Source organism: Babylonia areolata, chromosome 2, assembly GCF_041734735.1.
Source record: "Babylonia areolata isolate BAREFJ2019XMU chromosome 2, ASM4173473v1, whole genome shotgun sequence".
NCBI classification, from domain to species: Eukaryota; Metazoa; Mollusca; class Gastropoda; order Neogastropoda; family Buccinidae; genus Babylonia; species Babylonia areolata.
Window position 1 is genome coordinate 20,376,414 of NC_134877.1, and position 72,089 is coordinate 20,448,502.

The window sequence follows — 72,089 nt, forward strand, 5'->3', positions numbered from 1 at the left end:
GCATTCCCAATCTTCGGCACCATCAAGCAGCCCACGTTTTCATGCTTTGGAAACTTTGGATGCTGTTCCTGGCCAGACTTTATTGCCTTCTACCACCTTGGACAGTGCTTAACACGTGTGCATTTTCTTTAAGCAATTTACAACTGCCATGTTGACGATTTCATTTTCTGTCGTTTTGCAAAGTTCCATGCAGATTTGGATATGCCTTCAAATATCTTTCACTGCTCTCTGAAGAAGGCGCATTGTGATATATATATATATATATATATATATATATATATATATATATATTGTTCTTTTTTGCTTCTCCAAGAACGTCTTTGTACTTACTTCCTTGATCGACTTTCGTACTGTAAAAAGGTCACAAGTCTCGATATTTTCTTACGATTTTTTGTGCAAATTTGTGTAATGATAGTCGTGTTCGACTATGACCACCAGAACAGCAGAGGAGGTAACTGCTGTCCCAGCTATCTGGGGTAGAATTTGATTATAGTAGAGAGTGTCTTGCCCAAGTTTCATCCCCACTCTCTGTGTATGACTCTCAAACTAGGAGGTAAAACCGCACTGGCTCTTAGCGCTGCATCTTTGGGGGCTAGTTGCCCTGTGGGAATCAGCCCAAGCATCCCCAGTACCGACAGTGCAAATTTAATTATTGAAAAAACAAAACAAAAAAACCCATATTTTTCGTCACGGTTGTGCAAATTCTCAGTCATTGAGAAGAACGCTTTTCGCTCTTTTTCCTAAATGACATTGAAATCGATTTTGAATGGTGGAGACATACCTTGTTTTAGAGTTAAGTGAGGATAATGACATGTGGGCACAATGGCACGTGGACACAACCGCATGTTGTACCTACTCAATGGACCTGATTTTGTTTTTGTTTTTTTTACCTTGAGTAAGATTTTATCACTCTCCCTCTCCCTGCCTTCTCCACTGCATTTCCAGACCTTTTAAAGCGGGCATGCATGTGTGTGTGTGTGTGTGTGTGTGTGTGTGCGTTCGCGCGTGTGTCTGTATTTTTGCACTTGAGTGCGCGCGTGATTTTGTCTACACGTAAGAATGTGTGCACGTGTCATAGGTGTGTCATGTTCCCGTGTTGCCTGCAAGTGATGGTCTAGAGGTAACGCGTCCGCCTAGGAAGCGAGAGAATCTGAGCGCGCTGGTTCGAATCACGATTCAGCCCCTGATATTTTCTCCTCCTCCACTAGACCTTGATTGGTGGTCTGGACGCTAGTCATTCGAATGAGACGATAAACCCAGGTCCTGTGTGCAGCATGCACTTAGCGCACGTAAATGAACCCACGGCAACAAAAGGGTTGTTCCTGGCAAAATTGTGTAGAAAAATCCACTTCAATAGGAAAAACAAATAAAACTGCACGCAGGAAAAAATACAAAAAAATGGGTGGCGCTGTAGTGAATTTCACACAGAGAAATCTGTTGTGATAACAAGAAATACAAATACTGTTTGCTAAACAACAGATCGTTGTGTGTGTCAACGAATGTCTCAGCAGCACAACACATCAAAGATAGAGTTTGCTCCCCCAACTTTTTACACTCCATCCATCCCCAGCCCTCTCCTATCATGACATTTCTGTCATCCAATAACTTCACAAATAAGGACGTGGAAAAGGCCATTTGGTAATGTCCCGTTTTGGTATCCTCAATTCTGGAAAGCCATTAAAACGAAAAAAGATCCTGCATTTTTAATGCAGGCATATAAGAAATGACATGCTGCGTGTAAACGATGCATTTGTTCACGAACTGGGCACAACACCACATGAAATGACCCTGAATACTCACTGACACTTGTCTCAAGCCTCCACATTTCTGTTCACCTTTGCATGGTTTGCGGGGCCAAAATGGAAAGAGAGGCTCTCTGGGGTTGTATTCAAGACAAAAATCATTTTACCTTCAGGTAAAGTTACCTTGGACATGGTGGGGACCCGACCCGTGGGTACAGTTTAACGTGAAGGTAAAGTTGTCTTTGTACTCAAGACAGGCGTGGTGCCCTCAGGCAGCTAACCCATTGTCTGTACTTCAAAATCCCGGTGATTCCCCTCTGTGGACGCTCTTTTACTTCTCACTGCACCACAGTTCAGAGCACTGTCAAGAGAGTTCACAAAACACGGGCTATCCGCAAAACACGCCTGTTTTCCCTCAGCAAAAACAACCCCACAAAAGGAGCCGCCATGTTTACATTTGCTTCGTGGGCAGTCACCCTTGGCAGGCAGAAAGGGCAAATTTGTCTCTGGGTTGGAAACCCGTTGGTAGACTCGAGTGTTCCTGATACCAGATACTGCTTACCCTCGGGCAGTTTGCCTTGCCTCAGGTAATTTGCCCGCAGGTACAGCTTTACCCCGCAGGCACGATGGTCTCTTGAAAACGGCCCCATGATTGGTACAGACTGTGACTGCAGACCATTTTTCGAACTTGACAAGATTGCTGCACGTTAGCTTGGCGACTGAATCTGTATACAAAATGAGTGTAACTGCCCTAAAAGACAGAATTGAAAACCACTGAAAATAGGTTACAAAATCGATTCATGGTAATATCATTTCATCATTGCATAAAAATTACCATGAAGACAAGTTCCCTGAATTCAAGATACAAAAACAGTACTTCGTGATATTCTTAATACGGATATCAAGTTTTCTCAGCTTCACTCCCAACTTGAAATCAAGAGCATGGCATAAATGGCATGCAGTGTGAATTCCACCTTTGCAGTCAAGAGTCAGGTTTGAACATACAGGAAATGACCCACGACCTGTAGGAGGCATTGACCAATCAACGTGCTCCGCTGTGTCAATCCCGACAGACAAGGGATTTTCGAATTGAATGTGCATTTTCTGCTTCTTCAGCATTGGTCTCTTGTTCAGAAGTTTGGCTGAACATTTTAGCGCATCCACTTTTGCTCTTTTTTCAGTAATGTCTGCAGGCTACGTCTGTTTCGTCTTTCATTGCACGTCTGTTGTCTCATTTTAGGCGTGTACAAAATTAGCCCACGCGGCTTTTAGGCTTTTTTATTTAATAAAAAAAAACCCCAAACATTTATGACATTTATTCACTGAAAAAAAGGTATTGTATTATCCTTTTTGTCACAACAGATTTCTCTGTGTGAAATTCGGGCTGCTCTCCCCAGGGAGAACGCGTCGCTACACTGAGAGCGCCACCCTTTTTTTTTTTTTCTTTGTGTGTGTGTGTGTGTGTGTGTGTGTGTATTTTTTTTCCTGCATGCAGTTTTTTTCCTATCGAAGTGGATTTTTCTGCAGTATTTTGCCAGGGGCAACCCTTTTGTTGCCGTGGGTTCTTTTACGTGCACTAAGTGCATGCTGCACACAGGACCTCGGTTTATTGTCACCCGAATGATAACAGCAACACGACAAATCACAAGAGCTAAACAAACGCAAAAACAAGACATTCAAAATGGGGAAATCCAAGGGGAAAGATTTGTCAGAAGAAGGCTTTTTGACTTCGTTCTTTTGCTTAACTCTCTCCATACGAACGGCGAAAGAGACGACGTTAACAGCGTTTCACCCCAATAACCACCATCAAAATATTACCAGCGGAAGGCTCTTACACTGAAGAGGTGAATGTTGACAAAGAACAACACAATTCTGACGACGGAAGCTAAAGGTTGGGTCATTGAGACACCCACTGGACATCCGAGGGGTCTGTGTAGAGGAGAAGAGAGGACTGGCCGTACTGAGTGAGTTAACATTAGTTACGCTGTCAGGATTGAGTTCTTTTCCCTCGTAGACCTTTTTCCATTTTCTCTTTTTTTTTTCTTTTTTTTTTCATTAAAAACAACACTTTTTTCTTCCTCCTGTTTCTGTTATACATTTCTTTCGTTCTCTGGAATATCGAGGAAACACTTGGAGTGTGCAAAAAATATTGGCCAGATGTACACATCTCATGGCATGTATAATGTAAACATTGACAAGTGCAAACTGTTTAGAAGACAATTTTGTGTTTGTGCACACTACACTGCGAGAACAATAGAATTTCAAAATTACAGCTTTCGGAAATGACAAATTGATGCAGACAATCATTACTGTCAAGAAACAACCATCCTTCTGTGGTTCATGCTGCATACATGTGTGTGTGTGTGTGTGTGTGTGTGTTTGAGTGTGTGTGTGTGTGTGTGTGTGTGTGTGTGTGTGAGTGAGTGTGTGTGTGTGTGTGTGTGTGTGTGTTTTGTTTTTTTGGGGTTTTTTTTGGTGTGTGTGTGTGTGTGTTTCTCTCTCTCTCTCTGTGTGTGTGTGTGTGTGTGTGTGTAGCCAGATAATACAGAGCGAAAGACAAACTGACAGTTCACTCAAAATCAGATCTTCCGGCTTTATTGTCAGAGCATTTTTCATGTACAGACGAAAAGTACAATTCATATTTAGAAAATGCAATTCATAGAATCAGAAAAAAAAACCCGAAACAAAGACAACGACAAAAGGTGCAGGGGGCGGGGAAAGCGGGCAGGGGTGAGGGGAGAGGGGAAAGCGGGGAAGGGGGGAGGGGGGCAATGCATAACGCATCCAACACTCACTGCATCATGCACAATATAGGAATATTATCAATATACACCGGCACTTGGCAACATTCAAATCGGACATGGTAAAACGATGAAAAAAGAAAGACGCAAAGAGAGAGAGAGAGAGAGAGAGAGAGAGAGAGAGAGAGAGAGAGAGAGAGATTCTGCAATTTCCATCAGTACTTCTGTCAGAAATGGACCCTTTCCTGTCTTGTGATATATCTTTTTTACTTTATGAACCTCGGACAATGCTGCTGAACATCGGCGATTCAAATCGCCAGGTTTCCGCTCTATTCGCTTTCTATCAGAATGAATATTTCGGAAACAATTGCGATACTGCCGCTTATAGTTCTGCTGACCACGCAAGTCTCTATCAAGACTGCCCAATTAAAGAAAAAAAATTCATTCGCGTAAAATACAAAACTGTCACACACAAAAAACAACAACAACATGCAAAAAAGCACAGTGCATGAAAAATTATATTAACCATTAAGCTCCATCAGGCAAATAAGACAAGGCCGTGTTGGAGACATCAGCCCTTCTGCTTAACCCATCACCCCCCGATGACAAAAAAGGGACCAAAGATACTTCATCAAAGCCACGCAAAAATACACACAAAAGACATGCAGACAAATAACACTGCACAATGGACAGTTAGTGTCCTTCACAGGGTTTACAACTTCACGACGTAATCAGCCAGAGCAAAACAGCGCAGACAGGTCACGATAGCCTGCAGAAAAGATAGAAGAGGGAACAGACTGGGAAGGCACAAAAAGCAGACAATAGTGAAGGGAAAAAAAGGCAAAGGAAGCAATAGAAAAGGTGACATTTCTAACACAGAATTTCAAGAAGATGGGCATGCTGTTTATACTGAAGGAACCTCGGCATCCTACGGGGTCATCCCTTGGACAATCCGGATGTCCAGTCTTCAAGGTAGCAGTCTGTCTTGTATCCGTAATTTTTGCTTTGTTTGAAACAGTCCTTGCAGTCAATGACACTTCTTATTTCGTTTTGTAATCTACCGACGTTTAACTGACAAAACAACTGTCCTCACGTTTAGCTTAATCCCGCAGGCAATTGTTCTTTATTTTGATAAATATTCTCCGAGAGTTCAAACACTTAAAACGAATGCTTGAACCATTCAAGGTAGATAAGGAAAGAGTGATTTCAAGGACAAAGAAAGAAGAAAGAAGAAATAAAACACACTTCAAAGGGATGCTTCGTATATACACATATTTCACAGTCTACTGTGCATAGTCAGCACATCGACTGAAATAATGAACGCCACGAAAGGCGTTCCATCTATATACATACCTTACATATTCATAACTTAGAGGGAAAATAAATATCGCCAGTACAAGACGAGAACATGGATGCCATGTAACAGGGGAGGAATTCCTTTGATGGGTCCCCCATTCATCAAAAATGCATACTTTTCAACTCCTTTCGACGGGTTGAGAGACAGGAGGAGTTGGGGAGGTGAAGGGGGATCAGGGAGTGGGGGCTGGGGAGTGGGCGGGGCAGACAGAGAGAGAGAGAGAGAGAGAGAGAGAGAGAGAGAGAGAGAGAGAGATATTTTCCTTGTATATGATTGAAACGATTGTCGCCTGAAGTTTATGTGCTTTTCAAAAGGCTTATGGTTATGGTTAGATCACCTAACATTGTCACTGCTGCACTGAAGTATGTGTTCTTGACTGTATTGTGATATCATGATAAACCGAAATGGATAACATATGCATGTTCGTAATTTATTTGTCAATAAGAAGGTATTGCAATTGTTAAGAAATCATGCTTTTAATTATCGGGAATAATAGGAAGAAATAATAGGAAGAACATAATTCAATCAGGAAAAATGGTATGTACACGAGAGTTGAATGGCTGAAGCAAAGTACATACAACTTATATAAAACTGTAATTTAAAAAAGAGGGGGGAAGAACAGTACTGTACATCCACACGCAAGCGTGCATGAGGATGTAGTATATAATTTCAGCATTCACTGAACATATTTACTGACCTCTTTCAAAAGACAGTGAGTGCACATTCATTACACACTGCTTTAAGAGCGGACAGCAATGGCCGGACCAGCAACACAAAAGAACGGAACAAATACTCGGGTGTTCACAACAATACCAACATAGCTATCCTTCAACACAACATTCCATCGATAAGATATTCAACTGCACCACTAGGACAGACACACACTGAGCCATGTCGAGGGTGCTAGTCGTTCTGCCCAGTCAAATACATCAAGAAAACATGTAACAATACATGAAAGTAAAGTACAAATACATTTAGCAGTCACACACATCCAGAAAATGACCATGGAAGCAAATAACAAAATAGAAGGGTTAGCGAGTACCAAGCACTGGGTTTAAACTACCACTGCTCATATCCGTCAAAGTACAGCAGTTTAGCTGCAAGGGGTACTCCCGGAGACGAAAACGTGAATGCACCAGTGGGCAGAAAACAGCGAGGGCAGCAAGATGTTCACACACACACACACACACACACACACACAAGAACATGATAAATGCATGCGAATGATATACAATGTCCATACCGCCTTTTAAATCTTATATTCGTGTGGTTGTAGCAGTTCTCTAAATCAAGATAAACTGTGAACAATGTGATATGACTGATAACCCCACCCCATCCCACCACCACTCTCCAGTCATACATTTTCTTATCTAACCTTCTAAAAGGGAATAGAAATAAGCCAAAGGAAGAATATAATTTGTGCATACTCGTTCCTTTCGCGCATGCGAACAATGGAAACCATGTACCCAGTACTGCTTCGACCAACAAAGTACAGGCGCCATTTCTGAGCGCTTTTTCCCACTGACTGCAGTCCTGCCCACACTGACTTCCGGTCTGAAAAACACGACCTTAAAGGCGAGTACCAAAAGGTCGTTAAACCCGGTCTGAAAAACGCTACTCTAAAGGCCAGTACCAAAAGGTCGTTAAACCCGGTCTGAAAAACGCTACTCTAAAGGCCAGTACCAAAAGGTCGTTAAACCCGGTCTGAAAAACGCTACTCTAAAGGCCAGTACCAAAAGGTCGTTAGACCAAGTCTGAAAAACGCAACCTTAAGGTTTGTGCCAAAAGGTCGTTAGAACAGACTGTACACCCCTTTCGCATTTTCCCAGCTGGTTTGGGGTGTGCATGAAATTAACTCCGCCAACTATAAAACAATTGATGCGAAGTTTCTGCTGCATAATGCAAATGAGTACAACCAAACCGATCATGAAATAAAAGCCTTGTTCACAATGAAGCCTCTTCGGCAAAACCACACTGGTGGATACGGGTCAGCCGCTTGGTCAAACACTTAAAGGTCGTTTTGATGTTTCAGTCAACTTCAGAGCATTAAAAGTCTGTTACAAAGCTTCTTGTTACAGGGGATATAACACAAAGGACAACAACTTGAAGCTGAGCTCAGACATCCGTTTACAAGATATTCCAAAATAACATCCGGTTTAACCGGAAGCTCACCACCACCACCCTCTAATCCACACCCTCTCTCCCCCATCCTCCTCTCTCCCCTCCTCTACACCCCTCCTCTTTACTTTTTAAACCATACTTTATTTTTTGTCCGATTTGGCGGAAACTGTTCAGACAGACATATTATTTTCTTTCACGACGGAAATAGGCCAGACAGGAGAAAAGGAAAACATGCAAATTGCAGGAAGGATCCGAAACATGGTAAACGTGTGCCCACACCATACACATTGCATATGATTATGTACCCCTTATTTTTGACAAATGAAGCAAAATAACGGTCGAGCCAGGTTTAACAAGACTGGAGAATGCATGCCAGTGCACACTTGAACAAATTTAGCCATGATAAAACCGGTATGAATTTTTTAATTTTCAAAATTTTCACTGATCCGACTCCAGTCACTCTGTACATTTTTTTAAAAGCTATTTGTACGTTTTTTTCTGTTTTGTTTATTCATTTATTCATTCATCTCTTCATTTTAATTGTCATTTCTTTTATTCTGAGTTTCTGCTTGAAACTGCATTTTCATACATTCATTTATGTTTTCGTTATTTACTGAAAGGTCTCCCAGCATGCACCGGAACGTCCCCCAGGCTAGAGCTAATTCGGGCTAAAATCCACAACGATGAAACTGAAGTATAATCAACAAACACCAAGATGAAGAAGAAGAAAGACACAGAGACAGCGAGTCCTCACAACACCAAAAACCATACTGTCAACAAACAGCAGTCATCAAAGTTCTCTCACACGAACGAAGTAACAACAGCCGACGAGACAGAGACAAAATGAGAGAGAGAGAGCGCGAGGATAGGGGGGAGGGTGGTGGAGGGCAGGGGGGGAGGGGGAGAGTACGGGGGGTAGAACAGAGAAAGAGAAACACTGGGAGATTCGGACAGACAAAGGAAAGACAGTTAAAGGCAGAAAGAGAGGGAGACAGACAGACAGAGACAGACATGTAAAGTCTATTTGTGGGGTAAACTACTTGAGTTCGTTAGAAACAGGACATAGCGGCCACGAAGAAATGGCCAAAACAACAACAACGGGAGGAGCTCAATACATTAACCACAATTCCCCTTAACTTGTTTTACCAATGTGACCAGTACTATTGAAGGAAAACGGAAACAAATAGAGCAAACCTCATCTTTCCTCATTTCTCTATTTCACACACACACAGACACACACCATCTCTTCACAACAATAGAATGAATGAATCGGTACATAGAAGAAGAACCAGGAACTGCATTCATGCACCTCATGTACCTCTAAGTGTAAGCGTATGTTAAGCTTCAACACAGGCATTGTTTTATTGATATCACAAAAACAAACAGTAATCCAAGCTTGTATTGAGTACCTAGAAATGCTTACATAAACAATCCAGCATCGCAAGAGGCGAAACTTGAACAAGATTTTGATTTTATATCTTCGGTTTCGAAAATTTGCGATTTTACAGACCTATACTTCAAACAAACCAAAGACGCATTATTAGAAGCTACACATATGACATCAGTTTTGTAAGTGGAAAGATACCCACACTGATGATAGAGCATTCACACTTCCAACGAAAATACCGCGTTAACCCCTTCACTGCCAAACTCACATTTATGCAGCAGCTAGGTAGCGGACCCTTGTCACTGAAGGGTGACCAGATCATGGGTCTGTTATCCATGAACCTACAGCTCTTTATGTTCGGTGGTAGTATAGGTCATCATTTCTATACATCACAGGGGGAATCCCCAGCTGTTATTAGACACCATATTTTCTGTGTTTATAGCACAGGGGAATTTTTCACTCTAAATTGACTGGCAGTGAAAGGGTTTAAAGTACATGGTATGAGAATTCTGCGATAAATGTATAATGCAAAGCACAAAATTCACACACACACACACACACACACACACACACACACACACACACACACACACACACACATATATATATATATATATCTTGTGTCTGGGGAAAAACGGGTTCAAATGCCTTCAGATACAAAACAAAAATTGAAGACACAAATAAAAACCGGAAGCGTGGAAGAAGATTCCGCTCTGAATGACGGGCATTAAAACAGTTCCAAGGGAAAAACAACAACAACAATGTTTCTCTATTTCCCACCTACCTGGAATATATATCTTAAAATAATTTCTAAACATGATGCTGGACGTGACGACGAAAAGAGCGGGGATGGACAGAAAGGGGGGGGGGGGGAGAGGGGAGAGGGAGAGGGAATTAATTCTATTTCCGGAGGGTAGCAGAATAAGCAAACAATGCTTTTTTTTCATCTAAACCTCAAAGTCGGAAAATGAAACAGAAATAGAAAAAAAAGAGATCTAAGCAAAAGAATTAACAACAAAAAAAAAAAACACACCAAAAAACCCCCAACAACAACAACATGGGTACATCTGATTTCCAACAACATTCTCGTCCTTTAATTTTGTGTAAGATTAAAAGAAAAAAGAACACATTCAATTACAAGGGTGGAATTGTAACCATTCATTCTTGTATTAAACAGAAAGAACTAGTAAAATACGACCTTTTAAATTCTGATGTATAGGGAATTTTCTGGCATCTTGAACATAAAAAAAATGATTTTATAAACAGAAAGCATTGTAATGACCTCACAGAGAAATCACATTGGTCGTCTGGAACTTTTAATAATAGGAATAAACAAAGATACAAACAAATAATCAGATAAGCAAAAAGATTTCAGAATGAATATAGTACAAAGAGGCTAAACTCTCTGTTACTCTCAGTTCCAAAATATGCATTGCAAAGTAAGTTCTCAACTCAAAATTTGTCTCCATCTGTCTTTCTCTATCTCACCACACACACACACACACACACACACACACACACACACACGTTCCGTCTCTCCTGATACACTTATGCATGAGGTATGCAAAATGAATATACTTCGTGATTTAAACCCTACTCCTTTACCGCGAGCTCGCATTCCTGATTTTTTGATGTGTCAGACGTGCATTGTTTATGTGTCACGTGGACTGGTGAACATGTGGGTGATAGATGAGATGGTGTGGAGAGAGAGAGAGAGAGAGAGAGAGAGACAGACAGACAGACAGACAGACAGAGAGACTAGAGGAGGAGATTAAAGGAAGAGGGGAGAACGAGAGAGAGACAGAGACAGACAAAATCAGAAGGCTCACAAAGTACATCAGTTTACGAATATTGTAAAAGAAAAACAAAGCATTGAACATGAACAGTCACAACTGTCTCCCCTTCCCACTGACCGCAAGCTGTAACACCCCCCACCCCCTCCCTCTCTCTCTCCTCCCCATCCCTCTCCTCCTCCCATGATAAAACCAACCAACGAAAAACAAGATACGCTATCACGTGATCACATCACGCCATTTTTTTTTCCCCCGCCCTGTTTTTTTGTTTGTACCACATTTCTTTGTCTCCTGTTTCTCCACTTCCAAAATGGCGCCTGCCGCATTTTTGGTCGTCTGGGTGATCCGTCAGCCCGTCTGGGTGATCCGTCATGTGTCTGATCAAACAGTGTCGCCTGTCAGCCACGACAGGTAAGAATGCAGCCCGCACTTCAACAGTGCCCGCCTCCCTCTCTGCGCGCACATGCTGTCATGGCGACGTCCCCAAAATGTCTTGGACCCCATTGTTGTTTTGCCTCATTTTCAGGGGCTGGGGGTGGGGGTGGGGGGGCGAGGGGATGCAGGTGGGCGGAAGACAGTTAAGGCGACTTCCACGTTCCTTTGCCCCCCCCCCCCCCCCACCCCCCAACCTTCCCCCTCTTTTCTCCCCCCCATCCTCCTCCTCCTTCCACCCTCATGTACCCGGAAAGTGGGACTGCGGTGAAGGCTCTTCATAAATCGTTCGTGACAAACTGTTTTTGAAAAAAAAAAGAAAAAAAAAGTTAGAAACGAATGGTCCTTATTTCCTCCTCGGGGAATTTACTGAAAGTCTGTCTGAATCGCACTGTTCATCATGCAGTCCACCACAAAGGCCAGTTCAGGTTTCATTATTCGTCTGCAGATTCAGTTGAACGTCAGCACGTGCTGTGAGCGAATGTGTGCATATGAGTACCTACTCACGAACAACAACAGCACGCTGTGCCGTCGTGCATGCGTGTGCACGCTCACATGTGAGTTTCTGTGCGCACGCGCGCGTAAACGTTTCAGAACACGCTGGACTTCCTCGCAGAATCAAAGCAAATCGTGTTCACAGACAAGGTGACACTCCAAAGGGGTGATGGGGTGGAGGGAGGGAGGGGTGGGGGTGGGTAGGAGGACCAGGGGGGGTGGGGGGGCGACTTGCTGCTGATGACACAGGCGCTGGCGGCACAAGTGCTCTACAAACTCAGCAGCCGCAGGCCACGATACGGGTGAAGGGCAGGATCCGATGCCGGGTGGATCCATCCTGGAGGCGGTACAGCCCCGGCACGGCTTCAGTCTTGGGGGCCGAGCAGGCTCTGGGTGTGCACTGCCCACAGCAACAACAACCCACCCTGTACTTTTCACAATGTCACGTAGAGTGATGGCTCAGAGGTCACGCATCCGCCCAGGCAGCGAGAGAATCTGAGCACACTGGTTCGAATCCCGGCATAGTCGCCAGTATTTTCTCCCCTTCCACTAGACCTTGAGTGGTGGTCTGGACGCTAGTCATGCGGATGAGACGATTAGCCGAGGTCCCGTGTGCAGTATGCATTTAGCGCACGTAAAAGAACCCACGGCAACAAGAGGGTTGTCCCTGGGCAAAATTCAGTAGAAAAATCCACTTCCATAGAAAACAAATAAAAAAACTGCATGCAGGAAAAAAAATACAAAAAATGTGTGGTGCTCTCAGTGTAGCGATGTGCTCTCTATAAAGAGAGCAGCTCGAATTTCACACAGAGAAATCTGTTGTGACAAAAAGAGCAATTCAATAATATAATACAATACTGTCACCACTCGGAGAAAGCTGCCTCGTGACTCTTAACTAATGGACGATCATAATTCACATCTTTGTTTCAATTACAAGCATATGAAGGAGAAACAGCAGGAACAGATAGAGGAGGAAGAGAGTAAGGAGAAGGAGGGGCATCTAGGAGGAAGAGAGTAAGGAGAAGGAGGGGCATATAGGAGGAAGAGAGTAAGGAGAAGGAGGGGCATCTAGGAGGAAGAGAGTAAGGAGAAGGAGGGGCATATAGGAGGAAGAGAGTAAGGAGAAGGAGGGGCATATAGGAGGAAGAGAGTAAGGAGAAGGAGGGGCATCTAGGAGGAAGAGAGTAAGGAGAAGGAGGGGCATCTAGGAGGAAGAGAGTAAGGAGAAGGAGGGGCATCTAGGAGGAAGAGAGTAAGGAGAAGGAGGGGCATCTAGGAGGAAGAGAGTAAGGAGAAGGAGGGGAGAAGGAGGGGCATCTAGGAGGAAGAGAGTAAGGAGAAGGAGGGGCATCTAGGAGGAAGAGAGTAAGGAGAAGGAGGGGCATATGAAGGAGAAGCAGGAGGAAGAGATAGCGGAGGAAGAGAGTAAGGAGACGGAGGAGCATATGAAGGAGAAACAGGAGAAAGATAGAGGAGGCGGAGGAGGAGAGGAAGATGAAGAAGAAGAACCATGTTTTGGAATAACTGATACGAGGGACAGAACCCATTGTTCTAAACCTAGATCGGTGGCTCATTGGCCAGGAAAGCTGAAGCCAACTGGACGCCATTCTAAGACTCGTATCAAGCTGTCAGTCCGTTGAGAAGTCGTCTGCTGACTGGTGGTAGTTTCTGAGCTGTAACAATTTATCTTCGGTGAAATGGTGTTGTGCTTGCCCCCACGACATGCCAAATGTTGTGTCTCGATTGATATCTGCCAATAGTTTATTTACCAAAGTTAATAAAGAAAAACAGTGTAGTTACACGTATCGCAAGCTTGCCGTGGAGGCACACATACAGGAACGTCAGCATTAGCGCCGCGAGCAAGTGAAAGCTTGCCGTGAAGCAGTCAACGTAGCCAGCTGAGTGCTCGGCTACATATATGAAGTTACCGCTTCTCGCTGTCCTGACGCGAGTAGCAAAATGGCTGATTGAATACTTCCGCTGGCTTTAGTTAGCAAAGGGGCTCAAAGAAGGCATGCGATATCCACTTATTTTTACCTCAGTGGTCAGATCCTCTCCCAAGACAGCGTGAAGACAGAAAGACAAAGGGTGGATGAGGAGAAAGCGGGGACAGAGAGAGAGAGATAACGGAGAGACAGACAGAGAATGAATGATTGGACCAATGGATTTTGTGTACAGAGGGTAGAATAAGCTTTCAATGCTTTTTTTCTTCTTCTTCGAGCCCTTGAAAGAAGGGGGGAGGGGAATACAACATCACAAGAGAACAGGAAGAAAGGAGAAAAAATCTTTGGATTAAAATCAGCACAGACAGACAGAGAGAGAGAGAGGGGAGAGAGAGACAGGTGAAGAGAAGCAGACAGTGGGATGGCAGCCCTCAAAAGGAGGAGAGGGGGGGGGGGAATCAATCAAAAGAGAACAGGAAGAAAGGAGAAAAAAAATCTTTGAATTAAAATCAGCACACACACGCAGAGAAAGAGAGGGGAGGGAGCGACAGGTGAAGAGGAGACAGTGAGGGGGGGGGTGGGGTGGGGTGGGGGTTGTGAGGGGGGGGGGCAGAAAGAGGGAAGGACGTGTCAGACAGAGAAGAAGAGAGAAGAAGAGACATGTACACACATACCTGGCCGTCAGCGGCGCAGTCCCAGCACTGCGACGGGCAGACGCGTGAAATGAACGATCTGGGCTCCTCCACGTCAGGGTCTGAAAACCAGAAAACCAGGCCATCACTGTCTTCATTCATCCCACCCACCCCTACTCCCCACCCTTCCGTCCATCTGCCTGTCAATCTGTCCATCCATTCTTCACTTCACTTTCGTTTTTCATCCATCAGGTTTTGGATAACGTTGGTGTGGTCTTTGTATATGGAGTGATGGCCTAGAGGTAACTCGTCCGCCTAGGAAGCGAGAGAATCGGAGCGTGCTGGTTCGAATCATGGCTCAGCCGCCGATATTTTCTCCCCCCTCCACTAGACTTTGAGTGGTGGTCTGGACGCTAGTCATTCGGATGAGACGTTAAACCGAGGTCCCGTGTACAGCATGCACTCAGGGCACGTAAAAGAACCCACGGCAACAAAAGGGTTGTTCCTGGCAAAATTCTGCAGAAAAATCCACTTCGATAGGAAAAACAAATAAAACTGCACGCAGGAAAAAAATACAAAAAAAATGGGTGGCGCTGTAGTGTAGCGACGCGCTCTCCTGGGGAGAGCAGCCTGAATTTCACAAAGATAATATGTTGTGATAAAAAAAGAAATACAAATACAAAATCGGGCCAAGATCGGTAGCACAGGTGAGTCACCTGTTGTCCGTCTCCGTTCCTTTCTTTTCATTCATCTATGCGTGAGTGATGTTTTTAAAAACTTTTAATTCACGGTTTCCTTTCTTCCTTTCCTTTCTTGCAGATACAATTATGTTTAACACATTCTTTCCTTATTTTTTGTGTGCATAATTATGTAATCTCACGATTACGTTGGATTCGTATTATAGTCTGAATTCACAGTTCTACAATACACTCCGGAGCTTCATGCAAAAACCATGTTGTTCAGAGAAGTGTAACAACTTTTTGGAATGTGATCAAAGTGTTTAATCTGATTTAAAAACACCTTTATACCTCATTTATCCTTTCCGTTAAAAGAAACACTTAAACCATCCCATGATAATTCCTAGATCCTCTTTAAAAAAAAAAAGAAAAAAGAAAGAAAGAAGAAGCTGCATGAAAGAGTGAGAGAAAAAGGGGGGCGGGTGGGGAGGGGGAGGGACCGGTATTTGGGAAGGGGAGAGAGAGAGAAAAAAAGGAGGGAGGGACAGAGATAGAGGTGGGTGAAGATGGGGGGGGGAGGAAAGGGGAAGAGGAAGTGGAATCCATGAATGGGGTGAGAGAGGTAAAAACAAACAAACAACAAAAAACGAAAGGCGAAAAAGGAGTGTGGGACACACACACACACACACACACACACACACACACACACACACACACACACACACACACACACATACCCGTGATATTAACCACCACCTCCTGGCCCTCACAAGAGGGGCGAGGCAGGACGGCCAGTGACGTGGACAGGTCCTGGTGACGTGGTGGTGACGCCGGCGGGTGACGCGTGTCATGACGTAAGGAACGCCTGGAGCGGGAAGAGGAGGAGGAGGACCTGGTGCGCAAGGCAACCAGGTCCACGTAGGGGAAGTTGTCACGGTAGCTGACGAAGTACGGCAGCCCGTGACTGTTGTCGCTACTGGAGCTCTCTCGGCATCCGATTTCTGTCCAGGGTACAAAAAAAAAAAGGGGTGGGGGGTGGGGGGTGGGGGGGTTAATTTATATTGTGCGTGCTTCTTCTATACACTTGCATCAAACACATGAACAAACGGCAGACAAAATCGTGCTGGAATTCGAGCAAGTACACTGAGATACGGATACATACTTTCACTCATACTGGCTCTCTTGTTCAAACAGTATTTATATATAAGTCCATGTTGGTCCTTTCGACAAGCTTCAAATGATCAGAAGCAGAAAAAAAAACTGTAAGATACGGCAAGTCTCCTTTGTGGAAATGCTTCTATGAGAACAATGATTCCATAATCATAACAATTATGATGCAACAGAGACGTTTTTGAGAATTGTACCAAAAACACAAAGCAGTATGATCGTCATGCTGGAAACCAAAATTCGCCTACTGATTTATTGCACAATAATTGATCAGCTGTTATCATCAGACGTATATGGAGAAGAAGCATTAGTACGCGCTATCATAAAAAGTCCAGGTCTTCGATCTCCGATTAGAAGGTGATTGTTAAATTTGTTATCGTGATGTCTTCCAAGATGATCACTGTGATGTTCATATCTTTTTGGACTCAAAACAATTCCAAAGTCACTTTAGATTCGCGGAAAGGATGAAAAACAAAGGTAAAACATACTGATGTAATTGTGAACACATACAGACAAAACAGACGCACACAGACACAGCACAAGGCGCGCAATCACACACACACACACACACACATACACGCACGCACACACGTACACACACACATACACACACGCACGCACGCACAAACGTACACACACACACACACACTATGAACCCCACGCACGCAAACAGGACCAAAAAACCCATCAAAGTAGGTCTGTCAATGAAGCAGTTCAAAATAGCCCAGAAGGGAAATTGGGAGATGACCTCGCTGATAACAAGAAACTGAACAACTCTGGAGATCAGATTTACAAGACACAGAAGATTTTCTATTACTGGAAAAAAAAGCCTAAAAAAGAGGAAGAAAAAAAAAAAACAGAAAAAAAACAGAAACACATTCGTTTCAGACAGTTGCACCTTATCGCGCGAAACAACGCTTACCTGTGTACAAGTTTAAGTTGTGATGCAGTTTTAACAAACGTTTGTTGTCAAAAGAGCGGAAGAGTGGAAGAGAGAATGCACAGACAATGAGAAAATCTGATAGACACCGGAGCTCTGTTGCAGGTTTTGAAAATTGAAAAAAAAAATCTCCGCCGTGTATCCACAGTACCAGCCTGTCATACCTTATCCATTACATAACAAAAGTACAGCCCCTTCCCAGTTTCCAGCCCAATCTACGGTATTAATTGTGATTCTGACACCGTCCTGTTCGTTTTAATCATGCGGGTAAAGCCAGGCCTTTTCTTTGAGACTGATGTGAGTGCATGTCGCTTCAACGCGAGCATTTTAAATCCAATTACAACGCGAGCATTATAAATCCAATTACAACGCGAGCATTATAAATCCAATTACAACGCCAGCATTATAAATCCAATTACAACGCGAGCATTATAAATCCAATTACAACGCCAGCATTATAAATCCAATTACAACGCGAGCATTATAAATCCAATTTCCTTACATTGTTAAAGGGTGCTTACTGTCAGCCTGGAGGAGGAAGAATGAAAGAGAACGGTCATACACGTAAAAGCCCACTCGTGTACGTACGAGTGAACGTGGGAGTTGCAGCTCACGAACGTAGAAGAAGAAGAAAGAGATAATGAAAGACAGAGGGACAGAGGGAGAATGAAAGAGAGGGAGAGGATGTGGGGAGAGGGAGAGAGTCGGAGAGAGAAAGAGAGGGATCACATTCAATATATTTCTTTTTATTCAACGGATTAAAACATTGCTGCAAAGAAACAAAGTATTCCACTCCCAACCAATGCTCTGTGCAAAGATAAAAAGAAATTAATTATTTTGGCACTACTGCACTGCTGTAGATCCCCACAAGTGACAAACTAGAGAGAGAGAAAGATGGAAAGAAATAGGGAAGGAAATGAAAGAATCAAGAAAGGCCTGACAGACGAAGAAGGAACAAGAACCAAACGAAAGAAACGGAAGAAAAACACAGACAGGCAGACAAAAAAGGAAGAAAAAAACAACAACCAAAAAACAGCTACAGAAACAGTCATCGTTAAACAAACAGAGTCCAAACATGTCCACAAAGGAAAGAAACAAAGGAAAAACAACCACACAGCCTCGGAACAAGTCGATCCACCCACATACCACGACACACACAAAAAAAATAAGGACGTCGCTAAAACCAAGTGGGGCTGGGTGACAAAAACAACCGTTGCATCAGACAAACACAATCGCGGTTTGCAGTGGTGAGGAAGAGTCAGAGACCATACCCCTCCCCTGCCTCCACCCTCCACGCCCCTCCCCCCAACTTCCATACTTCTCCTCCTCTTCACCGCCACCCACCCCCACACTTGCACAACAACACAAACAGGAAACCATTGGGGTCTGTGCTTTCTATGTGACTTGAAACGCCTTCCTTCCGCAGACTCCTTGAAGAACTGGGCTGTCCTCTGATCTTGAGGAGTTTTATTTATCCTCTCCTGTTTACACGTCTATCTTGTCTGTGGGTTTTGGTCCTTGCATCTATTGAAACTTGTATCCAGATAACTTGTTTTCAAAGAGAGAGACGGGGAATGCAGGAAAGTACAGACTTACATTGCACTGCATATGATGCACACTCTTCATGGTCTCGTCGTTTTTTTTTTTATTTTTTTTTTTTATCATAACTGAGACAGCGACTTCTTCCGAGAAGTTGAAAGTTATGTTTTGAAAGGGAGTTTTGGTCATAAAATGGAATATTGAGGGTTGGTGCGGGCGTAGGAGATAAACCAAAAAAAAAAGAAAAAAAGAGAGAGATAGAGATAGGATGGTGGTTAAAAATCAGAGTGTCCTCAGAGAGAGAAAGAGAGGGGGGGTGAGCTGGGGGGAGACAGAGAGAGAGAGAGAGGAGGAGGAGACAGAGAGAGAGGGGGGGCAGCTGGGGGTGGGGGAAGACAGAGAGAGAGAGAGAGAGAGGAGAGTGAGAGAGAAAGAGAGAGTTCAGTTTCGTTCCACCTTTAGCGCCCGCATCAGTTGGACTAGTAAACTGGAAAAAAAAAAAAAAACTAAATTTTTATTCGTCTTTTTTTTTTTTTTTTTTTTTTTTTTTGCTATTGCAATCTTTTTTTTCCCCTTGAATCGCTCGTGAGCTCAAAACTTCTTCGAGTGAACTTTTTCTCTTTTTGCTTTTTTTTGTTGTTGTTTTTCTACAACCCAGACAAACTGCGTTTACACATAAAACTGTGTGCTGGGATTTTAGTCTTTGGGTTTGAAAGCAAATCAGACGAAGAAAATTAAATTTCAAAGAAAAAAAATAAACGCCTCAGTTATCTTTGAAGAAAGACAAAGTAAAACAACTTCAAACCAAACGTTTTCAAACAGCTTGCATGCATGAAAAGAAGAGGTAGGCAAAAACACATATCCATAAAATTCTCCTGTCCAGTTCTCGTATATACCGTGTATATTCAAATGGCTTTTTAAAAAAAAATGAATTAAGTATCAATTTTTACGAACCCAGGTGTGGCCGTGTATGGGGGAATCTAAATGACGGGCGTGGCAGTAATGCCACTGAAACGGTGCAGATGATGGGGCAGCAAGAAAAAAAACAAAAAAACAAACAAAAAAACAACAAAAGAAAAAAAAAGTATCAATTATTACAGTGCTAATATGAACTAGAATTCAAACAGAAATCTCGATAGACACACGCGGTATGCAAGTGACTGTTTTGCAAACTGCTCATGTATTTCCTAATCTTCTCTCTTCATCGTCTCGTCAGCCAGGTTCTGTGTTGTGGAAATATGAAGTTTCGACTCTGCACTATAGTTTTAACAAAAGAGCAATGCTGCTGGCTTTTACAGGACAGACCTACACTTTGCAGCACTTGGCTGCACGTATCTGCTCATCGTAGGCTATCTGTATCACCCAGCCGTATCATGAAATACAGTCATCTTGTCTTTTTGAACTCATTTCCGATTATGGACCCAAAACAGAAAAAAATGGCTGACAATATTCCGATAAGAATTTCAATGTTCGTGTGGTTTCTGCCGGTGTTTTGATTGAAATGGCAGTTAAGCGAGTCTGTCTGTGATAAGAAAATTTAGGGAGAGCTGGACAGTACAAGGTCTTCAGAGAAGAAGCCCCCCTCAGTCAAGTGTTTCGCCCCTTAACTCCTTACGCTGAAAGGGGGCCGGGCCGCACCCAGGTCATGACTCCCGGATGCCCTTGTATTGCCGCCTTTTCTTCTTTTTCTTTTCCTGGTCCTCAGCAGGTTCGAACCCGCGCCTCCAGGGTGGTCGCCACTTCAGAACTGGCAGACGTTTTAACCACTGAGCCATCGTACGCCTAGTTTGAGTAGGGAACTTTACTTTCATTCCTCCTCGACCAGATCCTGCTGGAACTCTTTTCTGCTGCTTCTGCTATTGCCTTGAGAGCCCGTGTCCTCTCTCTGCCAGAAATCGACAGCTGTTTCATGAGGCTGTAGGCAGATGCGCCCACAAACCCTCTTGCACCAATCTCTATGGCGAGGACTTTGGCTTGGAAGCCAGATTCTTTTCAGGCTGCTGGCTAGACTAGCATACTTCTCGGTCTTGTAGATGTGGGCTTCCTCCATTCTGCTTTCGTATGGCACAGTGAGCTCAATCAGAATAGCTCGTTTCGTGTCTTTCATACATAAATATAAAATCGGAAGTAATTTTGGTACCTGAAAACAAAAATCCAACAGTGTTTGTTCACTCCAATGTGTCGAATAGACTGATGTCCTTCCTATAGGCTGCCTTTGCTAAGGGGGAATAACGCCCATTGTTCCAATTCGTGTCACCCCCCCTCCCAATCCCCACCTCCCAAAAACAATCTATAGACTTCACGCAAATGTAAGGACCACTTCATAAAAGCATGTATATTTTCATTAAATGTTAAAAAACAACAACAAACAAACAAAAAACAAAAACAAAAAACAAGAGACGATTTCAACAATGCAGACTGCACAATTTAAGGTCTACCACTGATCTCTCATTGAATACATTAACGGCTGTTTCAGGCACACGTTCTCATGAACAGGTCGACAGACGCGTTTGAAAAATCGATGTTTTTGCCAAAACATTACTGTTACTTAGTGAATTATACTGGACAACTGTGTTTTCCTGGTTTTTTGTTTGTTTGTTTGTTGTTGGGTTGTTGTTTTTTTTCCATCGTGGAAAATGTAAATGCACGTTCAAGAAAGCACCACTGAATGAATGGCGCTCTACACACCGGCTGTGTACATCATCCGTTTGCGAAAATTCGGCATTATCTCACCATGCATGAAGAAGAAGACCGTGCAAGTTCCCAAGCGGCCCTTTACCTTTTGTGAACCCTGTATATATCCTACATCATAGATTAACATGCGAGTTTTCTGTTGAGCCAATAGCAAAGTGAGAGCTGTATCATCAAAGGTTTCTCAACTGCAATGAGAAATCATTTACAGCTTATTCTTTTGTGAAGGACTACGACTCAAACCAGGAGGCAAATTTGCATTGGCTCTTAGTGTTGCAGCCTTGCGGTATAGCTGGCCGTTGGTAGCCATCCCAACACCGACTATCCTAAAACCCTCTTGGCCGATAGAGTGCGGGAGGGGGTAACTTAGGCAAAGACACTCTCCACTACAATCAACTTCCTGCCCAAATGGTCAGGACAGCAGTTGCCTCCTCTGCTGTTCTGATGGTCATAGTCGGACATGACTGACCATCACACATATATCAGACACTAGCGGTGGTGGCTGTGAGCAGCCCTGTTCCCATGGCCGACAGTCCAACTCACCTCTGCCCACGGTGCAGTCAGGTAACACGAACATGGCGTTGGCATCAATCTCCGTGTCATTGTCGTCCTGCATCGTCACCTCCACGCCGAAGTTACGGCGGTGTCGCCGCCAGTCAGACGCCACATTGCGAATGTTGAAGGACAGCCAGGTGTTGGTCACTGGAATGAACTTGGCGTCCAGTAAGCGACGGCGATTCACCACTGCACGTGCAAAATATGACTAGTCAGACGCCAACCACGCTTTACAACTGCACGTGCAAAACATGACTAGTCAGACGCCAAACACGCTTCACAACTGCACGTGCAAAACATGACCAGTCAGACACCAACCACGCCTCACAACTGCACGTGCAAAACATGACCAGTCAGACACCAACCACGCTTCACAACTGCACGTGCAAAACTGGACCAGCTGCAGCGAACAACTGCAAGAATATACACAGGGAACAAGACATGGGACGGTGTCAGGGCACACAACCCTGTGTCTCCTGTTGGCAGACTGTTTCAGGTTCTGTTGAACGCTACTTTTTTTGTTACGTTATGTACAGCCTGTTTGTTAGTGCTTTTCGTCTGACATTTCAAGTGTGGAAAACAGCTGACTGAAACTAGTGAAAGATTCATTCATTCGTCAACACTTGGTCACACACGTCTGCAGACTACCGCACATGTGACAACACTTCGTTAAGATATGCAGCCAAAAAAAAAACCCCCCAAAAAAAAGAAAAGAAAAAAAGGGAGAGACATACAGACAGACAGACAGACAAAAGATAGGTAGAGACAAAGAATAATTGAGCATGGCAGAAAGACAGAGAGAGGGAGACAGGAAAAAAAAGAGTGACAGTGGGATACATATCGAGGCAGAAACAGACAGAGAGAGAGAGAGAGAGAGAGAGAGAGAGAGAGAGAGAGAGAGAGAGAGAGAGAGAGAGATGGCAAGGAGACAATACAATACAAAACATCTTTATTATTCCGACTGGAGATTATTTGTGCATCCAAAGGCTCGTCCCTCACAACACAGTCAATGCATGCATGAACGAACACGACAAATGTTGAATTAAAAAGTAAAGCAGTAAATCACATCAAACTATGTAAAAGTAAAGCAGTAAATCACGTCAAACGGTGTGAAATAAAACAGTAAATCACAGCAGTGTGAAATAAAGCAGTAAATCACATCAAACTATGTAAAGTAAAGAAGTGAATCACACAGCTAACGGTGCAGCAGCACCCCACTGACCTCTGCCCCGGCGCCTGACGGACAGAGGCCTGACGTACTGGTACACCTGCACCAAGAAGCCGTTCACTGTGCGGCACGCTCTGCCCTCGCCCTCTCCCTCCTCCCCCTCGCACTCACACTGCACCTGTCTCACTGCAACAATCATCACCCCGTCGTCGTCATCATCGTCGTTATCATCGCATCAGGCATCAGACACTCCCCTCCCACCCACCCCCCCCCCTTCCCTCCCAACCATTTCTTCAAATTATCATCACCATCGTCATCGCCATCGTTTTCCTAGCAGTCACATTTGCATTGGCCCTTTGGACATCATTGCCGACTCAGATGTCGAACACGTGACACTATCTAACACTATCAATAACGTCACACACCAGTAATAATAATAACAGAAATAAGAATAAAAACGATAATAGTAATAATAATAATAATGATAATAATAATAATAACGAATAATAATCCTGCTAGACGGACTGAGCTCGTCTCACTACAATGACAAGTCTTAGTCATTATCCGTCGCAGACAAGTAACAACAATAATAGCAGCAGCAACAGTCATAGTAATAATAATGATCACAGTGACACTGTTCCTCAGAAGCACGTGGTACTTGTGTCACTGTGTCCTCTGACTATTCAAGGTACTACTCTGGCAAAATGGGCGCCAGGCGTCATTTCCCTCCGGCGTTTTTCCTCCATTAATTAGTTTTGAGTCTGACCTATGAAGGGGAAAGGTATAACAAGAAAGTCACACACACACACACACACACACACACACACACACACACACGCACGCGCATGCACATACGCACGTACGAATACACAAACACACGCGCACGACACGATGTGGGCGAAAATTTGAGAGCAGCAAAAAGGAAAAATTGCTTTTCTTTGGGGCTTTATTTAGCATTATATATATATATATATATATATAAGAGAGAGAGAGAGAGAGAGAGAGAGAGAGTTGTATTATCATCAGTGGTTTCTATATTCAAATGGGAAATCAGCTTCGTCTATCGTGAAGGACTATGACTCTCAAACTAGAAGGCAAAATTGCACTGACTCTAAGAGCTGCAGCTTTGGGGGCGGCTAGCTGGCCTTTGGGAACCATCCCCAACGCCGACTGTCCCAAGAACCCGCTTGGCCGAGAGAGTCGGGATGTAACCTGGGCAAGGCACTCTCCACTACAATCAAATTCTAGCCCAATTAGTCGGGGCAACAGTTGCCTCCTGCTGTTCTGATGGTCACGGTCGAACACGACTGACTATCATACATTATATACAGTCGCAAATAAATTATAGACCACATGATATATTCCTTGGGAACCGCACCCCCCCTACACTCTCAGCGTCTGCTTCCATGTGTCCCACAACGACACTTGGTCACATCGTCACTTGGTCACATCGTCACTTGGTCACATCGTCACTTGGTCACATCGACACTTTGTCACATCGTCACTTGGTCACACTTGGTCACATCGTCACTTGATCACACTTGGTCACATCGTCACTTGGTCACACTTGGTCACATCAACACTTGGTCACATCGACACTTGGTCATATCGTCACTTTGTCACATCGACACTTGGTCACGTCGTCATTTTGTCACATCGACACTTGGTCACATCGACACTTGGTCGTTTGGTCACGTCGTCACTTGGTCACATCTTCACTTGGTCACAACGGCACATGGTCACATCGATACTTGGTCACATCGTCACTTGGTCACAACGGCACATGGTCACATCGATACTTGGTCACATCGTCACTTGGTCACAACGGCACATGGTCACATCGATACTTGGTCACATCGTCACATGGCCACAACGACATGACTCCGACATAATTCAGCACAGCAGCGCACTGTACCTGCATTGGGTTTGAGGAAGAGGTGGAGGGTGGCAGACTGCAGTATGGTCTCGTTGTTGCGGTCCCGCGGGATGGGCACGAACAGTCGCAGTCCCCGGCTGCTCGAGTTCCGCCACAACGTCTCGTTCACCTTGTGGGGCACGTTACCTGGGGAGAGGACCAAACCAGACAGTCACACCTACAGTACTCAACTTTCTTGGTTACAGAGCTGCAGATGTTTTTGTTTGTTTTTTTTGTTTTTTTCCTCAAGGCCTGACTAAGCGCGTTGGGTTACGCTGCTGGTCAGGCATCTGCTTGGCAGATGTGGTGTAGCGTATATGGTTTGTCCGAACGCAGTGACGCCTCCTTGAGCAACTGAAACTGAAACTGAAACAGATCAAAAACCCGCTGTTCTCACTGCGTCATATTTAGAGACCGGTAATTATTTCAAGTTTAGACGGGCGCAATTATAGCATTGGACTTTCAATCTGAGGGTCCCGGGTTCGAATCTCGGTTAACGGCGCCTGGTGGGTAAAAGGATGGGGATTTTTCCGATCTTCCAGGTCAACATATGTGCAGACCTGCTTAATGCCTGAACCTCCTTTCGTGGAAACAAGAACATACCCAGCATGCACAACCCCGAAAACTGAGTATGGCTGCCTACATGGCGGGGTAAAAACGGTCATACACGTAAAAGCCCACTCGTGTACATACGAGTGAACGTGGGAGTTGCAGCTCACGAACGAAGAATAAGGGGAAGAAGAATTTCAAGTTAAAAAAAAAGAAAAAAAGTTTTAACACTGGCCTGTTCTGTTTTGAAGGAACAACCACAAACGAAAGCGCTGTCTCACTGCACTAGATATAGAGACTGGTATCTCAAAACGGTCGGAGATAACTGGGTTCTTACATATTCTGTTTTGAGAGAATAACGACGACAAAAACGTTTCATCGCTCGTGGGCTAATACCGGGCAAGATACTACTACCTACTGGCGACTGTGACTGCTTCAGTGAGGGGATCAAGTATTATTATTCCCTGGAACAACACGAAGGTTGATAAAAAAAAAAGAAAAAAGAAAAAAAAGAATCATTTTGTCTTGAGTCTGCCGCTGCTCGGTGTGTGTGTGTGTGTGTGTGTGTGTGTGTGTGTGTGTGTGTGTGTGTGTGTGTGTGTGTGTGTGTGTGTGTGTGTGTGCTATGTGACTGAGATGTTACTGTAAAGCGCTTTGATAGGTTTGAAAGCGTCATGGAAATATACTATCCTTCTCCTTGTTCTGTTTTTGTATGATCATCATCATGATCATCGTCATTATTATCACCATCACCATCACCGTTATCACCATCGTCATCATCATCATCATCGTATTCATCCTTATCACTATCACCGTCATCATTATCATCATCATCACCAGCATCATCATCATCGTCATTGTCATCATCATCATTATCGCCATCATCATCACTACCACCATCATCATCCCCACCACCACCATCGTCATCATCACCACCATCACATCATCACCACCACCATCGTCATCATCACCACCATCATCACCATCACCACCACCACCAGCATCATCATCACCACCATCATTATCACCACCACCACCGCCGCCATCATCACCACCACCACCATCACCACCACCACCAGCATCATCATCACCACCATCATTATCACCACCACCACCACCACCACCATCACCACACCATCATTATCATCACCACACCATCCATCACCACCACCATCACCATCACCACCACCACCAGCACACCATCATTATCATCACCACCATCATCACCATCACCACCACCATCATCACCACCATCATTATTATCACCACCACCACAACCACCATCACCACCACCACCGCCGCCATCATCACCACCACCACCATCACCACCACCACCAGCATCATCATCACCACCATCATTATCACCACCACCACCACCATCACCATCATCACACCATCATTACCATCACCACCAACACCACCATCACCACCACCACCAGCAGCATGACTCAGAAGGGGGCTCACAGGAAGCGGAGTAGCAGCGCCTCTCTGAGTGGTGGAGTGGGTGGACGAAGTTGGACAGGGCGGGGAACCTGTCCAGGCTCTCCATCACACGGTTCCTGGCCTCGGGGCTGATGGTGACGGTGGGGGGCTGGTCCATGCCCAGGCTCTGCAGGATCTGCAACCTCAGCGACTGCAGCCGCTGGTTCCGCTGCCTGCAGTGGGGGTGGGGGGTGGGGGGTGGGGGACAACAACAACAACACATGTTGTACTGGCTCTCTTCTCATCATAACCCGCCTGTGATTTTTACCCCTCTGTCTATTTTGTTCACACGCACACACGTACGCACGCACGCACATACACACACACACACACACACACACACACGGATGTATTGGTTCTCTTCCGGTCATCACACGCGTGTGTGTGCGTGTCTGTATGGGGGTGCGTACGTGCGTGCGTGAACGTCCATGTGGGGGTGGGGGGGAGAGAGGGGAGGTGGGGGTAAAGGAAATACGTTAACCCTCATTCCTAGTGCTTTGAATGCAAAGTTTCTGATTATCAAATGTTAACTCACTCAGTACGGCCAGTCCTCTCTTCTCCTCTACACAGACCCCTCGGATGTCCAGTGGGTGTCTCAATGATCCAACCTTTAGCTTCCGTCGTCAGAATTGTGGTGTTCTTTGTCAACATTCACCTCTTCAGTGTAAGAGCCTTCCGCTTGTAATGTTTTGATGGTGGCAATAGGGGAGAAACGCTGTTAACGTCGTCTCTTTCGCCGTTCGTATGGAGAGAGTTAACTGTGTAATCGTCGTTATCTATACGTTGTTGTTTTTCCCCTTTCCAGTCACCGTGTGTATGGAAAGATGAACAGGAAAACAAAGTGTTATCAGTCAGTGCCGGAGCAATGTTCTGATCTTTCCCTCTCTCATGCCGACTCATGCTTCTGTTCACATCATTAGCGCACACTGTGCAACTGGTTTGTTTTTTGTTTGTTGTTGATTTTTTTTTTGTTGGGGGGTGGGGGGGTGAGGGCGGGGGGTCATCCCCACTGTTTTTTGGGGTCAATTTGGAGTGTCAGACATAACGGGAAAAGTGGGAGGAGGGTGGGGGGTACGGAGGGGTGGGAGGACGTGCTTGTAAAACCACAAACCCAGTTCCATTCTCACGACAATTAAACCGTCTGGCTGCGTCTTGTGAGTCAGAAGAGTCGGGGGCCAAACCAAAAGCAGATGCCGCACAGCAGCGCAAGTAGAGCGCGAGAGATGCCCCCCCCCCCCCCCCCCAACCCCCAACAAAACAAAACAAACTCATCAACGGCGCGAGTTCCGCTCATCCATCACCGCAACCAGACAGACCTGACAAGAGGAGAGTTTTAGTGGGGAGGGGGGTGGGGGTGGGGGTGGGGGGTGGAGGAGGAACACCCCTGGTTGCTGCACCGCACAGACAGATCCCGAAGTCTGTGGTTGTTGCACTCACTGACTGTGCTCAACCTGTTGGCTCCATCCCATACCCCGTCCCCCCCCCCCACCTCACCTCACCCACCCCACACGACGCTGTCTGACGAACGAGGCCACCTGTGTGTGACTGGAGGTATAGCTACCTGACGGTCGCACCTGTTCGTGGAGGGGGGGGGGGGGGTAGCTCTGCACCCCCTGGTGCTAGCGAGACAGCCACACAACCCTCACTAATCTCCCCGGTGTCGTCTACCTGTGCCGCCTCCAGCCATCACCGTGACTCTGTCTGTTCGACTGCCAAGTCGCGGTGACGGACGTGTCTGGGTCTCTGCGGATGTCCTCCCTGCACCTCCCTAGACCCGCAGCACTCATCTGTGTCAGGTCTTCTGATTGGTTTCACGAAGGGTGAAGAGCGTGCACACTTTGAGGAGACCTCCGACCGTCAGCGCCTGTGGTTACCGTCCTGCCCACCCACCCACCCCATCCCGGAAAAAGGCTGAGAGAATCGCTTCAGGGACCTCGCCTTATTCTCCAGTCTCTAATTGGTACCTACTCACATTATGTACTCTCTGTTTTTCTCTGATTATCTCCGCCGTTTCCACACAGACGCCTGCTGCGTACATCCGCCACCTACCTCCCTCACCACATCTCCCCCCTACCCCCTCTCCCCGACACTGCCAGAACCGATGACCGACTTTTTGCTCTTCTTTCTCTCCCCCAGCCATGTACGTTGCGGGGTGGAGTTGCTCTCGTTACTCACAATCAGCGCCCCCTGTCGGATAATTACCTCCGGGGTAAAACAACAAGCACATCACTCAGGTCGGGTGTGCCTCCCACGTGGTACACGTCTCATCCAGCCACTACAGACACTGGGGGCCACTTACCACACAGCTTAAGCACTGCCGTTTTCTTGTGTTTCTTTTCACATCCATCCCTCAAAGCAAAACAACAAACAGCTAAAGGAAATGACCCCCATACCTTGGAAAAACAAAACAAAAATGAACAAAACAACACATATGAAAAAAACCCAACAAGGCACTACAAAAGAACAGGTGAAGACCATCATCAATGCCAAGCAACAGAAGAAATGGATTCAACAGCATCCACGCCACAAAAGGACAGACCCCTACTACCTGCTGACTAGGCCGTGGGAACAGGTGTCAGTGTTCAGACTCAGGACAGGCCACAACCACCTGAACCACCACCATTTGTACACTGAATTCCGCAATGGTCACTCAGCACGGTGCCCCTGTGGGACTGACAGCCCGAACAACACCACCTGCTGCAGTCCTGCCCCCCCCCCCACACCTCCCCCCTCCATGAGGTGCCCAGGATGACCTGGAAGCTCTACGGCTGTGTGGAGGACCTGCAGCGTACAGCTGCCTTCATCGCGGAGAGTGGAATGTCCATCAAACGAAAGAGAAGAAGAAGACGAAGAGGAAGAAGAAGAGGAGGAGGAAGAAGAAAAACAAGAACAGTTGTAAATGAGAACTCGGACATGACCTACAAGGACACTTTTCGTGTTGGAAACGTCACATGATGAGAATACAACTCAGAGAGAGAGAGAGAGAGAGAGAGAGAGAGAGAGAGAGAGAGAGAGAACAAGAACAAGAACAAGAACTTTAATCTCCGGGCCTCCGGCCCCTAGAAAGAGATCAAAAGTACACAATATGGTGATCACGCAGCGACAGCAAAATGTAAAATACATACTAGCTTAAACCTGTAGAACAAAAGTGATTCTTGTGCATAGAAAATTAATTCTGAATTTCTTCATTGCTGTCAAAGAATTCCTGTCGTATCTTCAGGGCATTAAAATATATAAACGCGTTTACGAATACTGCAAACAGAACCATTCTTCAGCAAGTGAACATACGATTGACGAGAGAGAGAGAGAGAGCGGGGAGAGAGAGAGAGAGAGAGAGAGAGAGAGAGAGAGAGAGAGAGAGAGAGAGAGCAAGGGATAATATAACGAAATAATCATAATTGCACTGAATCTTCAACAGTACATCATAGGACAAAGAGGTGTCATGCCAAGCTCATCGGTGTCAGCAGATTCATAGGGGTGGTGGGGGATGTGGGTGCTATGTTGGGTGGGGGCGGGGGGGAGGGGGTGTGTGTGGAGGGAACGGGGGCGTGGTAGCGGTCTGCACAACGTGGAGGGACGCTCACTCAATCTGGATTCGCGACTCAGCTATTTTTGTCGTCGGCAAGGCGCTTAGTAGGTAGTGTCCTCAGAAGGTTAAATCAGAACAGGCACTACTGAACACCACCGAAGTGACTTTGCAACAACAGTGCAGGGTCTCCTGATGTGTGGCTTCCTGGCGACCTAACATCGATGGTCCCCTGTGAACTGCCGACACAAGAACCGTGACAGACGAGCCCGAGTGTGGATAATGTATTTGTATTTTTTTTTTTTTTATCACAACAGATTTCTCTGTGAGAAATTCGGGCTGCTCTCCCCAGGGAGAGCGCGCCGCTACACTGAGAGCGCCACCCATTTATTTGTATTTTTTCCTGCGTGCAGTTTTATTTGTTTTTCCTAACGAAGTGGATTTTTCTACAGAATTTTGTCAGGAACAACCCTTTTGTTGCCGTGGGTTCTTTTCCGTGCGCTAAGTGCATGCTGCACACGGGACCTCGGTTTATCGTCTCATCCGAATGACTAGCGTCCAGACCACCACTCAAGGTCTAGTGGAGGGAGGAAGAAAATATCGACGGCTGAGCCGTAATTCGAACCAACGCGCTCAGATTCTCTCGCTTCCTACTGATGCGGACGCGTTACCTCTAGGCCATCACTCCATTTAATGTATGGGGTATTCGGACTGCGCGTCGTGGGAGTAATGCCACAGAAACGGCGTAGATGATGGGATAGTATTTCTTCCTCTTCTTCTTCGTTCGCGAGCTGCAACTCCCACGTTCACTCGTGTGTACGGTACACGAGTGGGCTTTTATGTGTATGACCGCTTTACGCCCGCCATGTAGGCAACCATACTCCGTTTTCGGGGGTATGGGATAGAATAAAAAAAAATTTTAAAAGAGGTGTCAAGCTTGACAGACTGAAGATGCTGAGGGTGAGGCAGGTACCGACGTTGTGGAGAACACGGCACACCGGAATTAACGGCACCAGAATGAAAACGTTTAGGACACAACGACTGACGCCTGTGCAGAAACGCAGTCACTTCACACACACACACACACACACACACACACACACTCACTCACACAAACACAACACACACACACACACACACACACACACACACACAATAAAGTGAAAATGTGCAAGAAATCACAGTGACCAGGACACGCAAATAAGACAGTGGGCCGTCCCCAAACGCATTATTTGTTCCACCTAGTCGAGAAATAATGCTTTCTGAGGCCCTCCGATGTGTGTGTGTCGTTGTATTCCATAGCTTCCGTTATTTGTTCCGCAGATGCCTGAATTGTGTATTAAAGACATACGTTTTGCCAAAAAATCTTATCTGTACGACTATGTACATTCTTAGGTTTTACTGAGCTGCTGCACTGATATAAGAATTACAATTGCGTAATTGCACAAACGTATTTACGGCTGTGGCCTATTAAATGTGGACCAAATGAAATGAAAATCCATATCTGCACAAGCGTAATTACGGCCGTGGCCTATGAATGTGGACTTTATAAATGAAAATCCATCATTAAGAAAATATTAGGCTTCCGAATCTGGAAGAAAAAAAATACTCCTGACACGTGCACCGTCACACGCTGCACGCATTCCTAGCCCCCGACCCCCACATCTTGTGTGTGTGTGTGTGTGTGTGTGTGTGTGTGTGTGTGTGTGTGTGTGTGCGTGCGTGTGTGTGTGTGTGTGTGTGTGTGTGTGTGTGTGTGTGTGTGTGTTCTATGAAATGCATTTTGTTTTAATCTAAGCCTTATTTACTTCATAGCTTTTATAATCTGATTCATCTCCTAAGTGTGGTTTTTCATTCATATGAACACACTGGATGTTTTCCATTGTCAGAGCAGCGGTTGTGTTTTTTAAGGCATGTTTATAGTCGATGATGTAAGGCACTTTGAGCGGCATTGGTGCTGGATATCGCGCCATAGAAAAACTATGTATTATTATTATTATCTTCAGTTTGTAAATCAACCCCGTTCTACTTTTAAGGGAAAAAAAAGAAGAATTAACTGTGTCCAAAATACACAGACAGCAACCGGAAACTGTTATCTTAAAAATGGGGTTCCCTACGTTGTGAGCCTCAGGTACAGTTCCCGGCATTGTTCGAAGGGCACAAACCCCAAACCCCACAGCTTCCGCCATTACATCCCAGGTATCAGGTTGTCCCTAGAAAAAGACCTGCAGCAGCAAAGTGTATTGACCCCGACTGGTCCCGTCCCTACCCACCCCAAAACACACACCTCACCCCACCCCACCTACCCCACCGACCTCCTGGGCAGATGAATGGAAAATACACTGAAGCGTCCCTCGGGGATCAGACCCTCCTCAGCGTCTTCCCCCCCCCCCCCCCCCCTTTTCAACTTCCCCCCCACCCCCCACCACCCCCCACCTCGCCTCACCTTGCCTTACCACCCCTTTCACTACTACAACCCTCTTCACCCCAAATCTCAACCTGTACAACGAGAGTAAAGCGGAGAGAGAGAGAGACAGACAGACAGACAGACAGACAGAGACAGTGGACAAATGCAGGAGATCCGTCATTCCTGGAGCAAAATGAACACGAGTGAACCAAGTTAACGCCGCGACAAAGCAACCAGTGGAGTGACGCAAGAGTGATGAGTGAGAAAAGGAACTGAAGAGCTGTTGCTTTTACAAGGGGCACCACCTCTCTGCCTTCACACACACACACACACACACACAGAGAGAGAGAGAGAGAGAGAGAGAGAGCATGCGTGTGTCCTGGTTGTGAATGAAGATTGCAACAGACAAGAGAGGGAAAACTCGGTCAACAATTCTGGGTTACTGAGCTTCCCCCACTTCCTTCCTCTCCACCCCCTACAACCCCGCAATAAACCCCATTTAAAAAAAAAAAGAAAGAAAGAAAAAAAAAGGAGAAGAAATGACAAGAAAAGAAAATCCGACATGTTGGTGAAGAAATTGAATAGACTTGGGACGACAGAGAGAGAGAGAGAGAGAGAGGGGGAGGGGGGGGGGGGGGGGCGAGGGGGAGGGTGGGGAGGGTGGGGGGGCTCGCGGTATGACCTTGTCTGGGAATTTTCCACAGGAGTCGTGGTGGGCGAGGAGGTTAGAAGAGACCAATGGAAGAACGTGTGACGAGACAAACGGAGGAAACCAAACTTGGGGGCGATTTTCGTTCGTTTCTCGCGCGCGCGTTTGTCAGTGTGTTTTGCCGAACTTTCTTTCCCCCCCCCCCCTCCCCACCCCTAATTCCTTATACAGTAAGATTTGGGGAAGTGAAAATCTCTTCGAGACAACAAAGAAACAAAACAAAACAAAAAAAACAAACAAACCCAACTCAAATAACAACCATTGACGCTACCGAGGTCGAAAAACTGCCTCTTCACCCCCCCCCCTCCCTCCAACCCGCACTCCCCCACACATCCACCCCCTCCCGCTCCCCATCCCCATACCCCCACCAGAGCAATAATGAAGGTGAACGTCCCCTTAAAACGTCGGAGGCCTGTGTGGTCGCCAAAGGTGAACGTCTGGCCGCCGGGCCAGCCATCAATGAAAAACCAACATACGCTCGGACACGGTGAGGAATGTGACCTCAAACAGTCACGGTCAATGGCGCCTCTCTCCCCCTCCCACCCTCCCCCGTGTGGCGTGAGCAGGAAGGGTGGGAAAGAGGGGGAACGAGAGGGAGAGAGAGAGAGAGAGAGAGAGAGAGAACAAATTGTGAAAAAACCACGCTTAAGTACGCTCTTGTCTTTGCTGCCTTACATTACATACACAGTGAATCAGTCGTGCTGTCCAAGAATGCCTGTCGTACCTCATTCAACTGTCCATCCGCTGAGCACGCCGACAGTGGTGAACGTTGAGCTCAGACAGACACAGCAACAAAAACGATTCAGAGTCTGTCGACATTTTGTTTCCACGACAAAAATTAGAGGGGCGGAGAAGGTATCGGATACCTTGTTTCTCTCACACGGAGTATTTTAACGTAAACCCCTCTCCACCGAAAATGAATAAATAACAGAAGAAAAATGGTTAAGGTTCAAGAGGGGCTGAACTCGGGACGGTATTCCCAGATCATGGACCCTCCGTCACGTCCACCAATCCCTTCCGCCGCCTCCCGCCAGTTTGCAGTCGTTAGGTATCGTTTTCTCCCCCCCTTTCCCAAGGCTAATTGTCCTTCCTAAATCCCCTAAATGGGAAGGAGGGATGAGAGATCATGACCGTGAATGGGGGGCCGCGGGGAGGTGGGGGGGGGGTGGGGGGGGGGGGGGAGTTGTCGGTTCAAACGGGACTTGGCCGTTTCAAGAATAACCCTAAGAAGACCGAGAGGGGTTATAGTCCTCACAGACACAGTGTGTGGTAGGTCTTTAAAGAGAACGAGCGAATGAACAAGGGAACCTTTTCGTCCAGGGTGATAAAAATTCCTGGGGTGGTATGACTTATGGGCCGCACCCTTTTCCTCCCAACTGCTATATAATCTGTCCTCAACTCGGGATCAGCAGCCTTGCCCCGCCCCAGTATACACCATCCTCACCTTTATGTGCACGGCACAAGTACCGGGTCATCACCACGAAAACCGCTTTTATAGTCCAAACGAATAACTCTTATTTTATTCATTTAGTTGTCGATTTAGTACAGAAAGATGAAAATACATTGTCCGTCTTGCTCTGCAAGCACCATCACCACTCCACTTTCACATACGCTACACCGGCTTCTGAAAGAAACAAAGTTTGCTGCCTCCGCTTTAATTGTGTGACTTTCACCAATGAGCCTGGTTGTTTACTGGCTCATTGCTGACACTGCTCCGTCAAGACAAGACACTGTTCCGTCAGGAGAAGACACTGTTCCGTCAAGAGAAGACACTTTCTTGTTCCGTCAAGAGAAGATACTGTTCCGTCAAGAGAAGATACTGTTCCGTCAAGAGAAGACACTGTTCTTGTTCCGTCAAGAGAAAATACTGTTCCGTCAAGAGAAGACACTGTTCCGTCAAGAGAAGATACTGTTCTTGTTCCGTCAAGAGAAGATACTGCTCCGTCAAGAGAAGATACTGTTCTTGTTCCGTCAAGAGAAGATACTGTTCTTGTTCCGCCAAGAGAAGATACTGTTCCGTCAAGAGAAGATACTGTTCTTGTTCCGTCAAGAGAAGACACTGTTCCGTCAAGAGAAGATACTGTTCTTGTTCCGTCAAGAGAAGATACTGTTCCGTCAAGAGAAGACACTGTTCTTGTTCCGTCAAGAGAAGATACTGTTCCGTCAAGAGAAGACACTGTTCCGTCAAGAGAAGACACTGTTCTTGTTCCGTCAAGAGAAGACACTGTTCCGTCAAGAGAAGACACTGTTCCGTCAAGAGAAGACACTGTTCCGTCAAGAGAAGACACTGTTCCGTCAAGAGAAGACACTGTTCCGTCAAGAGAAGACACTGTTCCGTCAAGAGAAGTTTCTGTTCCGTCAAGAGAAGACACTGTTCCGTCAAGAGAAGACACTGTTCCGTCAAGAGAAGACACTGTTCTTGTTCCGTCAAGAGAAGACACTGTTCCGTCAAGAGAAGACACTGTTCCGTCAAGACAAGATACTGTTCTTGTTCCGTCAAGAGAAGATACTGTTCCGTCAAGAGAAGATTCTGTTCCGTCAAGAGAAGACACTGTTCCGTCAAGAGAAGATACTGTTCCGTCAAGAGAAGACACTGTTCCGTCAAGAGAAGACACTGTTCCGTCAAGAGAAGACACTGTTCTTGTTCCGTCAAGAGAAGACACTGTTCCGTCAAGAGAAGACACTGTTCCGTCAAGAGAAGACACTGTTCTTGTTCCGTCAAGAGAAGACACTGTTCCGTCAAGAGAAGACACTGTTCCGTCAAGAGAAGACACTGTTCCGTCAAGAAGACACTGTTCCGTCAAGAGAAGACACTGTTCCGTCAAGAGAAGATACTGTACTTGTTCCGTCAAGAGAAGATACTGTTCTTGTTCCGTCAAGAGAAGATACTGTTCCGTCAAGAGAAGATACTGTTCCGTCAAGAGAAGACACTGTTCCGTCAAGAGAAGACACTGTTCTTGTTCCGTCAAGAGAAGATACTGTTCCGTCAAGAGAAGACACTGTTCCGTCAAGAGAAGACACTGTTCTTGTTCCGCCAAGAGAAGATACTGTTCCGCCAAGAGAAGATACTGTTCTGTCAAGAGAAGATACTGTTCCGTCAAGAGAAGATACTGTTCTTATTCCGTCAAGAGAAGATACTGTTCCGTCAAGAGAAGATACTGTTCCCTCAAGAGAAGATACTGTTCTTGTTCCGTCAAGAGAAGAGAAGATACTGTTCTTGTTCCGTCAAGAGAAGACACTGTTCCGTCAAGAGAAGATACTGTTCCGTCAAGAGAAGACACTGTTCCGTCAAGAGAAGACACTGTTCTTGTTCCGTCAAGAGAAGACACTGTTCCGTCAAGAGAAGATACTGTTCTTGTTCCGTCAAGAGAAGATACTGTTCCGTCAAGAGAAGACACTGTTCTTGTTCCGTCAAGAGAAGATACTGTTCTTGTTCCGTCAAGAGAAGATACTGTTCCGTCAAGAGAAGACACTGTTTCGTCAAGAGAAGATACTGTTCCGTCAAGAGAAGACACTGTTCCGTCAAGAGAAGACACTGTTCCATCAAGAGAAGATACTGTTCTTGTTCCGTCAAGAGAAGACACTGTTCCGTCAAGAAGACACTGTTCTGTCAAGAGAAGACAATGTTCCGTCAAGAGAAGACACTGTTCCGTCAAGAGAAGATACTGTACTTGTTCCGTCAAGAGAAGATACTGTTCTTGTTCCGTCAAGAGAAGATACTGTTCCGTCAAGAGAAGACACTGTTCCGTCAAGAGAAGATACTGTTCCGTCAAGAGAAGACACTGTTCCGTCAAGACAAGATACTGTTCCGTCAAGAGAAGACACTGTTCCGTCAAGAGAAGACACTGTTCCGTCAAGAGAAGACACTGTTCCGTCAAGAGAAGACACTGTTCCGTCAAGAGAAGATACTGTTCCGTCAAGAGAAGACACTGTTCCGTCAAGAGAAGACACTGTTCCGTCAAGAGAAGATACTGTTCCGTCAAGAGAAGACACTGTTCCGCCAAGAGAAGATACTGTTCCGTCAAGAGAAGACACTGTTCCGTTAAGACTAGATACTGTTCTTGTTCCGTCAAGAGAAGATACTGTTCCGTCAAGAGAAGACACTGTTCTTGTTCCGTCAAGAGAAGATACTGTTCTTGTTCCGTCAAGAGAAGATACTGTTCCGTCAAGACAAGATACTGTTCCGTCAAGAGAAGACACTGTTCCGTCAAGAGAAGACACTGTTCTTGTTCCGTCAAGAGAAGATACTGTTCTTGTTCCGTCAAGAGAAGATACTGTTCCGTCAAGAGAAGATACTGTTCCGTCAAGAGAAGACACTGTTCCGTCAAGAGAAGACACTGTTCCGTCAAGAGAAGACACTGTTCCGTCAAGACACTGCAGATCAAACAGAAGAGATGGCAAAAACTGGGAAAACAGAATTCGCAATGAATGCAGTATGGGAAACTGCTGGGGATGAATTTCGCTGTGTTTTAGTATGTCCTAAAAATAATGTAAATCGAAATAAACTGATACCGCGTAAATATCAACCGCATTTGTCAATGTTCGATATACGCAATTTATTCCGTGCTGGGAAGAAAACACCAGTTAATCTAAGTAAAAAGCATAAATCTTGAAAGGGTGTGTAACTTTTGCTTACATCTGGAACGTGCTTGTCAGTGGGTTGGTTTGACTTTTTATCTTTATTTTTAAATAGATCTTCCAAATCATTATCATCATCATGCATGAATGCATGCATGCATGCGTGTGTGTGTGTGTGTGTGTGTGTGTGTGTGTGTGTGTGTTGAATAGAATAGAATAGAATAGAATAGATTTTATTGTCATGAAACCTGAAGGTTTATAAGACACAATTGCAATGGTAAATGAATGAACGAATGAAAAACACACAATTTATCAATCAGTTAATGCGGTAAATTGCAGCAGCATTCATACACAAATTTTCCTAATCTTGTTTGTATATATTCATCATCTGTTAGCATCACCTGACTGTGTGTGTGTGTGTGTGTGTGTGTTGCTTGTTTCGGTGACAATGCTGGATTGAAGTTGTGTGATTCAATGAGTATGTATTGTTATTGCGTCATCCACACCCCGAAAGTGGGCAAAAGAATTCATTTTCCCGGAATCTTTGATTTGCTTCCTGAACATGCACCATCACACCTGTGACTCCGATCATTTGCTGACGCACTGATCCTAAATCTCGTGATCCAACTAAACACCATGGCTTCCGTTCTCGCTTTGGCTTTGGCTTCCAACTTTGCAGTCGTCTACCACAGGATATCGGACACTGTGTAGTGATCCTTTCAATACCAGTCTCAAAACAGAGACAAAAGAATATATATATTTCGCCGATTTTCACACAACAGGTGATATTGTTGTGCCGTTGTTCATTCCCTTTTCCTTGCACACCTTTGCATATTAAACAAGTCGCACAAGAGTACATTTAGACCAGTGCACACATTCAGTTTGAGACTGAATCATATTCAGCTTCATGCACCACATAATTCTAAATAGCCCCACCCCCCACATACATAGCAATAAATGAATTAGTGGATGATTAAATAAGTGAAGGGAGAACAGTGTGAGGGCAGAACACCAGAAAAGAATGATTAGTTCCATAAAGTACGACTGATACAAAAAAAACACACATACGAATCACATAAAGACCACAGCCACGAACAACGTGACGTCATTGACAAAAACACGTCAGAGGATGTCGGCGGTGGAAGCACCCAATCGGCACTCAGGGCTTCACGGTCAGTCTTTGGCGGGTTCGATCCAGTCAGGACATCACCCCTGCAATCCCCCCCCCCCCCTCCTGTGGAGATGCGGGGAGTCTTTCAGTATAAATAGCATCCCCGCCATCTAGAGATTCTGTGCTGGAAATGTCCTCTTTTCTGTCACTCTCTTTGTTTCTGCCTTTTTTCTTTCCTCACTGTTGTCTCCTTTTTCTGTCTTCCCAGTCCATTCCCCTTTCTTTTTTCAAGAAAGCCATGGCACTTTTTTCCCCTCATTTCCGCAGTCCATGATGTACTGTCTGTGCTGTTTTGCTCTGGAGATTAGGTAGTGAGATGTAAACACTGGGATGGGCACTAGCTGCCCATTCTGCAGTGTTATTTGCCTATATGGCCTTTTTATGTATTTTTGTTTGGCTTTGAAGTATTGCTTTTTTCTCCCTTTTTTTAAAATTTTTTTTTTTACGATTTTTTGTAATCTGGGGATGATAGATTAAGCGGAATGGCTGGCGTCCTCAGCATGGCCTAGTCTTATTTTGCCATAAGGAACTAAATGGTTGGGATACTGTGTTATGAACTCTTTTGTGTGTTTGTCTTTGTGTTTTGGGGTTTTTTTTTTCTTTGTGTGTGTGTGTGGTTTTTGTTGTTGTTTTGTTTTTTCGTTTTTGTGACAGTTTTTGTGTTGACGCGGTTGAGCATTTGTATGGTTTGACAGTCCTGATATGGCCCTGTGCGGTCGGCTGGACTACAAGCAACAAGGACAACAAGAAGAAGAAGATCAAGCACCTCATTCAATTGCACGCGACCTTGGTACCGTCTGCTGGTGTTTGGTGCTGACTGACCGACGGGTGACGACTCCTCTCTACAGGGGACGAGACAGCTACCCAGCGCCTCTGCGGGGAAAGCAACAGAAGCATCGGCCTTGACATTGACTGTGCGCTGCGGAAGCGAGGGGTCACTTCCCAGTCTTCCGGGACCGCGCGCGCGCGCGTATGTGTGTGTGTGTGTGTGTGTGTGTGTGTGTGTGTGTGTGTGCCATGGTGGTGGGGTGGGGTTGGGGAGGATAGGAGGGAGGGGAGGTGGAGGGGAACAAACACTGATCCTCAGTGATGTAGCTTTGGCACTCCTCCACCCCCCCCCCCTTCCCTTCCCCCCTCAAACACACTTGCATCGCGCTCGTACGCACGCAGAGTTTTGTACATTCTATTATTGACGAAACTCATTACATTAACCTTTTTTGACATAAACTTCTGCCGGTGCTCTTTTCTTTCCCATTTAGATCTGTAATTATTCTCATGATTCAAATAACTGCGTTCTCAACCCAATTTTTGTCCATTTATATTCCCGCCTTTCCATTTACACCCCCCCCCCTCCCCAGCCCTACCCCCCCTTTCCCCTACCTTCTCGACCTCCATCCATGATCGCTGCCCTCCGTTCTCCTCGTCATGACAAAAGTTATATTCCTCTTCTTCGCGGGCTGCAACTCCCACGTTCACTCATAATATTTTATGTACACTAGTGGACTTTTACGTGTACGACTGTTTTTACCCCGCCGTGTAGGCAGCCATACTATACTTTCGGGGGGCAAAATAGTTATATAACTGAAACCCTTGATACAGGAGCTTCAGAGATTTTTTTTTTTACCCCGGACGGGACTGTACCTCCACCCCACCCGCTCATACTGAGGGCACGGTTCTTTCTGGTGTGAGAACAAGGACGAGGGAGCTGGGCCAACCACGCTGACTGCTGCACATATGCGTACACTCGTTAACGGACCCTCGGCGGCAAACTCTTACAAAAATCTTCATACACGTGTACGTCCGTTACACGCAATAAAATGTATGGTATGGTATGGTATCACAAGATAAGGTAAATCCTCGTGCATCGATTTCGCGACGGATCAGTCGCGTAATTCTGTCACAAGCGTGCAACAGCTGTGTGTCTTTGAAGAAATGGGATCTTCTTATCCTCTGCTGGTGTTTTGGGATATGGTGTGAGAGTATAAACGAGGGTCAGATATTCAGAACTCCGTATCAATTTTTCTTCTTCTATCCCTCAGAGAATCGTACAGATAGTATAAAAAGTATATTGCCCATTGTCATACAAGAAAATAAGCAATATACTAGAAAGAGACTTTAATAGGTGCTTGAATTCAAGTCTAAAACCTCGTCAGTTCACTCTCTCAGACTTTAGTCCAATTCTGAGTTTAGCTCTCTATTATCAAATTGATTATGGATCAAGTATTGTTCCAATGTCAAGTGCATATGCTTTAGTAACCTGAAAATGAAGCTGCTTTTTTTTTTTTTTTTTTTTACTGTAGCTTGATGAAGCCTTGTGTACACGAAAGTGTGTCTTCACAAGCGACTGAGAACGTTGATGTTTTTGACTTTTTGCATTCATTATCAGTTGTTTCGCTTGTCAGTTTAACGACTTCTCTTTTACGAAGTCCTTTAAGTAATTTCCTGTAATTGTATTAAGGTTTTTTTGTTTGGGTTTTTTTTTTTTTCAGATTTCGCCCTCAATTCACCCTCATTTGCCCAGTTTTCCCCAGTTTCTTCCACCCCTTCTAACCGATAATAGTCAAATGTATTCATAAATACTTTAACAAAATGTCCCCAATCACCGATATGTGTGACGGGACCATAAACAAAATTCCTCCTCCTCTATCCCTCATGCTCCGTTTTCATGGTTCTTTCTTTTTAACATTTAAATTTAAATTTAATCTCATGTTAATATTGATATTAGCATTATTTTACTATATTATGTACTGTTTGTTTATTTGTTTTATTTCATTATTACATTACTTACTGTTTATGCATGTTATTTCAATACAAGTCATAATATGGTTCATCTGCCGTCATGATAAAATTGAAGTGCAACGTTGTGAGCACAGTATAAGCTTTAAGCTTGTTGATGCTCTTTTGTCATTCAATGCATTGTAATCATGTGTATTGTTGAATAATTAAAGTTTATTCAAACCAACATTTCGCTCGTTTCCTTTAACATGAGATGGTATTGTGTAACCATCAATATGCCTTTTCATGACCAAATTCCTTGCACCAGATAGATATGATCAGAATATGATCAGATGATGATTAGATATTGCCTACATGATTGTTTTCTTGATGCCTGTAGAGTCTTGCAACTGTCGTGTTGTGCTTTGTTTTTAAAAACGTCAGGAAACCGTGCAGTTCAAACAGCATATACTGTGAAATATTATTTCCGTATTGTACAACTGTTTGGAGGCGTTAGAACATTACTCTGTAGTACTATTTTGTTATAACTTTATAATTTCATTTGAAGACGTCAGAAAACGGTGCAGTTTAGAATAGCATATTTCGTGAAATGTCACTGCCGTATTATGCAACCGTGTTTGGAGTTGTCAGAACGACGCGGTTCAAAAAGCATATACAGTGGATGGTAGTAATAACTACCGTACTGCACACTGCTGAAACGTGTTTGGTCGTAATGCTGTTCTAGCAACATGAACCGTCATTTGTCAACATATTACCACGCCCTCTGAAGGCCAAAGCCTGTATGAATGACTGGCTCAAAAGAAAGGAGCACAGGGGGCCACACAGGCCACATGAATGAAATATTCTCCCCGTTGCTCCCGCTGTGACGGTGTCAGTGTGTGTGTGGAGAAAGAAACAGTGGGGTGCTGGAGTTGAGGGGCAGGGGGGAAGGGAGGAGAATGGGAAGGAAATGATGGTGGCAGTGTCTGGCAGACAAGTGAAGCGAAGGGTGGGGGTGGGGGTGGGGTAAGAGTGAATGAATGGAAGGGGGTGAAATGGAGCAGAATAGAACATAGAAAACTGGGGGAGAGAGAGAGAGAGAAGGGACCAGGAAGGGTGGGGGTGGGGTAAGAGTGAATGAATGGAAGGGGGTGAAATGGAGCAGAATAGAACATTGAAAACTGGGGAGAGAGAGAGAGAGAGAGAGAGGAGGGAGGGGACCAGGAAGGGTGGGTGGTGCGGAGACGCGCACGTGAAACGCAGACGACTTTTCCATCAGCCCGGCTAGGCGTGACTGGTGTGGCCACGACGTGTGAGGCTTGTGGAGGGTGATGATGCAACCAGGCTTTGCTCGCTTCGTGCCAAGTTCCCAAGACATTTCAGAGGAGAACCAGCCTGATTTCAGCAACAACCAAAAGAAAAAAAACATTCCAGTAGGATCTCTCAGCTTGACACGAAGCCAGACAGACAGACAGACAGACAGATACACACACACAAACCGAGAAAACAATATACTTTATGCAAGAAACACTTCGGGAAATATTGCCAGAGAGGTCCAGAACGACTGATATTTTTCTGTCGTTATTAGTATTCGTAAAGATTTACGCTGCATCCAGTGACATTGTGGTATACAGTCGTCATTAAGGGAGACTAGAAAAAACAACAACCCACATTTGTTAAGACTATTTATGAAATGACAGCAAGCAACATAAAACCTTGATTCAGGTATAAAATACAACTGATTTCAAGTTTAATTGACCTTGACAAAAAAATTAATTTGAAAAAGAAATACAAATGCGCAGAAATCTGGAGGCTTCAATGACCACAAAACACCAACCTTGTGTCAACCTGTCGAACGTTGACAGGGAGCACTGTGAAACTCCTTAGTTCTTATTCTTGTTGCTTATAGTCCAGCCGACCACACAGGGCCATATCAGGACTGTCAAACCATACAAATGCTCAACCGCGTCAACACAAAACTGTCACATTTACACCAAAAAAAATAAAATAAAATAATAATAATAACCCACTAGGACAAACCCACAAAACACAGTTCATGACACGGTATCCCAACCATGTTGCTCTTTATGGCAAAAAAGACTAGGCCATGCTGAGGACGCCAGCCATTCTGCGTAATTTATCATCCCCAGTTTACAAAAAAATAGTTAAAAAAAAAAGGGAGGGGGGGGGGGAACAAACAAACAAAAAACCAATACTTCAAAGCCAAACAAAAAATACATAAAAAGGCCATATAGGCAAATAACACTGCAGAATGGGCAGCTGGTGCCCATCCCAGTGTTTACACCTCACTACCAAATCGCCAGAGCAAAGCAGCACAGATAGTACACCATAGAATGCGGAAAAGAGAGAAAAGTGTCAAGGCTTGCTTGAAAAAAGAAAGGGGGAATGGACTGGGAAGACAGAAAAAGGAGACAACAGTGAAGATTTCAAAAAGGCAGAAACAAAGAGAGTGACAGAAAAAAGGAAATTTCGAGCACTGAATTTCCAGATGGCAGGGATGCTATTTATACTGAAAGACCCCTGGCATCCCCACGGGGGAAAACTCGTTAGTGAATAACAGTGTGTGTGTGTGTGTGTGTGTGTGTGTGTGTGTGTGTGATGGAGGGGGAGGAGAGTACAACTTTTTACACATAAAACCCAAAGGACCTGCTTCACTGATAAATCGTACACTCATCTCTGGTCGACGCGACCAACAAACTGCATCGAAAACAATCTCTTCATGTATCCCGTGTGTGTGTGTGTGTGTGTGTGGAGGGGGAATGGGTGTGGGGGGTACGTGAGTGTGTGTGTGTGTGTGTCTGTGTGTATGCATACGTGCCTACGTGCTTGTGTGCGCGTGAGCATGCCCACATGCGCGCATTTGCACAGAATCAACTAAGGTTTGGCCCGAAGCGGCCGGGCGAAAACAACCCTTCTCCCCCTCCGTCTCCACCCCGCTTTCCCCGAACCACCACCACCATTGCACCAAGCCCTCGAGACAGTTCCTGACCCGACATAACCACAGGCGTTATACCGCGACACGCCCCCCACCCCCCACCCCACCCCCGTCTGGCGCATGTCTAGACTGCTGTGCACATTCCACTTTGGTCGTCTGCTGAAAGATGCACGTGGTTCACGTGTCTTGGGAGCTCTCTCTGTCTGTCTGTCTCTCTCCGAGTCATTTACGATACCCCCCCCCCCGGCCCCCCCCACTCCCAACCCCTCTTCTGCCTGCACTGGACAGGATGGAGAGCGATCGTTCAACAGAGCAATTGTCATCTTTTGTGGCCCATCCAAGCGGCGTGGATGGGTCCCCTGCCTTCTGTCAACTGCCACCCTCCCGTCCTCCCCCCTACCCTCTTACACACACACACACACACCCTCATCAAAACCCTGTCTTTCCAGAGCCAGAAGGGATTCGCCTACCCCCTCCCCCAACCCCCCCACCCCCACCGGGTTCCAGCCACCCTCCGTTCCATTTCAATTCCCAGGCTGGAATCCTCTACCCTTTTGGGGTGGGGGGTGGGGGGTGGGGTCTTTCCGGGTGGTTCATCGCTTTGTTGGTGGAGTGTTTCGGTGACGTCCCCCCCCCCTCCCTCCCCGCCAACCTCTTTCTCTCTCTCCCTCTCCTTGTTTTTGTTGTTGTTTTTGTCTGTCTGTCTGGAGCGGTCGGGGTGCGGTTTTCGGTTTTTGCCTGCTTACACCAACACATCCAACCCTGCTTGCTTGCCGCCGCGCTCCCGGTCTGTCGGCGCGAATAACAAAAACCCTGTGGGGGAAAAACAACGTGTTATGCCGCGGTAAGAAGCGTGCGGAATGAACATGGCGCTGCTGAGAGACTCAGAGAAAAAACAGAGACAGAAGAACATGGAGAGAGACAGAGAGAGAGACAGAGAAAGACAGGGGGACTCAGTTCATTTCATTTTTTTAAGCAGAGCCGACCTCAGAGGTCTTATCAGAGCTTTAAAATCGCGCATTTAAGTTAGAAACAGAACGGTTATAAATTAAACACTCGTTTCCGAAAACCAACAACTAACTGGGTTGTGTAGAATCCCAGTAATAATCCAATGGAATTGGCGCCCTTTATCAAGGAATCTGGAACTGTCGCTAGAGGGTGCACATCGGGTAAAAGGGTCTTCGTTCAGTCCCCAGTACTGAAGATCGTAGAGACAGGTTTGCGATGCTACATGGCTGCAAGTTATTATTCAACACGCTCTCTTTGGAAAGATGGGGAGGGGAAGGGGGGGGGCGGTATACAGTTCGCTTTGTACGCCTGTTGCTTTCACAGAACATGATCTCCCCAAAAGAAGAAAAAAGAAAGCTTTCATGTTTGACTTTCATCTGCACACAACCATAGTGACCTGGCTATGAACTATAGCTTTCTTTGGATTATTTATAACAAAGTTGCATCCCCACAATCAGTCACCCAGAACTCTTCCAAGAACATTTTACATGTTCTGTTGGAGTTGAAATGGCATTCATACCCGAGTCTGGATTATTTCACCCTTCATCACTCCGAAGCTAGAAGTCAAACTGTCTAAATGAGTAAATCTCACAACCTTTAACAAGTACCTCCACAGGAGGTATCGATAGCAACGAAACGCTAATTTGAACTGAAGACAGCACTTCACCGGGTGGGTTGACTCAAAAGAAATCATCGTGCGCAGTTGTTTTTATGCAAGTGCCATGAAACTTGTGGTGCGATATATATATATATATATATATATATATATATATATGTGTGTGTGTGTGTGTGTGTGTGTGTGTGTGTGTGTGTGTGTGTATGTGTGTGTGTGTGTGTTTGTGTGTGTGTGTGTGTGTGTGTGTAATCTAAAGTCAGTCTTTCCTCTGGTGCAGGCAAATATCGATATATACAAAAGTAAAAAGTAAAAGAGAAGCTAGCGTAATTTCGAGTACATGGGCGAAATGAAAATGGGTGATTACCAATTTAGTGTTAGGCGAATCCAGAACAGGAGATTCTGGAATATGCGAATCGGGTTGACACCAAAATGCTAGATGGTGCCTTCACCCTCGCTGCATTTTCTTTGAGAGTTGTTTTAAGGATTACAACACACACACACACACACACACACACACACACACACACACACACACACACACACACACACACACACACATGTGAACCTCTTGGGAAGAAAGTGTCTCCTAAACCGTTCAGCATATTCCTGGACGAGTGCTCTTGGAAGATGCTATGTAAAAAGTCACCACTGGAAAACGAACAATCACGAACTTTCGCTTCGCAGATGACATTCATGGTCTGGCCAAACCTGTCAAAGACTGGTTCACAAGTCAGAAACGTGCTCTTCTTACCAATCAGTGATCAAGTATTCATTTGACATCATATTGCGTGAAAAGACGTTACATCAAAGTACAACTTCTACCCTGCGGGATATGTGGGTTACAAAAAGGGCAGACACCCGACGTGTCACCCATCTACCCCCCCCACCCCCCGCCCATTACCACACCCCGCCCCCTCCCCCCCGGCCACACACCCCCCTCCCCACAAAAAAAGGAAGAAAGGAAGAAAAAAAATCAACGCTGAAAGAAACATGTGACAAAATGTAAAGATAGGCAGATCGAAAGAAAAAAAAATCGAAGAAAGAAAGAAAACAAAGAAAGAAGACAGGAATAAAACTGGAAGAAAAAGATAAGAAAGGAAATGGACAAGGAAAGAAATAAAGAGGGGGGAAAAGTAAGGAAAAAGAATGGCAGTGTGTGTGTGTGTGTGTGTGTGTGTGTGTGTGTGTGTGTGTGTGTTGGCTGATGTGCAGGCATTTGGTTTTTGTCATGCTGTTTCTGTCTGTGCTTGAGTGTGGGTGACGCTGTGAACAAACAACATGAGTTGAAAATTTTATGCGCCGGATATAAATCAAGCCCCTTCGTTCATCCACTCGCTCAAAATAATAAAATAACGCAATAAAACCTAACACAAGAAGAAAAAGGGGACGAATAATCACCCGTTGCCGACCTGTCTCACGAATGGACACTGCAGAGCAAGGACAACCAGAATATGATGATTAACTCTCTCCATACGAACGGCGAAAGAGACGACGTTAACAGCGTTTCACCCCAATTACCATCATCAAAATATTACAAGCGGAAGGCTCTTATACTGAAGAGGTGAATGTTGACAAAGAATACCACAATTCTGACGACGGAAGGCTAAAGGTTGGGTCATTCAGACACCCACTGGACATCCGAGGGGTCTGTGTAGAGGAGAAGAGAGAACTGGCCGTACTGAGTGAGTTAACTGTTCAAAGCCCGCGGGGTATAGCGAAAGGAAAAAGGTCAAACTTCAGGACACAATAATCCTGTCCATATCTTCCACTCGGACCAGACTGCACAGATTCGATGCGCCAAGGAGACAGTGATCACAGCCCACACAAAAGTCAGATATAGAATCAGCACAGGGCAGCAATGTAGCCTTATTTCCGTTTGCGCATGGTAGCCAACCATTTTGGTGCAGTCTATTCGGGGGCTGAGAATAACTCGTTTTCTGGGGGTAGGGAAAGGCTCTTGCAGAGGTTGCACTCTTCTGGGTTTAATCTCGGAGACAATCAGTCTTCAGTGACTGCAAGACTGTCTGTCTGTCTGTTTCTGCCTATCTTTCCCTCTCTCTCACGCACACACAGACACGGTGGAACTGATACAAAAGTATAATCAATAAAAACGAAAGATAATAAATTTTAAGGAAAACAACAAATCGTGACTATTAATAAACAAATGAACGAAGGTAAAGTAAAAAAGAAAGAAAGGAAAAAAAAGAAGAAACATTAGAAAGAAAGAAAGACACAACATGATGATTTTATATGGATAATTGATTGTGTTGCCAGTTTACCAGACTCGAACAGACCGCTAAAGGACAAAGACCATAAAGGCCAGTTTCACTGGAAGAAGCGTCAAAATGCAGTCAAGTAGCCTAACAGCCAGAAAAAGCATAGAAATTATGGAAGTGAACTTAAGTTTTGTGTAGAGTTTGTTTTTATTATCTTATTTACTTATTCATTTATTTATTTTTAAACAATTGGGAATTGGTTTTTCGTTCTTTCTGTAAAACTGTGCAAAGCGAAATGTCACACACACACACACACACACACACACACACACACACACACACACACACACACACACACAGGATTCATAATTTGTTTACAAAAACCAAATAAAGGACACACAGACGAATATCGTTAGTGGACGTGACACGTAAAACTGAACACCATGCATACTTGAACCAGCTTTGCATAAATTCATTGGGTAAACAGTAATATCAAACTGGCTTTGATAAAAATATTAAAAAATACAGTACGTGGGAGACAGTGTTAGGAAAAAGATCCATTATCCTGATGAACAAAAATCGTCATAGTCTGCTAATTTCAACTGTATTTGGAAAAACATGTTTTGCAGCCTTTAACCGAATTTCTTGAACAGAAATAAAAACTCCTGAATCAGGGCAAGAGAGAATATAGAGCAGCAGCTGATGGACAAACATCTAGAGCTGATTCTCCTTCATGAGAGGCTGGTTAGCGACATTCACTACACTACACTGTACTGCACTGTATTGTATAGCACTGCACAACACTGCACTGTATTATAAAAGTACTGTACTGCACTGTGTTGTACTGCACTGCACTGCATTATAAAAGCACTGTACTGTACTGTAGTTCGCTTTTGTCAGAACAGATTCAGCATGTATAATTCCAGATTCCATAATAATCCTTCGCAACCTAGCTCATCTACCTGTACAAGCATTCTTTCCTTTCTTCGTTCTATGTGTTCGATGCTGTGTACCCACGAAATGGGATTTTCTACCCAACCAAGCCAGGAAAAGCTAGTGCCTCGGGGTTCTCTGTGTGCTCCCGTGCATGATTCCCTTCACGTGGAGGACCATGGCTACCCGGTTGTGGTCCGGGTGGCGGACTGGGCATGTACGTGATCCTTAGGATCGAACCTAGGATCTCTCTCTCTCTCTGTCTCTCTGTCTGTCTGAACAGAGATTTTAACCTTACTAAGTAATAGCCATTTCACAAAATGGCTTCACTGGCCCTTTAAAAAAAAAAATTATTATTATTATTATTATTATTTTTTTTTTTTTAAGAACACTACTTTGGATTTCCTCTACTATCTAGCCGCGGTTATTGTTACTGAAAGCCGGGTCTCTACCTGCAGATCAGTTTAGCGTTCAGCGTGCAGATACTCGGGGTGTGAGTGTTTGACAATTTTACAAAACCGTCCTTCAGCCTCCGCTGAAGAACGGTTTCGAAACTGACCTTTGAAATCCTGTTATGTGCATTCGGCGCCCCACAGTACAAAGCCCTCTCATTCCCCTCCCCCTCCCCCCCCCCCCTCCCACACGCCACCACCCCTCTATCACAGGCCATACACACAGGCCGCTTACCTTCTACCCTGTCCTCCCCCCACACCCCTCAGTACCTCCCACGATCTGCGGTTGGAATGTTGCTTTTGTCTCGTGCTTCACCCCCCCCCCCCTTCCATCTCAAACAGACGCTTCCGCTGTGTTAGTTTCTTGACCTGGGTGCCGGCCAGGTCAACTGGGGTGGGAAGTGGGGTCGTGGAGGGGAGGGGGTGGAGGGTGTCGGGGGGTAGGTGGCCGATCGGATGAAGACGTTAGAGGGGCAGTCCTCCCTCGGCCACCTCTCGGTCCTTTCAATGGGCTTTGGGGCTGAACCAAAGAGCTTCCCCCAAACGAAAAACTCTGGCTGAACCATCTCGGCGGCCCCCTCTTCTCTGTGATCCGCTGGGGTTTTCCCCCTTCTCCCCTTGTTTGGCTCGCACTGAGCGCTGCACGGCTGGGGCAGGTCACGGGCGCCGAGTGCCCGGAAGTTTTTTCAAGAGTTTGCCGGGAGGAAGGGAGGAGGAGGGGGGAGGGGGTGGAACGAAGGGCCAAGGACTACCGAAGTTGACATAGCACCTCGCGGACGATGTGGGACTGTAATCAATACACTGACGGCTGTCTGTGCAAGGCCGGGTGATTCATAGGGGTAACCCGCCTAAACACTAACTCAGACACTTGACAAAAATAACGTGGTCTGCGGTTTGCCACGGCTGCCGATAACGAATCTAAGATCGATAACCATCAACAGGAGCAAGGAAAATAATTAGGCTTTCAAAAGATGTGTAACATAATTGTTATATCTTCAACAAAGAATTGTCTCTCCCTCCCCCCTCCCCGAGGGAACGAGTTAATACACGTACATATATATCAATTGCCGAGCTTCATCGTGGAAGAATGAAAAAGTTTTCCTTCGACGGATAACATAAAGATCATGAGAATCAACTCGGAATGGGCAAGACAGACAATCGTGGTAAGTACGTAGCATAGTAAACAGTTTACACGATGCTTGCCCAAGCCCTCTGTAAAGCCATCTGAGAAATGTAGATTAAAAATGATAAACCACACACAATACAATCGTCTCCATCATGAGAAACGTCAGTGCTGGTTTCCACAAAATGACCAGATAATCAACTACAACAGCTTTGAACTCAAATTACTAGGAATCTCCTACCCCTCGGAATAACCGTACTTTCTCAGCAGAGGTCATCATAGTCCCGCGTATTGATGGGTTTGACCCCTTCAGAGTAAGTTACGTCCCAGAAAAGGTCAACATAGCCAAAGGATGGAAGGTCAAATACAAAGTGAAAGCAAGAGGCAACTTTTCTAAGAAACTTGCGACATCGCTTGCAGTCTGCAACTTTTCTGCTGTTGCGAAATACGAATCGTCTCTATAATAAAAAGGAAAACAAACAAACAAAACAAAAAAAACAACAACAAAAAAACAAGAAACAAAAACAAAACACAACGAAAAGAAAAAGAAAAAAAAAATCCCATGCAGGCTGTGTCCAGCACAGCTCACTGGATTATGTTTACGCTTCAGCAGTCAATCTACAAACCGGTATACAAATTCCACATCGGCAATTCATGTGAATTATGCAGTAACTGTCATTTATATGCAACTGAAAAAACTCCTTTTCAGCATTACTGCAATTGTGTAACGTTTACCATCCATCAAAGTAAGCCAAACTGTCATTTACAAGCAACTGGTGAACATTAATTTCAGCATTATTCACTTGTGCAACGTTTACCATCCGTCAAAGTAAGCCAAACGAACAATAATTCAGCACACGCTTGATCACAACAATAATTATACGCTGCACGCATGTTGTTGATCTGATGTTTGTGTGTACGTGTATGCTGTGTTTTCTCAATAAAGAGATGTTTTTAGAAATATCTTAATGGAAATGGAAATGCTGGATAACAGAGGAGAGGCACACCGATGGAAAATCTTTTGCCTGAACAGCAAGCGGCTCCTGGTTCAAACTCCAGAAAAGCGACAGGGTTTTTCTCCCTGCAGTCACCACTCTGCCACAGAACGATGTTCCTTGTGTTCGTCTGACATGAGGTGATGAGGCGATAATCTGCAGGAATCATTAGTGGCACGAGAAAGACATGAGGTGATGAGGCGATAATCTGCGGGAATCATTAGTGGCACGAGAAAGACATGAGGTGATGAGGCGATAATCTGCAGGAATCATTAGTGGCACGAGAAAGACATGAGGTGATGAGGCGATAATCTGCAGGAATCATTAGTGGCAGGAGAAAGACATGAGGTGATGAGGCGATAATCTGCAGGAATCATTTGTGGCACGAGAAAGACATGAGGTGATGAGGCGATAATCTGCAGGAATCATTAGTGGCACGAGAAAGACATGAGGTGATGAGGCGATAATCTGCAGGAATCATTTGTGGCACGAGAAAGACATGAGGTGATGAGGCAATAATCTGCAGGAATCATTTGTGGCACGAGAAAATAATGAGGTGATGAGGCGATAATCTGCGGGAATCATTTGTGGCATGAGAAAGACATTAGGTGATGAGGCAATAATCTGCGGGAATCATTTGTGGCATGAGAAAGACCCTTGGTAGTGAAATGTTTTCCGTAAGTTGCCCAAATTCCTTTGATAGATAAAACAAAGGAAACAAATAGATAGATAAAATGGGGAAATAATACAGCCAGATTGCGAGATTTTTCTGGTACATACAGTATACAGTATTCCGTTCTTGTGGATTTTCAAGTTAAGACTACACCGATTCTAAGTGGATCTATCAACCGAAGCCCCATAGCTGTAATACTTAAAACAACAACAACAACAAAACAACAAAAAACACCATTGATTAACAAACTGGAAGCATCCGTATTTCTCTTTCTCTCATTCCAAAAGATGCACGCACAGACACACACATACATACAAAATATGCACACATATACTGCGTGAACACTCAGTTTCAGTAACTCTTGCATAACGGAAAAACAACGTGCACTGGAAAAACGAGAGTAAATGATAAATCGCTTTTGCAGCCATGGTTTTTTTTGGGTTTTTTTTTGTTTTGTTTTTTTGTCTGGAGACGGTGTATGCCATGTATGTTCTTTTCTTTTCTGAAACCCACCAAATTCTGAGACAGATTGTGGAATGTTAAAAATGAGCTCAGACTGAATAAAAAATGATGAAAATAACAAGTACCGGTATTACTTTATACTTGTTGTTTTTGTTTGCTTCATTGATCAGTGGTAGTAGTTGGGGTTTTTTTTAATAGCAGATATCTATCTCGATTACCTTCGATCTTCGGGGGGGTGGGGTGGGGTGGGGGTGGGGGGGAACGCTCCGAACAAAGGGAGGGAAGAGGAGGGATAAGTATGTATATGGGCTCGATAACACACACACACACACACACACACACACACTAACAGACACACACATAATTATACACTACAAAATGCTCATTATTTAAAAAGAAAAAGAGGGACAGATAAGGACTTGTGTCTGATAATGACCAGGCATAAGGGAAAAAATAAAAAGTTGGTCTGACTGAAAGTTACCATTATGCTTTTAATGTATCTTCCTGGTTGATTAGCAAATTAATAGTAAAGAGTGGTAACTCTCTCCACACACAAGGTACATAACTTCAAGCCAATGCTGCTTACGCTACCAATTCAGCTAGAACACAGGTAAATAAAGGGTGCATTGGAAAAACCCCAGACACTTCCCTAAAAAAAGGAAGCGCCGGGCTTGCTCTTATACCCATCATCTGACATGTACACACAGCAGCAATGACAGAAGAAATGTGCAAACACAAATTAGCTCTTATTCAAGACTGGCATAGCCTCTTTAATCCTGAACAAGCCGGACAGAACACACGGGCAATACAGAACAACTGGTTGGACACCAGTTTGCATCGTGCACGGACTGTAACACGTTGTTGTTGATTTCATCACTTTTAATACAATCATCCAACTTTGTTCCTCATTCTCAGTCCCAACAACATTCGTTTTACTGTTTTAACACTGGGTGTGCAAACATACACTTCATTTCATTTTGGCGTATGGTGTACAAAACTGAATATAATTATGTATAATCATGTTTGAAATACAGGATGGAAAGTTTCTAAAAGATTTGGAACTCCTCATCTCAGTGATGTGTTCCATGCGCATGTCTTTCGGTAATGATATTCACAACAGTGCATCGTCTTTTGTTTCCTGCTGTGTTTTGTTATGTCCCTTCTTTTCCGTCGTCTCATCATCCGTCGTTTCCAAGTTCAGTCCCCTGTCAGTAACTCTGCTTTGGTTATTTTTTGTGTGTGTGTTTTGGGGGTGGGTTGTTTTTTTCTTTGTTCTTTTTTTGTTTGTTTGTTTGTTTGTTTTTTTTTCTCGTGTCACAATTACGCAAAGATCTTGTATTATTATTATCATTATTATTGGTGGTAGAAGTAGTAGTAGTAGAATCAAAATAACTTAACCATTTTCATCATAATTTTCATTATTATCCACACACACACGCGCGCGCCAAAAAGAAGTAAACAACAAAACAAACAAAAAACCCAACAACCTGGCAACAAAAACAAAACAAACAACAACAACAAAACACACAAAAAATCACAACACAGCTTATGTATGTGTAGCGATGTGACCAGGCGGACCAAGGATCCACTAAGGAAGCGAGAGGTCACGAGTTCGGGTCCCGCAAGGACATTGATTTTTTTCTTCTCCCCTTTATACTAAACCGTGGGTACCAGCGGGCGTGCAAGTACACTAAACCCTGGGTTCTACTGAGGATGCATATATGCACAAGACCATAGATCGAGGGTTCAAATCTTTAGACTGAAACAACAAACCCTGCCAGGTGTTGTTCGCAGCATACCTCATTCCATTTAGCGTTCTCAAAGGAACCAAATATTGTTGCCCCGTGCAAAGCTTAGCTGAGTTGCAAAACATCTCCTTTGTTGCAAAGAAAGAGAGAAAAAAATGCACAGAAAAATAACAAATAAATAGCAACACACACACCCATACACACAAAACATCAAAAAACAATAACAGCCAAAAAGCACACACACACACACAAAACAATAACAGCCAAAAAGCAAGTAGCATGTTTCTGAATCTTCGTTGAACATTGTGTTACTGTCATTTCAGTGGTGCAGGAGGGAGACTGAGAGAGAGAGAGGGGCGCGCGCATGGGGGGGTTGGGGGGTGGGGGCGGGGTGCCGTCGGAGAGGGTGGTTGCAGGAAAAAAACAGGAGAGACAAAGTACAACTCAAATTACCTTATTTGATGTCAGGCCTCTGGCCATAACATGTGTGATGGCAAACATTGTGCAAGGGAGATTTGGATTCGGATGATTTATGCATATCCATTGCCCCTCACGAAGGGGTTGTATAGAGTGCAGTATACAACATTATTAAGCATACAAGTGCACAAGGTGAAACAATCATCAAAGGAATCATATCATTTGATTGCAACTTAAACGCTTTATGTAAATAAATTGATAAATTATTTACAACGCTTTCTTTATCAGATGCCATCAACAGACTTAGCCGAAACTGATTTGGAAACTTAAAATACTTTCGCTTATGAAGGGCGAGAGAGGGGGAAATGGGCTGGCGGACAGACAGGCATGGGGCAAGCTGTGAACTCACCACTGTCTCATCCGCAAGAGGCGGTTCTCGCTCCTGCTGGCCGGAGAGGAAGACTCTTCACCCGAGGACTGTCCTGAAGACGGCGCCGTGCTGCTGACGATGGAGTTGTCGTTGATGAACTCGTTGAAGATGGCCGAGGGGCCGCTGTTCAGCTGACTCTCCGTCCCTCCGGACAGCACCACCACCACCACCACACTTATCTGTATCATCGACCAGGCCATCGTCATTGTTTCAGTGTTTGTTCTCGCTAATCGCCTGCGTCACACAACGTGGTCTTTACTTTCAGTGTTTTTCCCCCCGGACTTTCTCCGGCTTTGGAAAGCGTTTAGTTTTGTGTTCACTGGTGTAACGAAGACAGCCGAGGTTATAACCGACTCAGGTGAAAGTACAGGGCACAAAACAAGATATGTTCGGAATGGAGAAATTCAAGACACTGAACACACCACTCCTGTCAACACAGAGAGCAAAATGAAAGTAGTCACTGAAGCTTGGAGAAATTCCAATCTCGTCTGCACGTCAATTCAGTCAAGCTGAAAGTCGCTCGAGGTTAACCGGGAATGTAAGTTTTAACGATTCAAAACAAAATCCGGGAACAATTACCGTTCTTACATCAGCAACCGCTCCGTACATAAGATAAAACATTAAAATAATTCTGTGTAGAGAAATAAACTGCTTGATTTACATGCGATGAAAAAAAAAATCTTGACAAGTATCACAAAATATTCTTTTTTGAATTACTTAACTTTTTTTTCCTTCAGAGTTGGATGTCAACGACGAAGGTTTTGAGACCGACAGAAGTTTCCGCAGCAATGCAAGTCTCCCATTTATATACTTGGCCAGAGAGGATGAATCCAGAAACAAGTTCAAACCAGGATCTGTTTTCCGGATGTTCCCGTCTGGGTGCTGTCTGGACCGGTGGAAACTCAGACAGGTCAACAGCTGACTTCCAGGCGCAAGTGTCTGCTCGTCTGTGTCCCACACCACGACTGAGGTGTTTGCGTGCGCCGCCTCCCCTTTATCCCTCCCCAGCCCCCCCAGACATTCACGCACTCCGTGGCCACACGTGTCGCACGCGCCCCGCCGTCTGCTCTTTTTCTATGGTCACCCGTTGTGGACAAAGTGGCTCAAACGAAACACGCACGTGTTCTGCGGTGACTAGAAGAGGTTTGTTTCAACTTTCTTGTATGCACCACACAGACCCTTAGTTTGGTATATGATAGTTGAACAATCAAAACAATACAGCTGTTTCAAACTTATGTTTTTTTAAAATTATTTTATTATTATTATTTTTTTTTACTCCATAACTTTTTTTCTTTATGAAATCACAATCCTTGCTTCACTTCACATGTTTGCGTGTCGAATAACTTAACGTAACACAATCTTTAATGACTGTATAAGTGAATGAACAGTTGTCATTATATATATATATATATATATATATATATATATATATATATAAGACTCTAAAATTTGGGTTTGTGTTTCTTCTTTATATTCTCACAAGCACCTGCACCCAAGACTAGCCACGAGAAGAAATTTTCGCCTGCTGAAGTCGATCCATTAATTTGCTTAAATTTTTGCTTTACAATTCGTTCGTCCTAGACTTGTTACAAGAGCAGTACTCGCCCTGTCCAAGTTTCATTAGCCCCAAAGACCTGTCACTGTCAAAGCATCTTCCCATGTGTATGCCATGTGCCGCGTCGTTTTGGTGACACACCTTCTTCAAGTGCAGATCAAGTCTTCCCCGCTGGGATGTCGGGGGTATGTTGTTTTTGTACAGTAAAATAGCACCCCGTCTGGAAAGTCTGCGTTTTGTCTGGTCTTTCCTTTTTCCTGTTTTGTTGCAGCAACAACCGTCTAGAAGGTCTGTCTGTGATATTTCCTCTTTCCCTATTTGCCATTTTGCTGTCGCTGCTGTTTTTCCCCCTCTGTCTTTTATACGTTTATTTCTGACATACCACCATTTTGTGATTAATATTTGAATTTATTCTTTTGTTTTCCCTGTGGTGGTAAATTGCTCTTAAAGTCCATTCTTGTCACCTGCTCCAGTCAGAATGGTGCGAACTTGTATTTTCTGCTCCTTGAGAAGAATGTTCTTCAGATAAGTTATTGGTTGAATGTTTTGTTGATATGTTCTCACTGCGAAGGACATGTATTAGACCTGGAACTGCATGATGTGAGTTATGTAAATGTACAGTGTAATGTAAAGTTGTTTATCACTTGATCTGCTGTCAGACATGAATTTACCAAACAGTGATTCCATCGTCATCTTTTTATAACTTTTTCTTCCTTGACCACTACTCATTGTCCCTCGTCGCATGAAGCAATCCGTGCTATAGAACAGGATTAAAACAACACAAATGCCATATTTTTTTTAATGAATCCGTCTGTGACAGTGTTTTTACAAGTTCACGCTGTGCACGTCCGCATTTGCCGTGCTCGGCTGTTGGAAAGGTGAAAATAATTGTAGTGATGTCAGTGAACATTTTGAGGTAGTCCCTGGCTTGATATATCCAGTATTTATTTTCAGCGTTTCTCGTATACCCATAAAAAATACGAAGGCATCAATCACCAAAGGCAATACCCACATTTCTTCCCCTCCAATCCTCTGTGTGACTGACGGAGTGAACATCCACGGCTTTAAAAGATCACTTTCGTGTTTCGAAAACGCACACACATACACACATACATACACACACACACACACACACTCTCTCTCTCTCTTTCCCCAAGATGTCCGAGATATGAATGAGTCAGTGATTTTATCCATTTCTTTTTGGTGACAATGCAGACGGCAAAATTGGATATTATCATGTCTAATTGCAACAGGTTTTCCTGACATTAGATGGTCAGCCATTTATCTCAGTTGTTTGCAAGTTCAGAATTACGCCTAAAGACATATGGAATATATATATATATATATATATATATATTGACAAGATTTAGATTTCCTGTGTTCGACAATTATGTCCATTCATTAGCACGTCCGACAATCATGTGTCAGAAATCTGCGACTTACGTAATTTAAGCACACTTTTTAATCCCCTTAAATACACCATTAACTAAAACCACAGCAATTATTCTATGTAGCCTACACCTGTATAAAGTGTTGGTGTTTTTTGTTTTTTTTTAACACGCAAAGTGTTCAAGAAACAAACTAAAACCAACGTGAAGGGGTCTTAAACATCGCAATGTGTATCTCCATTCTGAGGGGCAACATGTGTGGCCCGTATGAATCTCTCTCTCTCTCTCTCTCTCTCTGTATCTCTCTCTCTCTCTCTCTCTCTCTCTCTCTGTATATATATATATATCTCTCTCTCTCTCTCTCTCTATATATATATATATATATATCAGTGGCTTCGTGCCGTGTTGCACTGTCTGCACTCACAAGCCACATGGAATCAACGAGGTCTCACTTTGGTGTTATTTTCGTCCTGTCCAAACTGCCGCCTGGGGATTCGCACGGAAGAGCAACCTTTTTTTTTTCCAGCTGCACCTTTTCCCACTGCACCTTTATCCACTAACTTCTTTAGCTCGGCCTGTCTGTATGTCGGTCTCGCTCTCTCTAGATCTTCCTATCATCATTCTGTCATGAGTTCAAAGAATAGTGTTGTTGCCGCACAACTAGTTTTCATGTCCGTGTCTTGTCAAACATGAATTATCAGTAAAACATTCCGTGAGGCGTCATTTGCTGACAGCTTTGCGCAAATTAATCATATTTTCTTCATCTTCCCAATGTATAGAACAAAGAATAGAAAGACTTGCAATGAATAATTCAGACAGACAGACAGACAGACACGTAGACAGAAAAGGCCTGTCAACATCTCATACATCTGACTGAGATCCTACACAGGTTCGTTTTTCGGGCTATGTTTAAGCTGGGGTGAGGAGAAACAAGAATACAATAATAAATGAACAGCTGCAAAATCGCATTATTGTTTAGAAACGTTATTTTCCTGACAAGAGAAATACTAACTTCAAATTTCAAAGAAACAAAAACCAGGACTCAAGCGAACCGAGTGTCTTCTTCAACAGACACAGTACATCTTCTTAAGCCAAGGACAGGATACGTACTTGTAGGTTCTATTACATACAGCCTTTTTGTGTGTCAGTCATCAACTTTTCCTGTCACATAAGTCAAGTCGATACTTTGGGATAAGTGTTGCCCCTCCTTCCCCCCCCTCCCCTCCCTCGCCCTCTCTTATTCATAGAACCATGCTCATGCCGCGGAGAGAAGACAAGGCCAATGAACTTTACCGACATTTTGGGCAACACTTTGCACACTGAAGAGCCACTGAATACATTACGAGTGATAGGGACGGCGGGGAAGACCCACGTGATTATTGAACTCTCAGCGATCTGCTGAATCCTCTCCAGTGCAAAAGGACAACTGTTATAATCCGCCATGATGGGGGACTAACAGCCTGTTAGCTGCTCCTACGGTCAAGTTGTTCGCGGGCATGGTAGGGGCAGGGAACAACATGCTGGGGCCTTCTTTATGGGCGATTTATTCTTTTTCTCTCTCCATAATTTACCCCAGCGAAAGACAAATCTCAATTCAGTGATATCCCAAGGTCACCACTGAAAGGAGATATCAGAACATAGGAAAAATGAATTGGTTGAATTCACTACAAAATGAATAATGGAACTGGTTAAATTCACTACAAAAACGAACATTGAAAGCAACCAGTTCATTATTGATCGATGCAATTCGCACTCCGGGGGTCTGTAAATACTGCAATAACGACAAGGACAGAAAAAAGAAAAGAAAAGAAAAAAAAGATGCCAGTACTAGTAAGTAATTTATCTCTGGGAACTCGAAACGATGTAAAGGAAAGAATATGCAGAATCCAACACACCATGAGTGGCCATGCCGTTTATGTCTATCGTTACCCAAGCCATGTCAGCAAAAGAGCACTGACGCTGTGTATCAATCGTACCCTGGCTCTGCAAACAAATGCATCCCCACACCCAACACGAGATGATACACTGAACAAAGCAGAAGTGAAGACAAGTGCTTGTGAACAACTGTTCAGTCAGGAACTGAATCAATCTCCAGTTGTGTGTGTGTGTTCAGTTGAATCCTTCATGCACACAACAACAGACTGTGCACGGGATCAGGTATACATTTTTCTTGTGTTTATCATCTTCAGGAAATTCAACACTTGTCATTTCGAAAACCGACGACGTGATCATGATACTTGAGGAAATTAAGGGGTAACGATGGGGAAGAAGGTAAATTAGGCAATAAATTTTATTTTTACACCGACGACTTCTACATAACCTAGACTCCCCACCACGCCCCCCCCCTCCCCACCATAAAAAAAAGTATTAAAAAAATATATATATAAAAAGAAGAAAAAAAAAAGAATAATACATCACGGTATCTGGGCGGGGACGGGAGGTAAATCTTGGGAGTTTGATCGTATCAGGTAAGAAGTTACGTTTGGTTATCTCACATCCGATTCACATGGTAATGCGAACTATTGTCGTATTTCCGAAATGATAATCAATAGGAGGTTTTAAAAGACCGAGAGGAGGCGGACACACACACACACACACACACACACACACACACTTTGGGGAAGCTAAAAACAAAAACAAAAACCCTGCAGATTGTCGTCCAACGACAACCATACTTCTCGCGCTGCGCTGTCTCCACCCCGACAGTTTGGGTCGGCCTGGAAATAAAAGCAGTCATTGAGAAGTGGAGGAGACGGCGGGAAAAAAAACAAAACACGGAGCGGAATCGTCTGCTGAATGAACGTAGTAAAAATGGTGGCGTGACCCGCCATTCGCGCTGCGCCCGTGTGGGCCACTCAGTGGTTGTCATTCTGCCTGTGCTGTGCTGCTGGAGGTTTCCCCACATCAAGGGGTGGAGAGAGAGAGGTGGGGGTGCGGTGGGATGGGTGGGATGAGTGGGGGTGGGGGGGGGGGGGGGAGAGTGGGGGTAAGGCGGTGAGTGAGACAGGGAGTGGCCCTGCTATACATCTTTCTGAAGGTTTTTTTTGTGGGTTTTTTTTTCGGGTTTTTGTTTTGTTTTGTTTTGTTTGTTCTTCCTCTGTACTGTCCTTCCGGGAAGGTGTGCCGGAAGTGTTTGCTGTGTGGTGAGGTTCCACCTGTTGTTCTTTGTTTGTTTGTTTGCTTTGTCCGCTTCTATTCTCCTCCTTTGTGTTTGTTTGCTGCTTTTGTTTCCCCAGTTATACTGTGTGATAATAATAATAAATGAATAAATAAATAGATAAAATAGATAAATAAATAAATAAAATGAAGGCTTATATAGCCCATTACCCCCATCTCAGATGGGGCTCACCGCGTTTTACAAAAAAAAATATTAATATACAAATTTAAGAATAAGTGACATGAACGTATGTACAAAGATTCAACACAGTCTCACATCACATCGGCCCAAATCACAGCAAAATAAATACATCACATTCACCATGGTCAAAATAAATTATACACCAAGGAATCAGGCATACCACCACCACCACCACCAATATATATGTATATGTATAAATATATATGTATATAATATGAAAATCAACACAAAGAGCACATCCAGCGATCAGATCAAAGCAAGCATACGTAGATGGAACAGTTTTATTGAGAAAAATACACTTTGAAAAGATATATTTTAAGTGATCTCTTGAATGCGGGTGTTGGAGTGTGACGGAGGAGCGAGAGTAGCCTGTGAATTCTACTGTCTGGGTGCAACAAAAGAAAAGGAACGTTCACTGTACGTTTCTGTTTGAGTCTTTGGAATACACAGTGTCATTTGAGGAATGGAGTTGTTTGGAATGGTGAATTGACAGAAAGTAGATCCAAAAAATAGGACAAGAATCAGTAAAGAAACTGTGACAGAGAACTGAGAGTTTGAATTGTATTCGTGTTTGAATTGGGAGCCAGTGAAGGGAAGCGAGTAGGGGGAGTGATGTGTTGACGTTTCCTAGCCTTGAGCGTGAGTCGTGCTGCAGAGCTTTGAACCTTTTTGAAGTTTGTCAACACAGTGTTTGGGACAGCCAGCAAGAAGAGCATTTTTTAAAATAATCTAATCAAGATAGTACAAAAGAATGAGGCTGATTTGTCAGAGTGCTATGTATGCTGACCTACAGATGTGGTTGATACTAAGTGTCATGTCAGCTGAAAGCATGTACTCAAAATTGCGTGCAGATGCTGAGAAAGGCATGTCTGAGGTTCCTACCAGGATAGATGAAGGCAGGTCAAAAATGGAGCACTTTGAGTAAATGAGAAGTAATTCTGGTTTTTTATCATTTCAGTTTGAGTTCGCGATCTGTCATCCATGATTTGACATCTGAGATGCATGACTTAATGTCTGTATTGTTGAAACTAGTTCTGTAAGGTGGCGTGTTCCATAAAGCTGTGTGTCGTCTACAAAATATCGACTGGAAACAAAGTGACTTGGATGAGTGTATGAAGACCATTATGCATAGGCCTACATTGTAAGCTATCAATCAGTAAACAAAGGGGGAGGGGGGGGGGTATGACGGGCATGGGGACTTGTTCAGACCATAAATGGAAATTAATCTTTTCAAAAACCTTTGACTTATAGAAATTAACAAATAATGAGGCCAGGAAATGAAATGATTAACAAATAGTAAAGAGTGGTAACTCTCTCCATTCACAAGGTACACAACGTCAAGTCAGTGCTGCTTACACTACCAATTCAGCTAGCACACAGGTAAATAAAAGGTACATTAGAGCAAACCCAGACACTTCCTCAAAAAAGGAAGCGCCTGTCCTTATACCGATCATTTGACATGTGCACACAGCAGCAAAGACAGAAGAAATGTGCAAACACAAATTAGCTTTTTATTCAAGACTGGCATAGCCTCTTTGATCCTGAACAAGCCATACAGAGTGCATGGACAATACAGAACAAACACGTGGTTGACTTATAGAATTTACTGCCATGCAGGTGCCGTTACATACCAGTGCTTTGCACACTTGTGTCTTTATGCGATGGACAGGTCAGAACTACTCCATACTGTCTCTGGCGGCCTGATGGACTGGTCAGAACTACTCCATACTGTCTCTGGCGGCCTGATGGACAGGTCAGAACTACTCCATACTGTCTCTGGCGGCCTGATGGACTGGTCAGAACTACTCCATACTGTCTCTGGCGGCCTGATGGACAGGTCAGAACTACTCCATACTGTCTCTGGCGGCCTGATGGACTGGTCAGAACTACTCCATACTGTCTCTGGCGGCCTGATGGACAGGTCAGAACTACTCCATACTGTCTCTGGCGGCCTGATGGACAGGTCAGAACTACTCCATACTGTCTCTGGCTGCCTGATGGACAGGTCAGAACTACTCCATACTGTCTCTGGCGGCCTGATGGACAGGTCAGAACTACTCCATACTGTCTCTGGCGGCCTGATGGACAGGTCAGAACTACTCCATACTGTCTCTGGCGGCCTGATGGACTGGTCAGAACTACTCCATACTGTCTCTGGCGGCCTGATGGACAGGTCAGAACTACTCCATACTGTCTCTGGCGGCCTGATGGACTGGTCAGAACTACTCCATACTGTCTCTGGCTGCCTGATGGACAGGTCAGAACTACTCCATACTGTCTCTGGCGGCCTGACAGTGGCCCTCTTCCTGTCGGGGAATGGTCTCCACAACTGAGAATGAAAACACCCCATTCTGCAGTGGTGTATTGTCAACGCAATCATTAAGATCAGTGAGCGCAGTGTGTGTGTGTGTGTGTGTGTGTGTGTGTGTATGCGTGCATGCGTGTGCGTGCCTACATGTACGTATTTTTCCACTCGCAGTTGTTCAGCTGCGTGGGTTGACTGATAATTATCCACTGCTCAGGACAAACCTTACCAGACGATGCCAGGGAACATACAAGGCAGTGTAGTTCAATGCGTGACAATCAGGCCTCGGGATATCACCTGCTGGAAGGGATGGGTGTCCAGGTGAGGTTGGAAGGAAGCTGGGGGGGGGGGAGAGGGGGTGGGAGGCGAGGGTGTGTGTGTGTTGTGTTCTTACGGTATGGAGAGGGGGCCGGTGAGGTGATTCCACCTCAGAGACTTGGCCGACCAGCTGTGGAGTGCTTGACCTCTCTCGTGCTGGAAGGTGCGTGTTCATGATGGAAATGTGACATTGAGAGGGTGGGGTGCGGTGGGGTTGGGGGAGGGGGCTGGAAGTGGGGGAGGGGGGCAGAGGGAGAAACAAGTGGCGGGGGGGGGGGGGGGGGGGGGGGGGGGGGAGTGGGGGGTGAGGTGAGGAAGAATGAAGACACAGTTCAGCCATCCAGCATCCCTTGGAAAATCCCTTCACATCACACCAACATACTCCGCACTCTTCACCCGCCCACGCACACAATTAATGAGAGAGGGCGAGACACTGTTTACTTCCCCCCCCCCCCCCCTACCCTTCACCCGCCCACGCACACAATTAAAGGAGATAAAAGAGAGGAGACGCTGTTTACTGGCCCCCGCTCCCCCTCCGCCCCCTTTCGCCCCGCCCCCTCCCCCGCTTTGGATGAGCGAGTTCAGTTGTCAACGTCATACGCCCAGTCAGGCAGACTGTCAGACTGTAAAGCAAAGTGCGCCATTGCGGCCACAAGGGTTGCGTGAACTTCCGCGTGCGAAAGGAGTGCGTGAGAAAGGAGGCATAAGGGGAGGTGTGTGTGTGTGGGGGGGGGGGGGAAGGGAGAGTGTGGAGAGGAGGGAGGGTCGAAGAAGAAGATCAAAACAAGTCATGTTTTTTTGGTCTTTAAAAAAAAAAAAAATTTATCCAGTCGATCATGAAGGCAAGCATCAGGTGATGGTTATGGTAAATGAGGGGAAGACGTATGCAACAACATGCTCCACGTCAGCATACACAGCAATACAAGGGTGGGATGTTCCCCAACAACATGCTCCACGTCAGCATACACAGCAATACAAGGGTGGGATGTTCCCCAACAACATGCTCCACGTCAACATACACAGTAATACAAGGGTGGGATCTTCCCCAACAACATGCTCCACGTCAGCATACACAGCAATACAAGGGTGGGATGTTCCCCAACAACATGCTCCACGTCAGCATACACAGCAATACAAGGGTGGGATGTTCCCCAACAACATGCTCCACGTCAGCATACACAGCAATATAAGGGTCGGATGTGAATGGGAAGAGAGCTGGGACGATAGCTACATCTCAAGAGAGATTGAGAGGACTTTAACAGAATGTCTTGGGTATTTGTTTTAGGTGTGTGTGTGTGTGTGTGTGTGTGTGTGTGTGTGTGTGTGTGTGTGTTTGAGTGTTTGTGAGAGAGGGAGAGAGAGAGAGAATGACAAAGTTTTTAGAGAGAGAGAGACAGAGAGAATGACAAAGTTTTTAGAGAGAAAGAGAGAATGACAAAGTTTTGAGAGAGAGAGAGAGAGAGAGAATGACAAAGTTTTTAGAGAGAGAGAGAGAATGACAAAGTTTTTTGAGAGAGAGAGAGAATGACAAAGTTTTGAGAGAGAGAGAGAGAGAGAGAATGACAAAATTTTTAGAGAGAGAGAATGACAAAGTTTTTAGAGAGAGAGTGACAAAGTTTTTAGAGAGAGAGAATGCCAAAGTTTTTAGAGAGAGAGAGAGAGAGAGAGAGAGAGAATGACAGTTTTTTGAGAGAGAGAGTGACAAAGTTTTTAGAGAGAGAGAGGGAATGACACAGTTTTTAGAGAGAGAGAGAATGATAAAGTTTTTAGAGAGAGAGATAGAGAATGACAGTTTTTAGAGAGAGAGAGAGAGTGACAAAGTTTTTAGAGAGAGAGAGTGGCAAAGTTTTTAGAGAGAGAGAGAATGATAAAGTTTTTAGAGAGAGAGATAGAGAATGACAGTTTTTAGAGAGAGAGAGAGAGAGAGTGACAAAGTTTTTAGAGAGAGAGAGAGAATGACAAAGTTTTGAGAGTGAGAGAGAGTGACAGTTTTTAGAGAGAGAGAGAGAGAGAGAGTGACAAAGTTTTGAGAGAGAGAGAGAGTGAGTGACAGTTTTTAGAGAGAGAGAGAGAGTGGCAAAGTTTTGAGAGTGAGAGAGAGAGAGAGAGTGACAGTTTTTAGAGAGAGAGAGTGGCAAAGTTTAGAGAGAGAGAGAGTGACAGTTTTTAGAGAGAGAGTGGCAAAGTTTTGAGAGAGAGAGAGAGAGAGAGAGAGAGAATGACAGTTTTTAGAGAGAAAGAGTGACAAAGTTTTTAGAGAGAGAGAGAGAGTGACAGTTTTTAGAGAGAGAGAGAGTGACAAAGTTTTGAGAGAGAGAGAGAGTGACAAAGTTTTTAGAGAGAGAGAGAGAGTGACAGTTTTTAGAGAGAGAGAGAGTGACAAAGTTTTGAGAGAGAGAGAGTGACAGTTTTTAGAGAGAGAGAGAGTGGCAAAGTTTAGAGAGAGAGAGAGTGACAGTTTTTAGAGAGAGAGTGGCAAAGTTTTGAGAGAGAGAGAATGACAGTTTTTAGAGAGAGAGAGTGACAGTTTTTAGAGAGAGAGAGAGTGACAAAGTTTTGAGAGAGAGAGAGAGAGTGACAGTTTTTAGAGAGAGAGAGTGGAAAATTTTTAGAGAGAGAGTGACAGTTTTTAGAGAGAGAGAGAGAGAATGACAAAGTTTTTAGAGAGAGAGAGAGTGACATTTTTAGAGAGAGAGAGTGGCAAAGTTTTTAGAGAGAGAGAGAATGACAGTTTTTAGAGAGAGAGAGTGACAGCTTTTAGAGAGAGAGAGACAAAGATTTTAGAGAGAGAGAAAGAATGACAAAGTTTTGAGAGAGAGAGAGAATGACAAAGTTTTGAGAGAGAGAGAGAGAGAATGACAAAGGTTTGAGAGAGAGAGAGAATGACAAAATTTTGAGAGTGAGAGAGAGAGAGAATTACAGTTTTTAGAGAGAGAGAGAGAGTGACAAAGTTTTGAGAGAGAGAGAGAGAGTGAGTGACAGTTTTTAGAGAGAGAGAGAGAGTGGCAAAGTTTAGAGAGAGAGAGAGTGACAGTTTTTAGAGAGAGAGAGAGTGGCAAAGTTTTGAGAGAGAGAGAGAGAGAGAGAGAGAATGACAGTTTTTAGAGAGAGAGAGAGAGACAAAGTTTTTAGAGAGAGAGAGAGAATGACAAAGTTTTGAGAGAGAGAGAGAGAGAGTAACAGTTTTTTTTAAAGAGAGAGAGAGAGAGTGACAAAGTTTTGAGAGAGAGAGACAGTTTTTAGAGAGACAGAGTGGAAAATTTTTAGAGAGAGAGTGACAGTTTTCAGAGAGAGAGAGAGAGAGAGAGAGAATGACAAAGTTTTCAGAGAGAGAGAGAGTGACATTTTTTAGAGAGAGAGAGTGGCAAAGTTTTTAGAGAGAGAGAGAATGACAGTTTTTAGAGAGAGAGAGAGTGACAGTTTTTAGAGAGAGAGACAGTTTTTAGAGAGAGAGAGAGAATGACAAAGTTTTGAGAGAGAGAGAGAATGACAAAGTTTTGAGAGAGAGAGAGAGAGAGAGAGAGAGAGAGACAGAGAGAGAGAATGACAAAGTTTTGAGAGAGAGAATGACAGTTTTTAGAGAGAGAGAGAGAGAGAATGACAAAGTTTTGAGAGAGAGAATGACAGTTTTTAGAGAGAGAGAGAGAGAGAGAATGACAAAGTTTAGAGAGAGAGAGAATGACAGTTTTGAGAGAGAGAGAGAGAGAGAGAGAGAGAGAGAATGACAAAGTTTAGAGAGAGAATGACAGTTTTGAGAGAGAGAGAGAGAGAGAGAGAGAGAGAATGACAAAGTTTAGAGAGAGAGAGAATGACAGTTTTGAGAGAGAGAGAGAGAGAGAGAGAGAGAGAATGACAAAGTTTTGAGAGAGAGAATGACAGTTTTTAGAGAGAGAGAGAGAGAGAGAGAGAGAGAATGACAAAGTTTTGAGAGAGAGAATGACAGTTTTTAGAGAGAGAGAGAGAGAGAGAGAATGACAAAGTTTAGAGAGAGAGAGAATGACAGTTTTGAGAGAGAGAGAGAGAGAGAGAGAGAGAGAATGACAAAGTTTAGAGAGAGAGAGAATGACAGTTTTGAGAGAGAGAGAGAGAGAGAGAGAGAGAGAGAGAGAGAGAATGACAAAGTTTAGAGAGAGAGAGAATGACAGTTTTGAGAGAGAGAGAGAGAGAGAGAGAGAGAGAGAGAGAATGACAAAGTTTAGAGAGAGAGAGAGAGAGAGAGAGAGAGAGAGAGAATGACAAAGTTTAGAGAGAGAGAGAATGACAGTTTTGAGAGAGAGAGAGAGAGAGAATGACAGTTTTTAATGTCCATTCAGCGTCACAATGCCCTTTAGACAAGGGGGCGAGAAGGGATAAGAAACACTTGTGAACACATCTCAAATAAGTTGCATGGTCACCACTGAAAACACAGACTGACAGATACGCACGCGTGATTTTCAATCAAATATAAATTCGGTCACGCACGCACAAATTCGCGCAATTTCAGTCGCAAGCACCAAGCCACAACCTTTTATCCCTATCCAACCCCATCTTCCCCCAAGTTTACACTGGGACACACACACACACACACACACACATCACACACACACACACACACACACACATACACACACAGACGGAAAAAAAAAGAAAAAAGTTCACCGCACTCAAACCACTGCCCCATCAGCAGCAACCCCAGCAAGTGACAACAATTGACCATTCACCACCAAGTTTCCCCGACTCCAGTCTAGCTTACTGTGTGTACGTATAGTACAGTGTCATGAGCCAACAAGTCTTTTTGACTGACATCGTCACTATTGTATAGAAACACCGGGAAGCAATGAAACAGAGGGCGCTCGGTGCAAACTGGTCTTAATAATGTCGATCGAGAGAGGACGCGAACTCCAACTACTTATTCGTAAAAAAAAAAAAAAAAAAAAAAAAAAAAAAATCACACGACGTAAGCTGTAAGTTCGCACGAAGACCGAATTTCAACGAAGTTCTGCTCCGCCCAAACTCTCACACATCGACGCAGTTGAATTGTTTAGGTTAATGTCTAAATATATCTACAAACGTGAAAACAAAGCGGAAGGTGTGTGTGTGTGTGGGGGGGGGGGAGGTTCAGGGGGGGGGGGGGTGAAGGTGGAGGGGGGCGGGTCTTTTCGTGATGGAAATACGGCTGTAAAGACGCCTTCTATTGTGATGTATAAACTACACGTAATTAAAAGCATGTGTAGTCGTCGTGCGGCACCTGAAGGCTTCACACACACACACACACACACACACACACACACACACACACACACGACAGACACACCACACAGACCCCCCCTCCCCCTCCCCCCCCACACACACCCACCCCCTTCCATTCCCCCCACACACAATCAGACATAAACAGATACACATAAAAACAACACATGCAGATACCGCACTGCATGGGCACGGGGGAGGATTTGCGACCGACCCTTGGGAAACACCCCCACACCCACACACAATGACTTCACTTCCTGAAGGTGTGGGAGCCGCACCTTCAAAGACAGTAATAGCTAGGTATACAAATAACGTATCAAAATAGGGGACAAGCCTTGAAAGTAGCCTGAAATAGAGTGAAACTTTGGCAACAACAAAAGTTGGCTTAACTGGCAGGTCCTCTGTTTTCGTGCTGATTGTACACACACACACACACACACACACACACACACACACACACACATACACGACACACACACACACACACACACACACACACACACACACACACTACACACACACACACACACAAATTGTAAGAACAAATCTAAAATCATACTAGAAATCAGCCACATTTTACATCTTTTAAGCTTGAAAGGGGAACACATATTACGTTTTTCTGGGTTCCTTCACATCTTGGTATTCTCTGCAATGAATGGGCTGACAGGGCTGCAAGAAAAGGTGCAAAGAACGAACAGGGAACCATAGAACTTTATGTGCCTCTGTCTGTACAAGAGGGTTATCGAATACTAGAAAAAACATCGTGGAACAAAGTCAGAGAATTATACCAGGAAAACGGCAAAGCTTTAAACCATAGTGTAATTAATGTTCAACAACCGGGAACTATCAATCAGTCAAATACATACAGTAATTCAATAAGATTAAGGCAGATTCATACATTATCAAATAGGATAAAACTGAACACTTTTATAACAAAGTTCAGCAAAGATGTCAGATGCATATGTGGAACATATTTCTAGCAACCATGTAATAATATTCGAATGTCAGAATCTAAAATGATTTTTGCCAGACTTCACCAAAAGTTCTTTTGAATGTGTTATTAACAATTCCAATATGTTGTTTGTTATTGCAGAAGGTTTGCTGCATAGCCTATAGGACATTTGTTATAGATGTTATAGTTGTTTGATGTTGGTGTTTATAACGTTTCCATTTTCCCTAGCGTTGTCTCTCCCCATTCACCCTCCACACATACACACACTTTTACCCCTCCCCCTCTCACAGCCTATACCCCCACGGGTTTTTTTTTTCTTTTTTTCGTCTAATATCACTTCAAGTGGACAGACGTTAAACTGAAGACAACAACAACACACACGGAGACACACACACACACACGCGGAGACACACACACACACACACACACACGCACGCACGCGCGCGCGCGCGCACACACACACACACACACACACACACACACACAGAGATATATATATATATATACTATATATATATGACTACTT

At 44.5% G+C, this 72,089-nt stretch overlaps 1 protein-coding gene across 1 annotated transcript; it reads right to left on the bottom strand.

Annotated features, from left to right (window-relative positions):
• Positions 1-11,811: 11,811 nt before the first annotated feature.
• On the bottom strand, positions 11,812-57,385 carry LOC143279343 (uncharacterized). Its single transcript, XM_076583363.1, has 8 exons — positions 56,441-57,385; positions 27,309-27,499; positions 25,296-25,442; positions 23,435-23,566; positions 22,201-22,401; positions 16,058-16,321; positions 14,686-14,765; positions 11,812-12,468 (listed from the first exon to the last, which is right to left on the bottom strand). Exons 1-8 carry the CDS (start codon positions 56,665-56,667, stop codon positions 12,346-12,348), a joined length of 1,365 nt encoding a protein of 454 aa, XP_076439478.1. The 5' UTR covers positions 56,668-57,385; the 3' UTR covers positions 11,812-12,345.
• Between the last annotated feature and the right edge of the window lie 14,704 nt (positions 57,386-72,089).

Coding starts and splice junctions, on each gene's coding strand:
- LOC143279343 (XM_076583363.1), bottom strand. CDS start 56,667: ATGACGATGGCCTGGTCGATGATACAGATAAGTGTGGTGGTGGTGGTG. Junction 27,500..56,440: donor CTCTTGCGGATGAGACAGTG/GTGAGTTCACAG, acceptor CCCCCACTGCAG/GCAGCGGAACCAGCGGCTGC. Junction 25,443..27,308: donor GCGCTGCTACTCCGCTTCCT/GTGAGCCCCCTT, acceptor TCCTCTCCCCAG/GTAACGTGCCCCACAAGGTG.